At 40.2% G+C, this 72,089-nt stretch overlaps 1 protein-coding gene and 1 non-coding gene across 2 annotated transcripts; both read right to left on the reverse strand.

Annotated features, from left to right (window-relative positions):
• Positions 1-873: 873 nt before the first annotated feature.
• LAMB3 (laminin subunit beta 3) lies at positions 874-56,596 on the reverse strand. Its single transcript, XM_075264213.1, has 23 exons — positions 56,549-56,596; positions 54,683-54,731; positions 53,966-54,120; positions 31,558-31,672; positions 29,312-29,385; positions 28,724-28,906; positions 26,735-26,798; positions 25,667-25,860; positions 24,558-24,678; positions 23,324-23,512; positions 22,389-22,544; positions 19,311-19,507; positions 16,852-16,948; positions 16,100-16,469; positions 15,061-15,221; positions 14,764-14,969; positions 13,955-14,155; positions 11,891-12,035; positions 8,638-8,845; positions 6,525-6,666; positions 6,092-6,268; positions 5,423-5,576; positions 874-2,364 (listed from the first exon to the last, which is right to left on the reverse strand). Exons 2-23 carry the CDS (start codon positions 54,705-54,707, stop codon positions 2,225-2,227), a joined length of 3,474 nt encoding a protein of 1,157 aa, XP_075120314.1. The 5' UTR covers positions 54,708-54,731; positions 56,549-56,596; the 3' UTR covers positions 874-2,224.
• LOC142196370 (U6 spliceosomal RNA) lies at positions 6,953-7,060 on the reverse strand. Its single transcript, XR_012715208.1, has one exon. It is a non-coding gene; the product is annotated as a U6 spliceosomal RNA (small nuclear RNA).
• Positions 56,597-72,089: the final 15,493 nt, after the last annotated feature.

The following is a 72,089-nucleotide window of genomic DNA, read 5'->3' on the forward strand; positions in this document are numbered from 1 at the left end:
CAATACTACAGTATTGCAGTGAATAGGAAAATCCCAGCACTTCTATTAGACGATGCCTCTGGCATCGTCTAATAGATCTCGGGCAGAGACAAGCCTGGAAGCCTTCAATAGGCTTCCGGCTGTCATAGCAACCGATCACCGCCCTCTTGTGACGTTCAGGAGGGCGGCGATCGGCGAAACATGGCGGCGCCCATGCCGCCGGGGCCGTTTACACACTGCGGTCAAGTTTGACCGCAGTGTGTAAAGGGTTAACAGCAGCGATCGGCTCGGGCACCGACCGCTGCTGTTATTGGCAGGTCCTGGCTGTATGATACAGCCGGCATCTGCCGTGTATGGAGCGAGCTCAGCGTGTGAGCTCGCTCCATACATCCCCATGCGACCCATGACGTACAGTTACGTCAAGGGTCGCTAAGGGGTTAATAATTGAAGCAGAAAATCCACTGAGGAAACCTCTGTGAACTTTCTGTGAAAAGCGCTATGGGAAAAACTGCAATACACTGCGGCCGTAGTTTTCCCGCAGGGATTTTTTGCTAGTATTATCTCTGTTTTTGTTATAGCTAGAACTGGCAGAATATGAAATCCAACACCAGACATTATAGAATTAAAGATACAGATACTTGAAGTGACCTCCTCCTTTTTGGAAACTGCCACATCCTGGCAAGACACATTACAGAATACGGTTGTAGTGGACAGATCATATAAATATTATATTAAACAATAAAGAAAGTGACACAGGAATTACACTTCAAAGTAAAAGAGACTAATGTAATGTAATGCATGGTTTCTTTATTTTTCTATCAAAGTCATACACAGTATATAATATAAATAAATATGTATACGAACATAAACATTATAATGTTAAATAAATGTGTGAACCAATCTGCATTGACAATCACACAACAACAAGGAATGAAGTCACTTTACACGATCCGAAAATGTTGCGACAAATAATAACAAAACAATAAAAATGGCTTGTAATGTAAAATATGAGTATGAACATACTTCCAATACACGTGTAGTTATTATTTTGTTGCTGTTTATGTGAGAACCAATGAAATATTTTCGCGTTTTTAAACATAGACTTAGTTCAGCAGACAGCTATTGCCTGATCTCAGCCGGCTTATCTAATATGGATAGGCAGGTAAACATAAAACAATACCTCTCAGTGACGATTTTGAAGTTTATAAGATATGTATAGAACAGCGCACAGCATAGCACAGATAAGGATGTGTAGCTGGTAAGTTGGGATGATAGGAAAGTCAATCTTAACAGCATGTGTTCAGTAGGACCATTTTAGATTTCTTTTGTGCTCACAAAGTATATGAAGGCAGGTACATAGGTGCCACTGCCACTGGCCAGAATGTTGTTCCAAGGTGATATGTAATGTAACAGTCTAATATAATATTTTTTCTTGTATAGCTTGGGCCAGATAAAGAGTTTTTGACAAAAGTGTCCCCATCTGCTCCAAAATGACTGCAAAGTAAATTTACTTTGCTGTCATAAGTAAGAAATGGCACTTAATGATTTTATGGATGTATACTGCAAGGCTGTGGGATTGGGGTTGGAATTTTTGGTGAAGCTGGAGATGATAAAAACATACCGACTCCAGCTTGGGCTTCAAAATAAAAATATAACATATTATTTATATTCAATAATGTATTAAAGCAATACATTTAATAATCAATTTTTTTTATTTTTGGGATTTGGAAATGTTTAGACATTTTAATTGTGGAAATATATATATATATATATATATATATATATATATATATATATATATAATGTCAGACAGTAAAAAAAGAAATAGTGTCAGAGTTTGGTTTCTGAATTCCATAGCCCTGGTATCCCGTGTCACAAGCTGCAAAGGACCAGCTAAATTTCCTGTAACGTGGCCCAGAAGCCATAAGGTTGCTTATGGCTTCTGGACTGACCACTAGTTACACAAATAAATAAAATTGTAATAGTTGTGTCTTGTATGTAAACCCTCAAATGTTCAGGACCATGGGGCAATGGTACGCTAAAATAAATAACAATAATGCTGTTTTTGAAGTAAACGTCAAAAGTGGATCAAAAATGGAGCAATGGAAGGATTATGTTCCCTTTTCATGATGTGTTAAAAATTTTAAAAAGTCACCCATAAAATATTGACCTGGCCATTTGTAAGCAAGCAGAAACTGGAAGAATAATCAAGTAAAATTCAGATACAGACAAGTGGAAATCTTTGTTAATCCCTGCAGGTTGCGAAATAAGCAGCTCTAGTACGAATGTCATCTCGGAGGCTCCTGACCTCATCTTCCAAGCCCTGCAGCTCAGAAAATTTTTTCATCACAGACTGCTGGCCGCCTCGAAGCTCAGCTTCAATTTCTGTAAGAGAAAACCAAACTAAAATATTGGCAAAACCAGCATCATGATTTACCTGCTTGCAAATATTTCCCTTTCTTTCCCCAAATTGCACCAATATTTTATGCACACAGCTATTATACGACTAATAATAAAATAGTCTTATTGCACTGACATATCAGTTGGTATTTCTTCTTAGCATTTAGACAAGTAAATAAAGTGAACTACAAGAAACTATGGGAAAAATATGCAAATCTGTTTTCCAAGGTGTAAATAGGAAAGCAGTGCCTCTGCTTGCTGCCCTCTAGTGGCAGCCCCTTCAACATCATGCACGACTTTTTCAACGATCTGTTGTCCCTCCTTAGCACAGCGTAGGGATACTGTTTTCCTATTTACATCTTGGAAAACAGACTTGCATATTTTTCCCATAATCCCCCAATGGAGCGAAAAAGGCTTATAAGACTCCATACGCCTGTGAAGGTGCACACTCCTCCCTAAGGAATGTAATTATCCCCTAATTCAGGTCCATAGTCTCTCACTCTGCCAAACCAGTATCCCTACGCTGTGTTGAAGAGATCCAACAGATTGAAACAGCGTTGTCCACAGCTGGGAACTGACTTGGCTAAACCTCACATCATAGAATAAGGACTTGTTGAAAAAGTCGTGATGTTTAAGGGGGCTGTCACTAGAGGGCAGATGCACTGTTTTCATATTTACATCTTGGAAAACAGATTTGCATATTTTTCCCATAATCCCCCAGCGGAGCGAAAAAGGCTAATAACACTCCATATGCCTGCGAAGGTGCACACTCCTCCCTAAGGAGTGTAATTATCCCCTAATACAAGAAACAAGTATGTGGAAAACAAAACAAAGCTGTTGTCATTACATTTTTCCCTTTTTCCGACACATTTCATTTGAGTCCTGAAGCTAAATATGTAACTAAATACAAGTTTCAAATCTAAAATATGAGAATACACAAACTACATGTGTTTAAGGTTCTGTGCACACTGGTATACAGATCAGAATTGTTATAGAAGCCATCATGAATGTGCTGGGTTCACCACTGTTTGCTGCAATTAATCTTCTATGTGCACATTTTAGCAGGTATTACAATAATTGAACTGGATAAATTCATGCCAGCAGAAAACTATACGCACCTCTATTGGTGTACCACTATATTGCCCCTCACCCTTTTCTCTTTGTACCCTTTACTTCTTAGTTTAAAACTGAATAAAGAATTTAGCCCCCCCACCAAAAAAAAAAAAAAAAAGGATGCATGTGATAGATCCATTACAAATCTGTTCCTCCGCATTGAAATTGCAACAAGAAGAAAGTCAAGCAGTAAGGGTGTACAAACCATGAAAGTAGTTGGTGTCACTAATGATCTGTGGCATGTAGGAGGGGCCTAAAAGCCATATTGAAAGCAAAGATTTTTTATCTACATCAAACCTCAAAAATCAGATGGTGTGGGATGATTGTGTAATACTTCCTGTTTATCGACATGTCAGTTATTGCCACAAACTGGGAGGGACAGAATCCTTGAACAGAGAAACCATCTCTCTGGCAGATCATTACGTTTCTAGGACAAGATGTCAGCAGCGTTCAACAACGTTCAACACTGCATGTCCTAATAGTTGGGAGAACAATGAAGAACGTGATGACAGCAAGAGGTGCTGATTGTAAGAGTGGCACATATTAATCCATTCTTTACTGCAAGCAAAATTGGATATCACCTCCCAAATCTACAGTGACAAACAGTGTCAACATAAACCATCAGAAGGCATTTCCATTACATTATGAGTCAGGTGTCCAGCTACAATTGTTCCATTGACTGCACACCACAACTCTTCAAGGCTATCATGATGCACAGCAGTACAGCAGAGTCACACTTTGCCTTGGACTTGATCATAGTCAGTGATAGGTCTGGAGATATAGTCAATATCAGGTAGTGGTCTTCACAAGGGAATGTCACTCCGGTCCCACTCCTGGGATTATGTGTGGTGTAGAATAATGTATGGTAAACTGACCCTTCTAGTGTTCACTTTAGGTACCCTAGCTTGGCATTATGTTGATTTGGTCATGAAATCAGTGGTTACTCCAAAATGTTCCAGAAGCCATTTTTCAACAGAATAATGCCTGGCCAAATGTAGGCCATTGGTCTACAACTGCAAAAAGAGCATAACATTCCTCAGACAACCATTAATAACCTCACAGATAACATATTTAGCCATGAAGGTCTGTGTATTTGTGCTCATACGCGATACTGAATAATTTGTTTCCATTTTTTAATAATTTGCATACCATTAACAGGTCTATTGACTTCCATAATACCAAGTCTTTTCCTTCTTCGTGTTGCAATTTTAATGTTGAGGAGTGTAAGTCTTCCCATGAAAACCAACCACAGTATAGGGGGATAAATGTTTGATCACATTTAGGTACCACTTTTAGGGACCTCCACTGTTCACAATCACTGATATCCCCTGTGTGTATGTAGCAATAGTCCACATGTATTACAACAACTACATTTCCTTCTATGGGACTGATGACAATAGCCATGTACAGCACTCCATTGATCCTAAAGAAGTAATTGAATGGTTGGTTGTATATGCAAACTACCACTCCATTCACAGGGGAGCTTGAGGACTACAGTTCTCATGTTGAGTTGGAGGTCTCAGTGGTTCAGGTCCCTCAATATAACATTTATATTGTATCCAGTGATAGGTAGTTAAGTATTGCTCCTTTAATGTAGAGCAGTTTACCTAATAGCATATGAATAGCACAATTTGCAGCTCCTTTCATACCAGACTGTTTAGTTTCAGAGAGAACAGAAGGCCTATGGCTATTAGAAAGAACATATTGCTACGACTCTCAGATGCTTATAAAAATGTGTGGGCAGGTTTTAGATGAATGTGAAAGCAGAAGGATTTTAGACGGTGCCATTCAGCATGGTGCTCCCATAGTAAACAACTGTTTGGTTCTGACAGATTGTAGCCCTGCAGTATATAAGCTATTAATAGAGCCGGTAACAGTGTAGGATGCACATTTTGCCTTGTAGCCATAGGGATATACAGGTTTCTCTTACCATTCATCCTTTTCAGCATTCCTCCTGATTCTTTAAAAAGCTGATCAGCCTCCATCTTGATATTTGTAACTTTCTGTCCCTGGGCACCAAGACTGGATGCTTGGCCTAAGCGGTTCTTTAACAAGGCATATTTTTCCTGGATGACACTGAAACCCTACACAAAAGATATTATACTGTTTATTACACAGAAATCAAGTAAGAGAAATAATCAGAGATCCCTAATACCTAAACAACAGAGAGATTGTTCTAACTGTATCTAATCTGTGATGTGACAAGAGATGTATCGCCATTTCTTTATTTATTAAAATGAAATATCACTTTCTTCTGATTTTAATCATCTAAATGCAGAGTTTTTAAAATCTATTTTTGGGACAGGATTATGGGGCTGACATTTTGCCTGAGCTTCTCCTCTGTTCTGCCAACAGCAATAGGCCATAGGCAGTAATTGACTGGAGCCAACTCATTGAGATCAATGGGAGAGTTTTATTGGCATGATCTGTGCAGGGAAGCAGAATAGATAAGCTGTGATATCATCTATTGTTATCAGTGGATGCAAAGATGGGTCTGTGATGTTATCCATGAGTTGGTGTAAAAATAGATCATGTGAAACCTGGATCTTCCAAGTATACTTGACTGTACAAGTATCCATACATTAAATCCTGTCAATACCTGTTGTGCATCCATAGCTTTGCTATGAGCTCCCTCGGCTGCTTGCTTGGCCCGACCAGCCTGTTGTAGACTTTCTGCGTTTTTTTCACGCAATTTCTCCACTCTCTGTGTAAAGATCTGAAGCTGATCACGTACATCTGTCAATCCCCTTTCTACAGGGACTATAACTTGCTCAATCTGTAATGATAATTCATACTGGTCAGTTTCATGCAGAACAAAAATATTATTTCACCATAAAACTTTGTCGTCTTGGATGTAGATGAACAGTTAAAAACATAACCTGAAAAATTCTCAAGCACCAATAGCTCTGGACAAAAACAGAGATAATCCTAATGAAAACTGGATTTAGTTCTAACTTATAATAGTTATTGCAAGGACTTTCCTCTGTCACTATGAGTGTACATAATATCATATAAAAAGGATATAAGCTCACCTCTTGCATACGATCCTGGATTTGCTGTAAAGATGTGCTTGATCCACGGATTTTATCTTCTGCTTCCTGGAGGATTTTTCTTGCTTGCCTAATATTGTCAACAACATCGTCCACATTTTCTTCAACATTGATTGCTTTGTTCCTAAGGAGGTTTGTAAGATAAAGAAACTCATCATTCAGGACTCCATATTGATCCACACCCCTAAAATAACATGATTGGACTATTGTGCCTCTAACCTGACTGTGTAGTTCTCATCCGACACTGGCCTTTGGGACTCCACTGCCTTTGTATCTATCTGGTCACTTCAACCTAGCCATATACATTAGATAACTGTTACCAGGACCTGGTACAGGAGCAGTTTACTTGTCTGCTGTTATCTGCCATCCAAGATAACCCAAGATGACAAGGATTGTGCAAGGTGAATTTTAGGATATAGCCGTACATTTGTTATGTGTATAGACATCTTATTCAGGGGCCATGCTAATCTTTCTCTGTATCGTTCCAACTTTAGCATATGTGCTGGCTAACCGAGCACCGTGTATAGACAACTTGAAAAAGGTTTGCCACCAAATGAAATTATAGCATATTAAAGAGGACCTTTCACCACCTCCACTGATTCAAGATCTTAACATCTGTTAACAAGTGATGCTCCTTTCATTTCTGCACAGTTGGAATTATTTCTCTAGAGTCCACCTTACCCGAGCAACAAGCGCAGTTAGTTTTGGTGTCTGATGTGCTATTTAAGCTCTGTAATGTCAGAAGGGTGGTGTCAGGAAGGACGGTGTGATTCAGAGAGCCTTTAGTTGCAGCCAATGTCAGAGCTCAAAATCACACCCCTTAAAGGGGTATTCCCAACTCGCTTGTTCACCACCATGCAGGCTGTGTGCTCTGTTCACTTCCTGGTTTTCTCTGTGAATTGGTGGAGGGGGTTTCACTTGCTATCTCACAAACAAAGCCAGCTCTGCTATCTGTCTTCATAGTAGTACACATTTGCAGTCAGTAATGAGGGATGGTTGTAAATAAATGAGCACATTATCACTGAAAGATGCACAATATGAAGCTGATGTAGCAGAGTGGGATTTGTTAGGTGATGAGTATTCCAAATTTACATGCTACAGGACCAAGAGTCAGTTTACAATATACTGACTTTTAGGTCTGTGTTTAATGGATTCCCTGTCTCAGCCCTTATCAGCAAAATTAAATTAGCCGACTGATAACTGGAAGAGCCGGAAATAAACAGCTCATAAATACAACCACGGAGTACTCAGCTCCCCCTTCCTTCCCTGAGAGCAGTGAGCTACATCTCTTGTCCTGGGAGGAGAGATAAGACCATCCCCAGGTCCGTGGTTATGGAAACACAGTGTAAACAATGAAGTGAAGAATCTCAGATAGTAGCCAAACAAAGCAGTTTTGCTTAAGCAATGTATTTAGTAAAAGTCTTAAATCCACATAAACTAGCAGTATAGATAGGATCGTTGAGATGGGACAATCCCTTTATCTGCGCCTGCCTGACACCACCCTCCTGACAGTACATATCAGGCACCAAAACTAACAGTATTGATTGCTTATGAGCGGAGGGGGGTAAATAAAAAGTTCCAACTGTGCTGGAATCAGTGGATCAGCAACTATTAACTTATGTAAAGAGCTGGACTTCTTAGAAGTGGTGAAAGGTCCTCTTTAAGTGAAGAGGTCACAGTTCTGCAAATAGCACTCATTGACTTGCAGCAGAGCAAACTATTAAGTTAAGATAAGTTAACATGATTTTCAAAAAACACCAATGACATTAGTCATATCATTTGTACAGGAAAAGCTTGACTTCCACAATCCTGGTGTCTGCCAGAAAAAATAAGAGCCATGTCTGACAACTATCTTAAGTGTAATGGCATCTTAAAGGGATTTTCCTACCAGCAGTGATGACATATTGGTAGAATATGTCCTCATCTTTATTAACATGTATTTTGCTAGGCTTCACTGTCTGGTCCATTGTAGATCAGATACAATTACATATGGAACAAGTGAATATACTGCACTTAGTATACTGTTTGTTCTGCCTTTCACTGGATTAATTCAATTTTATTGCCATCATATTTTAGTACATCTTGCTGGACATACCTGGCTTCTTCAGCCTCATTCTGCAGTTTCTTTGCTTTGGCAATATCTTCCTTTGTTTGTGATAGCACAGCATCCACATTTGGTAACTTTCCCGCTATATTACGTATTTCATTCAGTTTCCTCTGAAGGGAAGTAGCATCAACTGGTAGCTTGAGTGATAGCACATACTCACTGACTTCTTGGATGGTGGATGGATCTGTGAAAGGTTCTAAGGACACACAGAAATGCAAAATGATACAAGCAGTACAAACACAATCAGCAGAATCAAGGTGTGTACACACATTTAGGATAGGTTGATGCAGTTTTTTAAACCACTCTGGCCACCCTGTTATTAACATTTTCAGATATTCAATGCATCCCCCACCCAAAAAAACTAAACAAAAAGAAATTGTGGCAAAACCACAATAGGACCGCACATGGGAACTCCCTTTACAAAGTATGACAAACACGGCCTATGTGCCCTACGTGCTGTGTCCATGCAATGATCACAATTGATCACGTGGTTATTAGCACACATTCAGCAATAACACACAGTATAAGCCAAATACTGCTGGTGACAAAGTTTGGCAAAAACTTACAGATGTAAAAGTCTTATATTGGGAAAAACTGCATCGTTGTCACACCTATATATTCCAGAAATATTACATGTGCTTGCGATAAAAATGATAAAGATAAAATCACCCAGTTCACTTTTGCAGACAGAAATTTACGTTTTTCCAGTTGTGCTTTCTTGCATCACTAAATCTCTATGTGAGCTTAGCCTTAAGACGCCGCCGGTTTAATTGCCGCCATTATTGTCAAGGTATATTTTTTGACAGAACTTAAATAAACTAAAGCTTCAGTTGGAGAGTCATAAAACCGTCTGTGGTCAATGATTGATGTTCCTATACTGTAACCTCACACTACTGCTTTCTCCCTAATGCATAACATGAAACAGCAGTTCATATTAGATGGCAGCATAGCCTGCCCTATGGAAAAATAGATACATTTACCATTTTCTAACCACCCACACTTCTGTATCAGTAAGAAGATACATGTTTATTTTTGACAAGTTAAAGTATTCTCTACATGTCACAGATGGATATGCTTTAGCATACATTGTTTCATCCCATAACGTTATACTACTAGTTATATTTGAATACAGCTCAGCTATGGCAATGTGTGCTGTATATTGTATCATAATTGTATACTTATACCAGACATCATGTCCTGTCCTTGTACTATAAAATTGTCCTCCACAACAGTGTCCTATAGGATCACAGTGTACTTTACAAGCTGCCAGTGGCGTAGTTTTTAAAGCCTGTCTGAAGCTCTACTGATCTGACAGTAATACCTGGCACGACTATGATCTCTCCATGTACTGTAGTATTATCTGAAAGCCAAACCAGGTGACTCTCACTGGAAACTATAACAGTAATTCATGCAAGAAGTAAAACCTAATGTTCAGCACACAGAAATATCATTTATTCTTGAAAGCTTATGCTCACCTAGAGAAATATAAGGGTAAGTTCACACGTAGCTTTTTGGTCAGGGTTTTGAGGCCGTATCCGCCTCAAAACCCTGACCAAAAAGATGGCTCCCATTGAAATCAATGGGAGCCACTCAGGTCTTTCGGCTCCTGGAAAAAAGAAGAGAGATGCTTATTCCTCAGGCCGAGTCGCCTCGCGATTCGGCCTGAAGACACTCCCTTCTCTGGACTAGGCCCATTCATTGGGCCTATTCCGGAGCAGAATGCGTGGCTGGATGCCGGTACAGTGCATCGGCTTTCAGTCGCGGCTACCCGGTTTCCGCCTCAGGTTCTGATTCAAAACACCCCAGGTGAACTGTGTGGCCAGTATGTCAGACACAAACACTGTACACCACAATTATTATCTGTTCTACACATATTTTGTTTAGGGGAATTTCATTTAAAGACCCTTTTATGTCCTCTGAAATTGGTGATTCAGGTACCAATATGTACCCGGGTACAAGAGATCCCTCCATTGTCAGAAAGAAGGTCCTTACAGCTTAGCCTAATCGCTGGGCCATGAGGAACAGCCCCCCTGACAGTACAAGGCTATGGAAGAGTACTTTCAGGGGGACGTTCCTCACAGTCCAGTGATGATGCTGAGCAGTAAGGCCTACCCTTCTAACAGCAAAGGGATATCGATGCCATAACTAGCGGCACCAATGTCTAAAACACCCAGGCATAGAATTCAGTGCACTGTCTGCCTTCTAGTGGTATATAATATCGCTGATTTCCGAGGCAATGAATGATCCAGGAGCAAAAAGATCAAGGAGTGGCCCATGACACACAAGCTTAACTCACTTTATCAAGGTTTCTTCTGGATTGTATTACATCAATGTAGCCTGCAATGCAGCAAATGTAATTCTAGAAATAAAACAGTGGCTTCTTATATGAAACCCAATGTGTTAACCCAATTGTTTACAACGTGACCAACCAAATATAGATGGAATTGCAGTATGGCTGCCAGCTCTGCTAAGACACTTCTGCTCCTGTTTTGTCATTGACCAGTACTAGGAGATCGCAGTCCCCAGCCTGCAGCTTATAAAACATCATGTTGCCAATAAAGTTTTTGAACACCAAGAAAAACAAGAGCCATAGGAATTACAGCATTATTAGTGTAAATTGATCCTCGAGTGTTCCGATAACCTCCTTGAAGCCGCCGCTCTTTCTAATCTGCCAAAGTTTGTGCTAATGAGTCAGAGCAGAGAAAGGCGTAGGCTGTGAGAACCGACATCTAATGTCTGTGTTCAATTCACCAGCGAAAGATCAGCGGGATTTCAATGAAAACAAGAAGTGTTAAAAAACCTCCACAATGATCTGCATTACGTGCTTAATATGAGTCGGAAGGAACATGAACCTCACAGTTCACAAAGTCAAACCGTACAATGCAGCACCACATATGTAATTTATGGCATTCCAAAGGAATAAGAGTGCTTGTCTGCTACTGAGGAGACATGATCTAGCTCATGAAAGTAATCCCAGTTATTAATATGATAAGCTGACATTGTGAAGTCAGCAGCTTGGCTTGTTGCTCAGACATGTAGTCTGATTAAGCAGTCTGTGCTGGTAATACCTGAACGTGCAGAACATTCAGGCTATACGTCTAGTGTGTTTCGCCTCTGATCATGGTTTTATTCTTAACAGTGGGTAATAAAACATCCACTAGTTACTACAGTATGTTGTATATATAGACATCTGTTCTTTACAGCAAAAGGACAAATTTATCCAAGGAGATACCTTGCTTACCTGTCAAGAAGTCTCTGACTTGCTTTATAAACTGCCTGGTGCTTCCAATATCCTGTTCCATGCGGGTTCTTGTCCGGGTCACTTGTTCGGACAGTTGTTGGGCGCTATCCTTGATTTTATTGGATGTTGTTTCAGCTTCCTTTATCTATTGAACAGACATTACAGAACTCAAGTGAGTTTTTCAATAGAATACATAGCCTGAAAGGGATGTCCATGTTATACAATCATTTTATGTTACAAGACATCAAAAATAAGTTAATCACAAAGTTTCCATCAAGCAGCTGTAGATTATACATTTTAAAGAAAAAAAGAAATGAACCGCACATCCCAATATTATATATGATCTATGCTCATCAGCAAAATCTACAAAAAAGAAAACAAGATTCTTAATTTACACTTTGATCAAGGTTTATAAGCCATTTCACGGTGACCTCTGTATAGTGGGTTTGTACTCTACTGTATGCAGTATCGCATGACAAGTGCCACCACTGCAGCACAATACCCACAGGAGAAGTGACCCAGCAACCCAACAGCACCCCACTGCCAGACTAAGCTCCCATGCTCTGGGACACCGCACTGCACAGACACAGCACCACATGTGGTCAATGGACTGAGAACCAGTAGGTAAATCCCTTATGAAGTCTCCTGCGCAGGCGGCTGTAGTTGCTAAACACGCTGCACTAGAGCAGGGACTCACCATGTTGTTAAGTGGCTACTGGATTTATACACCCTTATCGAAATGTATACTAAGAACCTTATGTTCATGTTGTAGATTTTGCTGACCAACATAGATCGACGTATAATACTGGGATGTGCGCACCATGTCTTTTTTTCAAAAATGTTGGTGTAATCTGGAGATTAATCTAGGTGCAAGTATTCATTGTACCAAAAAGCAAATGTAAACGTTTAATAGAATTATTCATCACTCAATGTCTTGTTGCCACTTCAGCACTCACTGTCAAATCTTTACATGTATGCATAATATTTGTGAGCATATATAGCTATTTGTATGGAAATAAGAAGAAAAGCTAATCTATTAATGTGACTGATTTATTATGAAATGTACAAGAAAAGACACTTTTTATTCCAAATAAAATGTAACCGATTTACATCATCTCCATAACTTGACATCTTAAAGCACATCTCCAACTCCCTGAGCTGAAATCACACACAAGCAATTTTGAGTGCAGTTTTTCATTCAGTAGCTGAACTAAGGCCGGGAGAGCATTGAAATGTTAATGAACATAAATTGAGAAGATTTTTCAAGGACTTAGTAGATATTTCCTTAATATTTGTAACTGTGTAAAGTATTTCAAGAATGTGGAGATAATTTTAGGAGACAGTGGAACAGGTTTTACCTATGATACTGTATATCTTAAGATATGAATAACTTCATGAATAAGACATTATTATTAGAGATGAGCGAGTAGTTAAATACTCAATATTCGATATTCCTTTTGAGTAGCCCCTCAATATTCGACTACTCGAATCGAATATCGAATCCTATTATAGTCTATGGGGGAAAAATTCTCGTTTCAGGGGTAGGCAACATTCGATCAAATTGAACTTACTAAGTCCACGAGTGAGGGTCGGGCTGGATTCTCCAAGAAGTCTTCTCCGTGCAGCGTCCCCGCGGCATCTTCCGGCTCTGAATTCACTCTGTTAGGCATCGGGCCTGGCAGAGCTGACTGCGCATGCCCGCACTACAAGAAAATGGCCACTTACAGTCAAAGCGACCATTTTCTTGTAGCGCGGGCCTGGCAGAGTGAATTCAGAGCCGGAAGGCGCCGCGGGGAAGCTGCACGGAGAAGACTTCTAAAGGTAGGAGAAGAACCAGCGTTGATTGGCCGACTGTATAGCATTTGGCCAATCAACGCTGGTTCTGCATCGAATTTTTCCATTCGAATAGCGAGTGGTACTCGATCGAGTATGAGTATTTAGAATACTGTAGTATTCGATCGAATACCTACTCGATCGGATATTACTCGCTCATCTCTAATTATTATATATATAATCTTAGAACATTGTATTACAATAAGTAAAGGATTGCATAGCATTATTTACCATCTGCGTGTTCTTCAGCAGTTGACTATTCAGGTCCTGCAGATCTTTGGCAGTTTTCTCTGTGTTCCTCAGCGCATTCATGGACAAAGGAAATGCCCCTCTACAATTGGCTCCAACCAAGCAAGTCATATTACTCCTGTGACACACAGTGCCGAGACAATTTTCGGGTGTGCAGGGTTCTATTCTTACACCCTCGCAGATCTACATAAAGTTTTCAGATGAGTCAGTGTTATCTAGCATTTCATATTAAATATCGTATTCTGTAACAAATTGGGCAGATTTATGGGAAATGAAAAATAATCATTTGTAATAGGCGCTAAAAAGATTGATATCAAATTCATTACTGAATCTGCAGATTACAATATAGATGTTCAATGAGACGTCTACCTATAGCATGACACCTTGTACTAGTCTACTACTTCCCCCAAGCATAATCAACCAAATGTTTTCTCTACAAAATTGACATATATAACAAAGGTATGTTGTTAAACTCTGTAATGTGGAGTTAGCAGGTGAATATGCTGGGAGGAAGTGGTAATTCTTATATGTCTGATTCTTGCTCAGTTTTCATTTCAGTCCAAAAATCAGGCCATATATGACCAATAATAGATATTCTTCTGAACCACAAATTCATAATACAACTATGACAATAAGGTTTTTTTGTTTTACTATACAGGTTTAGCGGATAATTATATAGCTGTCATAATAATAGAAATTGGTATTTTATGAAAAATATAATGTAAGAAATACCACCAATATTGCATATAATACACAGCTCCACGTGATTAAATAATTATGTGAACAATTACCCTGTTGATGGTCGGAGTAAGATTTGGATAGGACAGCTCATCTTTTAGTGTCTCCAGGTCATATACTGCTTCTCGTGTCTTTCCTTCAAGACCATTTACTCCCCTCCTGCTTTCTCGTGATTGGGATACAGTTGACTGAGCCGTTGCCACCCTCTCGGCCGTCGCTAGTGATGACTGGTAGGCTGCATTAATAGTACTGAATACACCTAAAACCAAAATGCATTTAAGGAATAAATCAAACCTTGTGTGAGAAGTTTACATTTTGTTATCAGGAAGGTCAGGCGAAAGACAGCCTACCTAAGGCATTTGTAGAGATGCTGTTCCCATGTTGGGTCATTTTCCTCTGGTAAAGTTCATTAACGTTGTTATAATCAAACCTCAAGGAGTTCACGTCAGCTGAAAGGGAACCAAAGCCATCCACCCACTGCTGGTTCGGATTTAGTCGCTCCATGTCTCCCCTGTTAAATTCAAGAAAGAACATTTGTTGTTGGAAATTACGACAATTATTGGATACCTAAATATTCACATAACTGTGGAACTGATACTGGGGGTCACCTAAGCAAATGTAAAAGCACAGAAGCGCTATCTAGGAGAGTAGTAACAAACAAATAATAGCTAAAATCATTTAATCTTGTATGTATAAACCACCTGTGATTTCACAGACATACGTGTATTATACTAAATCCAATCTGCTAAGAAGCGGAAAACCTATCTAGTCCAGGGTAACTAGTATCTACATGTACTGCCACCAATAAACTTTCATTTGTAACAAATAAAAGTTTTGGCGTTTTGGTGTGGTTGATGAATATTTTGTGTTGCTGCTTTCTTTTAGAGTCAAGCACTTGGGCATACCAAAAAATAGCACGAAAATTATATATATGAAGGTACTTCCATATGAAAACAGATATTTTATATATATATATATATATATATATATATATATATATATATATATATATATAGAGAGAGAGAGAGAGAGAGAGAGAGAGAGCGAGAGAGAGTATATCAGATATTGTATTATTGAGCTCTACATCTAGCAAGGAGGGGGGGGAGCTGTTTCTGTAATATGGAGCCACAGTGATACCATACAATACAACACCACATTCATCTCTGTAGTACAAGTATACCTAAATAATGTGGCTCTGTGCAGTGAATATCTCCAAATAGCAGCAGTGTTGCATATGACACCTTTCTCTAATGTCCTTCTATATCAACCTTATACATTTGTTATTGGTGTTTTTATTGAGGGTATCTATATCTATGATCTATTACACAGAAATTGCTCAACATTACGATTAGCTCTAGCACATACATAATATTAATAAATAATATGTACCTCATTTTTGTTAGATGGTTCTCCATGAGTGAGAGATCACCATCTACGATACCAGATCCATCAGACTGTCTCTGGATATGCTCAAGTTCAGCCTCAACACTAGTCACTCGAGGTCCAAAGTCCACATCAAATTTCCCTATCTGTCCAGCAGTAGCGTTCCGAAAAGTTTGCATTTGTGTGCTCAAAACTCGAAGCTCATGGTCATAAAACTGGAAGCAGGAATGACAGGCCTTACAGTTGGGGAATGTATCAGTGTAGCCTCTTTGGCAAGAATCACACCGCTCTCCCACAAATCCTGGTCGACACAAGCATTTCCCAGTTGCCTTATCACAAACATTTTCAAGTGTTCCTTGGAGGTCACAGTTGCATTCTACATTCAAATAACACAAAAATAATGGCATAAAAAACATGACATTCATGTACTGCATGATACAACGTCACCAATTACATATACTTGCAGCAAAGGCTTTTCTAATGGGCAGAGAACCAACAAGCACTCAGTATAGTCATAATATGTAACTGTATTGTTAACATTGCTGTTATGATAATATAACACATTCCTATATGATCTTAACTAGGGCAGGCGTAAATATGCTTCTATGTGAACATGATAACAAAAATCATTATATTTTAAAGCTCTCCTTCATTTGCGTATATTACTCATTCAGATAGGAAACCTATCCTTTAAACTGAACTTTTAAGATGCAGCATAAATGTATTCTCATTACTGACATCATGTAGGTGATACAAACCTCGACATCCAGACAGTAGAGATCCATACATCCTGTCCGGACATTCAGTGCAGAGTTGACCACCAAAGCCCTCTCTACATAGACATTGTCCAGTCACCTATATGTAGCAAGACAAGACCTGTTATTACATATGCAGACACAGACTCTGGAAACATTCATTTATGTCATTGCATTTATAATACGCAGATACTGTAGAATCCTGCTGTGTATATGACACACTGATAATGATGTCTGCCCCTGCAGAGCACCCACTATCGTGCCCAGAAAACATTTCACATTTGCATTAACCTTACTTTTGATCCATGAATCTCAGCCTGCGGGGACAACCTCCATACTGCTAGAAATGTGCATACACTTACAATGTTTTACATACACTTCAAGTGTTGTTACATATGTATCACTACTTTAGTCTACAGATATACGGTATAAAATATATTGTCATTTAAAGCCATGCTAATTGGTCACCATCATTATAACCTCATCCATCTCATTATTTCATGTTCTTTTTGACAAGGGTACTTAAGTGCGCTGTTTCTTTGATCCAGGTGGTCACATCTAAGAAGTATTGCAGGACTACACAATATCTATTTCCTTTTTCATTTACACCCATAGTAATAGACTATATTGTTTTCAACCCATTCAATGTATTACTGCTGCAGTATATCCAATATAACACCCTCCAAACACACAAATTGTGTCCAAAATAGCATCTTCTAATGACATTTACCCTTAATGACAAGCTTTAGTTATTTTATAGTTTTTATTTTACTAATTAATAATATAATAATTCTTACACCATTAAATGTTTGTTACGCTTTTCATGATATAAAAAGTGCACTTCTAAACCAGTGTTTCTCAACTGCAATCTCCAAGTACCCCCCAAAACATACAGCTTTTATGTATTTCATAGAGAAAACATCTGATGCACTGGAATTACTAAAATAATTTACATGATACTAAAAAACATGTCCAGTTGTCTGAAACTGGATGATTCTGTTACTCCTGAAGGTACTGGATGTTGAACAGTCTCAAAAATAACCATTCCCCACCTCCACCAACTCCAACTCTTTGCATCCTTCAAAAGGTGCCACTCCATTGATTCTGGTGCAGTTGAAAATTTTCTATAGCCACTACCATTTTAGTGCAGTTATTTCTGTTATTTCCAGCAAAATTATGATATCTACTGTCAGGTGGGCGACCTCTCTTGGTCTTATCCAGCCAGGGCCACACACCTGAAAGCAGAAATTCTATCTAACTGTACTGCTTGCTCAGGAATGGTGGGGGCTAGAGAAGAAATTCCAACTGTGCTAGAATTTATAGTGAAAGATATATAGAAATGGAGTTGGTGAGGGTCCTCTTTAAATGATTATCCACTAGAGAAGCCTATAAGAAAATTATATGCCTATAAAAAAATATATAAAATTAATATAAAATTATATATATATTAATCCTATGGCAGTCTACAGAAGCTGTGGCCAATACTAGATTACACTCTACAGTAGACTTCAGGACTAGGTCTAGAATAAATTTATATTTGCCTCCATTGAAACTTCTAGCTTCTAAAATGAGGTAGCAGAATGATTTTCCTATCAGCTTGAGTTTGAACATGCCCAGTGCCGTAACTAGGAATGGTGGGGCCCCAAGACAAACATGACATGGGGCTCCCAGCCCCCTGATATCCCTCCCCACACAAACCGCATTCCTGCGCACACTATTATGTCCCATAGTTCCCCTACACACACAGTATTATGTACAATAGTGGCTCCGACACACAGTATTATGGCCCATTGTGGGCCACCCATGGACAATTATTATACTCTGGGGTCTGAAAAGACCCCAGAGTATAATGATCGGAGCCCCAGGGGAGGAAACAAACATAAAAAACCACAGTTACTTTCTTCTCCCTGGCTCTGCCGCACTCCACGCAGATCTCTTCAACATTGGACCAGACGTCACCTGACCCAGGGTGGCGGCGCGGTGCATAATGACGATGGCCTGTGATGTTACCAAACAGGCCCGAAGCCTTCCGGAGTGTAGGAGAGGTAAGTAACATTGTTTTTTATGTTTCCTCACCTCCCCTGGCCCAATGATCATTATACTCTGGGGACTGAAAAGACCCCAGAATATAATGACAGCATGTATGGGGTTCGTGGGCCCGCGGCCTCACTTACCGATCCCCAGTCCTGTTCACAGCCGAATCTGCAAAATGGGAAGCACAGGAGGCTGTGAGCTGGAGCAAAGATCGGTAAGTAAATAGGACCTATTTAAAAAAAAAACAAAAAAAAAAAACAGGGGCCTGCTAGGCCCCCTTGTCTACACTCTGCCCCAGCTGGCAAAATATGAACTACAATTCAGTGACAGGACCTAATCTGTTTGGATATGATCTAGCAATTATATAATATTTTTTCATCCTACATCTGCCTACATGACATTAAGATTTTTTTTAGAATAGCTCTCACCTGATTACATTGGAGACTATAAGAATTCCTAGCATGGCAACCACACATCTGACATCCCCTTCCACTAGCGATATTCCAGTAGTGGGAGACGCACTGATCACATCGCTGACCGGTGACATTTGGAAGACACCGACATTGTCCTGTTTCACTGTCACATGATTGGTCTCTCTCAGTACCTTGTGGATTACAGTCACACTCTGTAACAACATGAAATTGAGCCAAATTAATACACGTAGATAAACCTGTAATCCCAGGACTCTACCAACGGTATATGTGTTGATGAAAATGACTTTATTAAGTAAGTATAATCATGATAGAATAATTGGCTTCCCATAATATTTGTCCCTGGTGTGTGTCTGTGGTATGAAAATTACATTTTATTAGTTAAATCCATTGGAATATTTTGTCATGTAGCAAATACAGTGGCATAATAGAAAGTTAGATTCAAGCAAGCAAGCCTCTAATTTGCTCTACATAATTTGTGGGAAGTACATAATGATTACATAATGATTTGCGCATGAAAATCTACCACAATTTTGTAGTAATTTTCAAAAACAAAAACTGGCATATTACTGCACCATGTCTTTTTTTTTTAATGTAGATTGTGATCCCCATATAGGACTCACAATGTACATTTTCCCTATCAGAATGTCCTTGGAGTATGGGAGGAAATCCACGCAAACACAGGGAGAATATACAAACTCCTTTCAGATGTTGGTCCTGGCAGGATTTGAACCCAGGACTCCAGCGCTGCAGTGCTATCCACTGTGCCACCGTGCTGCTCCCTTACTGCATCATGTCTGACAAGGGGCAGAGGTTCCTAAAAGGGGCAGAGTTTACTGCAACTCTGGACAATAAAAAATTGGCCAAAATTTAGATTCATTTTTTTGTAGAAATGAAGCCAAATAAAAGGTGGTGCAAAGGTAGACTTGACAGGTTTAAAACGCACCAGATTTATCATCCAGCAAAGAACGCTGTAACAAATCTGGCACATTTTAATATTGTCTATTTTTCTACTGTCTATATCTGCCTCCCTGTGTAGGAATGTAATTGCAAATAAATTGGGGATGGGGAGAAATTTGGAGAACATCAGACATAAGAGTGGTCATTCAGTGTTTAGATAAACAGCATAGAATTATAATTTCCGTCAGTTTATGAAACTCTACAACAGAAATAGGCATACACCGGTTTAGTTATACGTGTCACAGCGGTTGTCCCTTTGTCAAAACTTAGACCCCCTTTGATGTTTGGCAGTCTATGTATTGTAAAACCTTCTCATTTGCTCCATGCACTGAGATTTATGATACACAGGCTGTTCAACCTGTAAAACGCCTCCAAATGAAAGGGCAAGTTTTTGGCTTTTTGGGCAGTGGCATGGCTGTTGATACTGTTTTACTTCAATGCTGGCTGTACCCAACTGCACCAATCTATTCTGTTTGGATGAAGAAAATAATTGTAACTCTTGGGCTTTACTCTCCATTCCAGATAACCACCAATAACTGGAGACAAAGCATGATAAGAGATAAGATAAGATAATCCTTTAATAGTCCCACAGTGGAGGATGTCACTCACTCGAGTCATGAGGGCGTAGATGAATAAGTTAGGGGCGGTTGTCTAGACCAAAGAGTGAAGTCCCAGCAAGGGACGAAACGTGGTTAATGCCTGTGTCAGCTAATTTGCATAAGAATAAAATGATGATTTTCATGAAAATGGAGCTGCAATGGAGAAAGGCATATTTGGAAAGTGTAGAAGCCACCCTACAAGGTACTGGCATTAGTTTGGTACCGATTTTCCTGTTGACAGTCTCCGTTTAATCTAGTCATGAGAGTAGTGTTGATTTTCCTCTCTCAGTAGTCAGGGGGATGGGGGATTGATGATTTATTTTTTGGAAATTTGTCTTGAGTATATATGTTCACTGTAACTTGGCATTTTTGGAAAATGAAAAGAAAAGCAGAAGGTCTGAATAAAGGCAGATTTGGAAAAAAATGCAGATGACTGGGAAAGGGATGTCTATTCTCACAGCAGTATGAGCTATATAGATTTTATTCTACTCCCACTACTCTGGGAAGACATTTTTTTCAAATAATCAACTCAAAGTAGAACAACAGTATTTGGTGAAGGAACTGGAGAGGTACTTTACCATACATATAGCTGAACCACTGTATCACAGCCCACCATTGTAGAGGTAAATGACCATTCATATAGCTGAGCCACTGTATCAGAGCACCCCATTGTAGAGGTAAATAAGCATACATAGAGCTGAGCCACTATATCTAATCCTGCCATTACACATATGCCTTGGACCTTGTGACAGGAATCTTTTAAGACTCTAGTAGCCAACCCAGTAGCTGAATGAATGGGTCACTTAGTAATGATGATGAAAGGCACTGCAGCTGATGGGTGAAGTTAGAAGTTGCCCTGGGGACCCAACATGAACTTTTACATTAGGGCCTATGAGGTAAAGGATAACTCATTGAGATAATGTAAACTAAACCAAAAAGAGTTTTGTTAACTAAGTAGTATAAATCTTCATGAACATGACCATACTAACACTGCGTACATTCCCCAGGCATGGGTCTACTGTACACATTTATCCCTAAATTTAGAGGCATAGAGAGATTTTCTATCAGTCTCCTCAGAAATCTAATGTATTATGTAGAAGTCTTATGTATGCAGGTATGTTACACTAAAGATGCAGAGGGACAGGCGAGTCCATGTACAACCTTAAGGCTAAGTATAAAAAGTTCTGTTCCTCTACTGGCTGTTGCATATTTAAATCTGTAGTGTAGAATATAATGAAATGAAATAGAAAAGAAAAGAAAGAAAAATCTATTTAAAAATCAGCCAGTGCTAAGTCACTCGTAGCATAGTAGATCTTTTCAAAGACAATGGCTGCCCTCTGGTGGATACGTCAGATATTATTAGAGGATTGAAAACTCCAAAGACAATTTAGAAATCTTCTAGAATGTTACAAATTTTCAATATATTATTCCTTCTTATTAACAATTGTAAACAGAGCGATAAAACTGCATATCAGATCGGGCAATTGAAGGTAGTTTCATAAATCCATGTACTTACTGCTACATCCCTGTGGGTTAGCAGCACTAAGTTGGTAGTATCCTGGCTTGCACTGATCACACCTCTCTCCTCCAACATTTTCTTTACAGATGCACCTTCCATTCATAGGGTCACAGCTGCCACCTTCCACGCTGCCCTCCGGGTCACAATCACATGCTTAAAAAAATAGAAGACATTCACATGTAAAACATTAAATATATAGTCTGAGTGTTGTCCTCGGGCACTGTAAGCACAAATAGTGGTCACACCTCTGGAGGGGACGGAAGGGATTGACAACATAAATGAAGTATAAACACTATAAAACTATAGCAAGCTTGTTAAAAACCAGCAGGTGGCACCAAAATAAAGCAGATCAGCAGAATAATACACACACTTCAATTACCAACTAACAAACTCCCCTTTTTTCCACCAAGGAGCCTATTTGTATATTTTGTACCCAGAATTCTTAGCCATGCATGTTCTAATGTCTCTTTACTGTGACTCCCTAATAAGACATAGTAATCTGCCCATATTTTGGACGTAACTTAGTTCATTGTAGTCAGGTTTTGTGATGGTGAAGAAAATAATGTGCAACCTAAAACCTTATTCACATTCATGGTTCAACCCTTACTTCCATTGATTTGAATGTGTGTACTCGGATGTCCATTTTTTCATGGAAACAGAGACATGCACGTGCAGAGACTTTGGTTTGTTTTGTAACCCCAAACACATCAGCCTGTAAATTCACATTTTTCATGGATCCAATGCACCAAAAAGTGCTGAATATGTTTAAAAAAATAAATAATTGGACAAGAAAAACAGATCACCATGAACAAAAACCACTGACTGATGTCCGAAATTTCTACCTTACCCATCCTAAACCATACAGTTGGCATCTGAAGTTACTAGGAGCCCTGGCCAGAATCACACCCATGATCTATATGTAAGATACTCACAGATGCAGGCATCCCTGTGGCTGATATCCCGATTTGGGTTCCTGTAATAATCAGGTTTGCACTTTTCGCAGTTCTTTCCGGTAGTACCATAAGCACAATCTTCGCACACTCCTCCACTTACTCTACCACTGGCTTCATATACAGCAGGGTCAAAGTAGCATTTGTCAGAGTGATTGTTGCAATTACAGCCTGTCATGGGACAAGAAAATATAGTTGTTAAAATTGAATGGTAGAATAAATGGCCACATAAACAAGTACCCCATGTTACCATGGGCTATCTAATACCAGACCCACAGTATATTTCTCTACAGTATTTTCAATAAATCATGGGTCTGAATCTAAATGCTGTTGACATTACAGCACATTCACACTGCATACCACATTGCAGTTTATAGGACTTCCCACAAGATGGTGATAACCACCTGTATTCAATATTTCATTCCCCCATTTGCGCTGCTATATATAGAGCCTAGATGGCTATTGAAAGGTCAATGAGCACTTGTAGCAGATTAGCAAGTGTCGCATGTTCTAAAAGAGTAATAAACTCTTGCAGTTGCTTTTTAAAGGGGTTGTGTTAATATGGACACATCACCTATCTAAGGGGCAGGGAACAAGAGTCCAATTCCTTGGAGCCCAATGGTCACCCAATGATCAGGAGGGTGGGTGGACCGAAAGCCCCCTATAGCCTCATTGTAATAGAGTGTCAGTGTGTTTGCATGATCCTTTCACTTCTATAGGGCTGCAGAAGCTGACGGAGATTACAAAAGTCCTGTCAGCCCCATTAAAGGGAAAGGAGCACCCATCACGCAACTGTACTGGCACTGGCACATCATTCACAAGGAAGATGAAAGTCCTCCATCTTCCTGATCATTAGGGTGTCTGGACACTTATTCCTTGTCCTGTGAATAGGGGATAAGTGTCCACAACAGCACAACCCCTTTAAGGGTCGCAGTGTCCAACACAGCTATGAGGACTATTCCCCTATCTTTATATCTACATCACATATAACATTGAGGTCACTCAGAACATACAGTGACAAAAATCCAATAATTTGGATGGCAGACTCTATGCCATATAGTATATTTGACAGCAGAAAGGGAAGACCACTGAAGATGATGAGTATATGTAACTGTCAATATATAACTGTAGATATGTCCCGATCTGGTGTATATAATCACTATCTGTATGTCCTAAAAACTTTCTCAATAGTCTCACAGGTGTACGAGGCTCTTACGTTTGCAAACATTTGGGTTGTTTTCGTCAGCGGGCCTCCAAGGCAGGTCATTGTAGAGGTCAGCACAACGCTCACAATTTGCTCCAGCTGTATTATGTTGGCATGCACATACACCATGGACCTACCGTAAGGAAAAATAAAATACATTCTGTAAAATACGTTGTACACAATGTTTACATGACTGAAAGAATTTTAGTACCAGTAATAAACTTCTAGGCCTCGCTCAGCTGACTAAGCATGCCTGCCGGCCACAAGAAAGTGGCCACATACAATACTGGGTAAGCGGCCATTTTCTTGTGGCTGGCGGGCATGCGCAGTGCGCTTTGCCCTAGTCCTGAGGCCTAGAAGTTTGAAGCCTCCGCCGGAAGAAGATGCGAAGAAGACCCGTTCCTGAAGAAGATGAAGGCGGCGCTCGAGAGTTCTCTCGCAGCATTGGGGACGCCCCCAGTGCTGTTTGAGCGCTGGGGCCCGCCCCCAGTGGTGCGAGAGAACTCATTTGCATACCGACAAAAAACGGATTATATACTGAACCGGATTATATACTAAAGGTAGGAGAAGAATAGCCTTTCTTAAGGCTATTCCTACGTGGTAGGCAAAAAAAAATTGAGTTTTAATGATAGGATCCTTTTCAGGTAGTTTCACATACAACGTGTTTTAGGTTTAGAGTCAAAGCCAGAAGAGGTTGCAGGAGGAAGAAATATAAGTTCTTTCTTGTATTTCCCACCTCTGACATCCACACCTATCTCAAGAACGGAGGTTACTGGGTTCACATTTCAGAGCTGCTAAGAATTAAGAATTTCCCATGCATGCATATGTTTATGGGTCTTCCAAAAGTAGCCAAATTGGAGACCAATAGCCAAATAGACATAACTTTCATAGACTTAAATGGCCAGAGCTGAATATGCAGAGCTGAAGTCTCCATTCTTAGGGACCTACATTTATCACACATTTATGGCATATCCTGTGGAAATGAGAATACCCCTCTTAATAAGGAGCATCGTAAGTAAGTCTGATAATTTGATACTTGTCTGGATAGATTAATGCCAGATAATATAAATTTTACTCTCTTTATAATTTCATTTATATTATTATATAAAGCTAATATTCACCTGGATGTCACCAAATGGATCTCTTTCTACTTCATCTTCTGATAAGCAGCGGTCTGCATGACCATAACAAAAGCAGCTGCCATAGACACGCATCTCATTGACTGCATAGAATGCACTGGGTTCTCGATATCTCCGTGGGGGCAGATGTGTCAATTGAGTGAAATTGATTCTCAGGTTGGTGAACTGTCCAAGTTCTGCAAAAAAAAAACAAAAAACGATTAAACAAAATGTAAGTTTTACAAGAAGAATATAATGAAGGAAATTCATTTTCCCATCTATGCCAGTTTTCTGGTGTAGATGGATGCTAGTGTAGTGCGTGACCCTTTCTTGTGCCAAATGTGTGCCACGCGGCCCTTCAGTGTGTCGCTCACCATTTTCTGTGAAAGTGAGCAGAGAGTGTGGGGATGGGTAGCGATACCTGACACCAACATATTTATTAGAATTCACGCCAGAATGAATTATACAGCAAATCTACTCCAGTTCCTGACTGACTGGCATAATATCAATTCTGGCACATGGGTCTGCTCATCATTTATCTAGAGGTTGCATCCCCTGGATAGATCAGGCATGTCTTGCACCTGTTGGACCCTTTCTTATGACTGCCATATGAAACGTCTTAATAATTCTGTCCCACTGTGCTTTGGTGATAAAATTAAACTGCTAAATTGTGAAAGGCTTATCTAGAAGCTGCCTGATCTTGATTCCTGTGGTTCAGATGAAGTGCTTGTAGAGTCATTGTATGTGAAGACATCAAGTACAATATGTAGAATATACAACAATATATTAATTTCTTGACATTACGATTACCATTCAACTTCTATTTGGCATACGCCAGTGTTAACTTATTTGGCATGAGTGTCTGCACACTTCCCAGACTCAGGGGAATGGTAAAGTTATACCATCATATTGCTACACTAGTGAACTTTATTCTAAATTGCAACCTATAATCTAAATGAATCGTTCAACCACAGTAATTTAACAGCAATGGTCATTTATAACAAGCTGTTATATAATGTGTAGTAGAAAAGAGCATACTATTACATGACATAGAGTAAACCATATTCATACCCTGGATTTGTTGACTTTTAGAGATCGGAGCTGAGAAAGACATCGCCATAGGGCTAAATTGTATCTGTAAAAATAATTTCAAGACATTAATACATGAATAGCCTTTCAGCTTTATTAAAGAAAAAACAGATGATTATTTGAGTATGTGAATGTGACACGAGTCCTCATGTACAAAAACTTTCCTACAAAGACCATCAGTATTGCACGTGGACAGAATGAGCACTTAAAGGGATCCTACCTATAAATGCTATTTTTTCTGACTAACACGTAGGAATAGCCTTAAGAAAGGCTATTCTTCTCCTACCTTTAGATGTCTTCTCCGCACCGCCGTTCGGTAGAAATCCCGGTTCTCTTCAGTATGCAAATGAGTCCTCTCGCAGCACTGGGGGCGGTCCCCAGCACTCAAACAGCATTGGGGACGTCCCCAATGCTGCGAGAGAAATCTCCAGTGCCGCCTCTATCTTCGTCTGGAACGGCATCTCCATGCGTCTACTACCAGCGCTGGGGTCAAACTTCTACGCATGTGCGATCGGCTCTGTCATTGGGCTGACCGTGGGCTGTCCAGAGCCGACTGGACATGCCCACGGCCATTTTTTTGTGGCCGCTTACGTGAGTGTACTGCGCATGCTCCTGTTCAATGGAGTACAGACTGTAAGTGGCCACAAAAAATGACCATGGGCATGTGCAGTCAGCTCTGCCGAGGCACGATGGCAGAGCTGACTGCGCATGCAAAGAAAAAAAAACGGGATTTCTACCAAACAGCAGCATGGAGAAGACATCTAAAGGTAGGAGAAGAATAGCCTTTCTTAAGGCTATTCCTATGTGTTAGTCAGAAAAATAGCATTTTAATGATAGTATCCCTTTAAGTGCTAGGGCAGTACCTATTACCAGAAGGGGTCCACAGCAATTTATAGCAGTCCTCACGTGTAAAGGCTGAATGACCTGTAATGCCCAGGAGCCTAACAATCTCAACCCTTTTCTGGCTGCCTATTGCGGATCACATCTTTCTTTTTAAAATATGCCTTGGGAGGATCAAAAGTGGAATCAGATTTCTTGCACTGGGCAAAACTTGTAAATCGATACATATTAAGTTATTTTCGGCAGGGTCATTCATAACATATGTATGCTTTGTCATGTTTGGTATATATGAGTCTGGGGGGATTGGTAGAAAATAGCTGTTGGCTGAATAAACATTCTTCCCACAGATATTTTACTGTATTGTCACTTTTATTCTCTTTAGTTATAAAGCCAGATACAACTCATGAATAATCGTGGTGTTGCTTCTAGAAAACAAAAAAAGCAGACTCTACTTTGTATTTTGATATAACTCTTTACTACAATGATAGTATATGGTTATAACGAAAACAAAAAAAATTCTAGCTCCAAAAATTATGACGCAGACTCAAATATACCTGTATATACCGTATATATGTATTGTAACATATGATGAAGTGCTATATGAATCTGAATATCATAAGTTTCATAGTGTTTAAAAAAATAACTGCAGTCTTTTAACTATTTTCAAAGTTAAGGCTGAGGTGACACGTTGTTTTTTGAGCCAGAAGTGGATTTAGCAGAAGGGAGAAGTATAAGTGCTTCCTTATATTTCCCATTCCTTTTGAATCCCAAAAATATGCAGCAAAATCCGCAGTAAAAAAACGTAGCTTTTCCTCAATGTGTGGCCTCTCTTAAAACTACGACAAGATATTCAACACAAGAGAGGGGCCACATGGTGGCTCAGTGGTTAGCACTGCAGCCTTGCAGCGCTGGAGTCCTGGTGTTCAAATCCCACCAAGGGCATAAAACCATCTGCAAGGAGTTTGTATGTTCTCCCCGTGTTTGCATGGATTTCCAGCCCATATTCCAAAAAGACACACTGATAGGGAAAAATGTACATTGTGATCTCTATGTGGGGCTCACAATCTACATTAAAAAAACAAAAAAAAAAAAGATATTTGACACAAGAAAACAGGTGCTCCCTTTAGTTACCTTGCCCCCATGTGTTGGGTTCCCTTGGAGTTCTTGACACCGCACATCTTCAAGGCTTTGGGGCCGGCCTTGTCTTATGTGTGGAAATAAGGCAGCACAGTTAAAGGCTAAATACTGATACACCTGCCAAGTCTTCCCCAAGTCAGAAGATCGCTCGATCAGCATGCCAGCTGGACGGGGACTCTGTATGGATCAAATGAAAGTCAGCAAGGAAGTTAAAGAGAAGGGCAAGAGCTAAGGCCATTAACCTATAGCTTCAGTCTTAAGCTGTCATTAAATAGTTAAAATCCATGAGTAATACGACAAAGAGTCACAGCGTAGCACTAGCTAAAGTGAGAGTGAAATCAACTGAGGAAACTACATCTTCTTGGAATCTCATGGCAGCCTTATTACCATTTCCCATCATATATCCCATGTATGCCAGAATTTGTGAAATAGTGATGTGACATATTCCTTTTAGTATGCAAGGGCCACTTCTTTGTCTGCATGCTCAGAATACAGTATTTGCTAGTAAACCATTAACATTATGCTATAGAAACAGAGACTTCTGCCTCTTCTCACATTTGTTGTATCTAACAAGGATCTTACCCGGAAATCCAAAGTGACGTCATTGAGCTGAAACTTCCTGTTTAAGTCAAATTGCAGATAAACAGAATCAAGTCCTGTGTAGAGAATACAGTATATCACATGTACTGAAATACGAAGAGTGACAGAATACGCTATGTTACATAAAACTAGCAGTTGTCTAACTGTTGCTGAGTATTTTAATGCTGTTGCAAGAGGTCACTGGTAAATTTAAAGAGATTTGATCCAAAGGAAGTGACTTATCTCTAAAAAGCCATCCTGCAATGAGATGACACTAAGGGTGCATTCACACTGAGTAAACGCTAGCTTATTCTGAACGTAAAACACGTTCAGAATAAGCGGCGTCTAAAGCAGCTCCATTCATTTCTATGGGAGCGGGGATACGAGCGCTCCCCATAGAAATGAATGGGCTGCTTCTTTCACTCCGTGCAGTCCCATTGAAGTGAATGGGGAGTGCCGGCGTGTACGCTCCGGCATGAGCAGAGCTTGCCGTATACGCCGGCACTCCCCATTCACTTCAATGGGACTGCACGGAGTGAAAGAAGCAGACCATTCATTTCTATGGGGAGCGCTCGTATCCCCGCTCCCATAGAAATGAATGGAGCTGCTTTAGACGCCGCTTATTCTGAACGTGTTTTACGTTCAGAATAAGCTAGCGTTTACTCAGTGTGAATTCACCCTAAGGGTGTTTTCCCTGGCACATATCTTTTGCATAATATGGCAAGTTTTTAAATGAATGGACTACCATGTAATGTAAGGTAAGGCCATTTAAGTCACTCTTTACTCTGGCTTATATTTCACATTTATAGTATGTATCCAAATAGGGCAAATGAACAGGGGCTGCCATTATGAGACAAGTCACTTAGGATGGGGCTCCAAGTGCCGTTTTACAATCACTGTGTAGTGGATCGAATTCTAGCGAATTCTAGAGAATCCCATCCCAAGACTGCTGTAAAATATGCGCAGTAGAGGCGCTGCAATTTCTAAAACCTTTGTGATTTTGAAAATTGCAGCATATCAATTATACCTGTGGAGAAGTCAGCGTTTTCCCTATAGCTGTCAGTAAATTATTTAATAGCATTATATTACATGACATCCTCTTTATGTCAGATTACCATTGCAACCAATCACAGACTTCAGCGGTGGCTGCTGAGGTTAGTTACTCAGGTGCCATTTTTGCAGAGGTCAATGATGAGTCCTCTGAAAAGCTGGAGTGGTCAACGGACATAAACACTAGAGATGAGCGAGTAGTATTTGATCGAGTAGGTATTCGATCGAATGCTATGGTATTTAAAATACTCGTACTCGATCAAATACTACTCGCTATTCGATGGAAAAATTTGATGCAGAACCAGCGTTGATTAGCTGAATGCTATGAAGTCGGCCAATCAACGCTGGTTCTTCTCCTACCTTTAGAAGTCTTCTCCGTGCAGCATCCCCGCGGCGTCTTCCGGCTCTGAATTCACTCTGCCAGGCATCGGGCCTGGGCAGAGCCGACTGCGCATGCCTGCACTACAAGAAAATGGCCGCTTTGACTGTAAGTCAAATTGTGAATTCCGAGCCAGAAGACGCCGCGGGGACGCTGCGCGGACAAGACTTCTCAGAGAATCCAGCCCGACCCTCACTCGTGGACTTGGTAAGTTTAATTTGATCAAATGTTGCCTACCCCTGAAAGGAGCATTTTCCCCCCATAGACTATAATAGGATTCGATATTCGATTGCAGTAGTCGAATATTGAGGGGCTACTCGAAACGAATATTGAATATCGAATATTTTACTGTTCGCTCATCTCTAATAAACACGACTTCACTGCTGATATCAGTGGGAAACTGTGAACACAAGCCATTGCTGGAAATGGAGGACCTTGGAGAGGTGAGTAAACTTTTATTTTTAATGTTATTGCAGCAGAAAGGAAAACTTTAAAAGCATTTCGGAAACAATTTTATCTTAAAATGGCCATGTACTTACTATACATTACACTACCATTCATGCATTATATCCATGTGCTCTTATAACAAGTGGACAGGTCTTAAAATAATATGATGCGGTGAGTATTCTAATGATATGCAACATATTAAAAAGACATAATACATTTTTATCAATATATATTTCTGGAAAAGTGTTATTGACAAATGTAATGTTGAAGTAGTATGAATTTTTTTTTAATCCAGTTCCTCTAATGATCCAGTTTGGTTTAACAAAAGTAGAATAGTACTGGGAGAATAAAATATTGTCTTTTTAGAACATACCATTTTCAGATTGCCACCAGCGAAGATGACCAATTGGTGTGACCGCATTAATGATCCGATGGCTCACTGCAGTATAGGGTTCTCGAGAGTCACAACGACAACACTGTAACTGGCCCTGAAGGAAGAATCTTACAGTTAATTCAAAACTTTGCACAAAACTGCCACAGAGATTCTAGTTTAATTGTTCCCTAAAATCTTGGCCTTCTACTAGTATACCTCCCAACTATCAAAGGATAGGAAGAGGAACCGAATGCACAACGCAGCAAATTTAACCCCACCCACTTCCACTTTGATTGCGCCCATTTCTCTCCAATTTCCGCCACAGTATAAGGCCCCTCTCCTGGAGAACCCATAGTTTAATGTCCACTTTCAGTTGCCCCCAGAGTATAATATCCCTTTCCAGCTGGCCCTAGTCTATTGTCCTCCTCCAGCTAACCCCACAGTATAATTTCCGCCTCCAGTTACTCCCACAGTTTAATGTTCCCCCTCCAGCTACCACCAGTTTAATATCCCCCTTCCGCTACCCTCACAGTTTAATGTACCCCTCTAATTGCTCCCAGTTTAATGTCCCTCTCCAGTAACCCAATAGCTTAATGCCCCCCCCCTTCAGAACTGCAAGGTTTGGCACTGTTCTGAAAAGCAATAAACTATGTTTTTGTAATCCTGCACAGCACCTTTAACCCCAAGGACCTTATTCCAGCTATAGTTTGGACAGACTTCAGAACTGCTTTTGACTAAGGTTGTGTAACCATAACACAACCCACACAATTATGTGGGGCCCTGGAGATCAGGTAGGCCTCGCAGTAGTGGGTTGTGTTATGGCCTTTCTTTAAAATCGGATGCTACCTATTGGATTAATTCCAACATGTAATGGCCTCTACTTTTCCTCATACATCCCTGTTACTGTCCAAGCTGGCTCCACTTTGACCTCTAGGAGGCACTACACATTCCTAATGTTGTTTAGTATCTTCACATGTGAATGGTGTGCCCTTTAAGGATGAACCAGTGAGTGAATGAAAATCATTTAATAGGTAACAGTTTGATTTGGGGGGCCGTAAAAGGGGGCAATGTACTGTGTGGGGGCCAGTAAAGGAGAAAATATAACATGAAGGTCAATAAAGGGGATAGCAGGTCTTCTTCACACGACTGACTGCTCATCATCTGTGTGTGGCGCCTGTAAATTTCATGGACGTCATACATACCCATTGCCACAGCTCTACCCAGTTATTAGCATAGGCAATATTGTGAATGGCATAATGTAAATTTGCTTACTAACAACAGACACATTTTATCTGTATATCTCTCAATGCCAAGCCATGACAACTACAATGTGTTATCGTTTCCTCCATGTGACTTTGATGGCATGTTTAATATACTACATTAGTCTCTTATAACATTGTAGCCATCCCTTCCTGTTTACATATGCATTGTGCCAACTATGTCACAGATTCACATTGTAGTGTCACACACCATCTTGCTTCCGACACTACTCCGTATTTATTTACCCAGCCGACATCCTTACTCATTCATTCATGATGATCATGTGCCACATATAGAACTTAGTGAAACTACTGGGTTAAAGGGAAAAACACAGTCATCTTTACACAGGGCAATGTCCTTGGCACCACTTCTAAATTAACCAGTCAAAGATATGTACACTACAACAAAGTAAGGTAGTGGAGAAATGTTAGAAATATTAATACGGATATAGTTAAAGAAATAAATCTATAGATCAGATTTATGGAATGTTTTTCTAATAATAAAAAAAAATTATCAGGTAATCCAGTGCTGTGTTTTTCTGAAAGCTACCAGCAAAAAATATATCTGGATTTGGGTGGTTTTCTGCAGAGACAAACCACAGGTCTCTTGCATTGCAAAAGTTGAAAGTTGGGGGGGGGGAGAATCCCTTAGCATAGTCACTTTCTCAGGATATATGAAAACTGGCATGTGTGTCCATCACATGACCAATGATTGATTTTTTATACATTGGAAGTAAAGATAATGGATGACAGCAAGCGGAAATCTAAAAAAAGTGATGAATTAATACAAAAAGTATATTGGAAAATCGTCAAACTTTCCATTACACAAACAATAACGTTTGTCTCTTAATATTGGTCTGAAAGTGGACAACACCTGTAAGAAGCATGTGCTTCGTAAAGAGGACCTTTCACCACCTACAAGTCCAGCTCTTTACGTCAATTGATAGATGCTGCTCCAGCAGTTTATTCTCCCTGATGACTGGAGTCCTGTGGATAAGTGTCTACAATGGCACAACACCTTTAATCCTACTAATCCTACTATCCTACTAATGCTACTAATATTATAAATGTGAAAGTTTGGATGTTTGTTACTCGATCATACAAAAACGGCTGAACGGATTTGGATGAAATTTGGCACATAGCTTTTAACCTTGATTAACAGGTAAATCCTGGTAAATGATATGGCTTCACGACTGTTATGAATTTCTGTTGATATTAAACTGCTCTTGCCTGCAGCACTATTTCAGCTAATTGGAGTTTGCTGATAAAGCCTGTTCTGTTATCTGTCTATGTAAACACACAGATAACACTGAGTCCATTGTGTAAAAGCATTTGCATAGTATCTGATCTGCTCCAGTGTTGAGACACTGACATGAGAAACCCCTTTAATCCAAATTGGCAGTTTGCCAATTTCAAATATTCCGAGAAAACAAAAATTTAATTTGTCGCAAAAACAAAGAGCTATGAAGGTAGCCAGAAGCGGAGATGAGGAGGATTGAGCAAACTAGGCATCAAGTGGCTCTTAGAGATGATGAAACGCTGGAGCAGGGGAATCATCAACGCCATCAACACACTCATTATATGGAGTCCCAGCGAGCTGCTGAGATGCTGGAACTATCACAGGCACAGTGCGAAGAACAAGTTCAGTGGCAGGCCAGCTTGACAGCTGCTGAAACGCTGGAGCAGGCGGATCATCGACGCCAACAACACGCTCATTATATAGCATCCCAGTGAGCGGCTGAGATACCAGAACAATCACGGGTACGGTGCGAGGAATGAATTCAGCAGCAGGCCAGCTTGACAGCTGCTGAAATGCCGGAGCAGATTGATCATCAACGCTAACAACATGCTCATTATATGGCGTTCCAGCCAGCTGCTAAGGTGCCGGAACAATCACAGGCACGGTGTGAGGAACAAGTTCAGCAGCAGGACAGCTTGAGAGCTGCCGAAACGCTGAAGTAGGCGGATCATCGATGCCAGCAATTTGCTGAAAATAGACGGATCATTGATGTCAACAACACGCAGACGAAGTCGCGGGCAGAGGCTAGTACATTATACACAAGGAGAGCAAGTTATACAAAATGAGGGTCTTCTGCAATGTGTATAGGGGCCCCATGATAAATGTAGGAGGAGAATATATGCTGGATTGCAATATGTTTGGACCTTTACACATAGGTGACGAGTCTGAGAAAGACATATTCCTCTGTCTCCACCCAACAGACATGGCCAAGCAGCTTTGAGATTCAGTAGTCACCAATTCATAGAAATCCATATTTAGTTTTAATACTAAATTCCTATCAGGCATGCTTGGAACTTCACGTTACAGACAAAGCATATAAATAGCCCCAGTAGGTCCTTGTGGTAAGAGGGTGAAAGTTATCTCGGGTGATCTAGTGAAATTTACCAAGGACCACAAACAGACCTTTGTAGTGGCTTTTGTCTGCAGCCATGCTATGAACTAGGTGAAAGGTTACTGGGTAAAGAGTCAGTGTGTGTAAGGATTGCTGCAAAGTGTGTGAGGAGAATTCCCACAGACACGGCGGCCTGTGCTACAACATTTCTATGGAGGATCACATTTCTACAACAAAGCCACATTTAGAGGAATCCTTGTGCTATAACTTATGTATGAAGTATACAATTTCACCTTGTACAGGAGCCTGTCCTGTATAAATGGGCACAGCGGGCATTAGAGCTTTCTACTCAGACACTTACATAACACAAAGCCAAGTATTGTTCAATGTGGCAACGGGTCAAAGAAAGATATCCTCTGCTCTGCTTATGTATAACAAGATATTACCTAGTCCATGAATAAAACAGGTTTATTTTACGTTATATACTGATATACAACCAAATTCTGCCATTCACAACAACAGTCAAATAAATCAAATATATCATATGATCCCTTCCGTCTAAGGGCTCATTCACACGGCGGCGGTGGGGGCGGATTTTGACACAGAGAGTGACGCGGGAGCCGCGTCACTCTCGGGTCAAAACCCGCCTGACACAACCATCGCGGTTGCGGCTTTCCCCTCCGTAGCTGGCTCAAATGAACGGAGGGTGCTGCCGCTAGGCAGAAACCGCGGCCCAGCGCACCGCGGCTTCCGCCTGAAGAAAGGGCAACTCGCTTCTTTTTTCACCTAGCATTAAAAAATGCTAGCGAAAAAAAAAAGAGTTAGCCCTCTACATAGACTAGCATTATATGGAGGCGGATTATGACATGGATTCCGCTGTCAAAATCTGCCTCCATGTCCCCGTGTGAACTAGCCCTAATACTTTTTAGTAATGACTGATTGCTGTAGGTGAGTACAATGCAGTCAGTCATTACTGATAATGCTTGAATGGGACTAAGCTGGTGCTGTGCCTGTGGCGATGAGCATAACGTCACTTGTAAGCTCTTCAAACAACCGATCACTAGGGTCATAGGCGTCCGATCATCACTGCTTACATACTAGTGACCTATACTAACAGGAGGCCATCACAATGTTAGTCCTTGAAAACCTCTTTAGGCCAGGTCCCCACTTTGCAAATATACAGTGTTTTGGAGAAAACGCACTATATTAAAGTACCTGAAAAGCAGAAGGGATTGTGGCTAATCTCATCCACACACTGCAGCCTGAACACAGCTGCGACTACTGCAACCCCTATAGTTCTGTGACTACATCTGCTTCATCTAACCTATTACATGATTTAGCTTTTTTCACTTCCATGGTTTCATCATATCTGCCATATATTATGGGCAAAGTGTTACCGATGATGCACAATTCAAGTTAACATTCCATTCCTTTGTCTCATTTACTATAAGAGCATCACGTAAAAGGAGATATATCAATGTTCCAGCAGGGATGACCTCAGTCTGCATAATGTTCCAAAAGCAGCACAAGAGGAAATGGAATTAATCATAGTTTGCAGCAGTTTCCGTAACTCTATAACCTTTGTTCTAATATTCTGACATAACTGTCATTTGCCAAAGGTTGTATTGTGCTAAAGCAAGTGGTTACCACTAAGGGGATGTAATACCATCTCATGACTTTTAGCTCATAGTTTGTACATTTTATTTTTAATGTTTTAAAATAAATCCAATTTCTACAGCTTCAAGCGCAAACTAAAAACACATCTTCTCAGACAGGCCTATCACAATTCCTAACGTATACCTTTGTGTACCGTAACTAGAAGCCAGAAAATCTAACCTTTCTCTTTCCCAGCTCCCACATTACCCCACACGATATGATGCCGTTTCAGGATAACTTTATATGTCCTGGCGCCATCTGTATGGTAAAGGATACGACTGATGACGGCTCATACAGTTTTATGTCTGAGTAATGGCAGTAACCTCTATTACAAAATTGTCTGATCACTGTACATGCCATGCTACCTCCGATGCCACCCCTGCTACCTCTCATGTCACCCACTATTTCTTTATAATGTATCTTTTTGTCTGTACTTGAACCCTAAAAATTGTACAGCACTGCGGAATATGTTGGCGCTATATAAATACAATTTTTTTTATTATTATTATTTATTAAAAGTTGTGATTATTTCCAAATTTTTCGACCTACACTACTGTTTTTCTGAGGAATTCAAGTAGTTTTTGCTTGTTTTCATAGAAAGAAACAGTGCCTTACTTGTCTATGGTTGTGTCTGGAATTGAAACAATAAAGGAGATGTCACGCAGATAAATGTCTTCATTTAAAGGACCTGAATGTCAAAAATGACAAAAGAAGCAATGCTTGCCTCACAGATCCTCCACCACTTACATTGCAACACATTTCAGGTTTACAATAGTCTGTAAATCCAGATCCTTCTCAACAAACTGGTAATTGTTAATCGGTGACAGCAATGGCGGCATTCTTCAGCTAATGATGGACTAAGTGTATACATATTAACAGGACAAGGTAGTAGAAATCAGTGAGGAAGTACCAGAAAAGGAGTGACAAGGGATGAGTATCATTTCTGTTCTTACGCTAGGTTCACACCTGCGTTCGGGTCTCCATTCTGTGGTTTCCGTCTTCTGCATGCAAGAAAACGGAAACCACAGACCAGGTCCGGTCGTGAGCGGCGGTGAGCGTTTTATGCTCCCCGCCGCGAAACCATTTTTTTTTAAACCAGACACAGAGTACTGCATGTCCGACTCTGTGTCAGATTTTTAAAAAATGCTCACCGCCGCTCAGCTTTCAAACCCATTCAAATGAATGGGTTTGAAAGAGTCCTGCAGGTTTCCGTCTCCTGCCTCTGTTTTGTGCAGGAAACGGAAACCTGCAGAACGGAGACCGGGCGCAGATGAGAACGAGCCCTTACACTACTTTGCATTCAGCTAACAGCAATTAGTTCTGATATCATAACTAGTATGCTTGGCAGCTAGAAGAGTGAACCATACTGTCATAAAACATGTTAGGCTCTATTGGGCAGATTTATTCTTGTGATTACAAATTGAACTTAGTGCAAAATGCATTAAAATATGGTAAAAATTAGAGATGAGCGAACAGTAAAATGTTCGAGGTTCGATATTCATTTCGAGTAGCCCCTCAATATTAGACTACTCGAATCGAATATCGAACCCTATTATAGTCTATGGGGGGAAATGCTCATTTCAGGGGTAAGCAACATTCGATCAAATTATACTTACCAAGTCCACGAGTGAGGGTCAGGCTGAATCCTCCGAGAAGTCTTCTCCTTGCAGCGTCCCTGTGGCATCTTCCGGCTCTGAATTCACTCTGCCAGGCATCGGGCCTGGGCAGAGCCGACTGCGCATGCCCACACTAAAAGCGGACATGCGCAGTCGGCTCTGCCCAGGCCCGATGCCAGGCAGAGTGAATTCAGAGCCGGAAGACGCCGCGGGGAAGCTGCACGGAGAAGACTTCTAAAGGTAAGAGAAGAACCAGCGTTGATTGGCCGACTGTATAGCATTCGGCCAATCAATGCTGGTTCTGCATCGAACTTTTACATTCGAATAGCAAGTGGTACTCGATCGAGTACGAGTATTTCGAATACCGTAGTATTTGATCGAATACCTACTCGATGGAGAACTACTCGCTCATCTCTAGTAAAAATGTATCATTTTGATACCAAATTCTTCTGACTCACTTCAGGTGGCTTCAGAGAAAAAGAATTTCCAGCTCTTTGAACCATTTAATAGGGGCTGCTCTACTGATTCCAAATTTCTTTTCCAGACCCACTGTTGGTGCCTTTTACCCTATTTAGTCTCTATACTGTCACGAGGAGACTCCTGCCTGACTCCACCAGTGCAGCCAGGCAGGAGCAAATAAGAGGTGTGATTCTGAGCTCTCCCACTGGCTGCCACTGATTGGTGGAGATGATAGGTACTCTTTAACAGGGAAGAAGAATGGCTTAAATTCCCCAATTGCACCAAAATTTTGCAGACACTTTCTACTGTTGGGCAATTGTTAGAAACCAAGCTGTTAGACATTTTCATGCAAATAGGGAGACTGCATGCACGTGAAAATAATTTGGCCGCAATAAGGTAATCACAGCTGAGTCTCAAGACCATAAAAGTTCCTGCATTCATGGTTGTCACCACTAAGATCGTTATAAAAAATCTTTAAAACCATGTAAAATTTTTAATTATTTATATGTGAAAAAATGATAGTTTTATTTGGCTGAACGTTTATCCTTGCTAAATGGGGAGAGCTGTCAGCTACCTCTGCCTTCTACTTATCTCCTTTGAAATGAAAGGATCTGGCATATATACTGCTCTGCTTTTGGGATCCAGATCTACGTATATTACATTTGGCGATAAAGAAAGAACAGTAAAATGTCCTTGAGTCTTAGTGATTAATTAACCTTATAATTTCTATTGGTTGCACCTAAATATAAAACGACAACACTTAAAAAGCATTTTTATAAGGTTTTCTATTTCTCTATCTGCTCAGGACTCTAGGAATTAGCTCTTTAGCTTAAAGCTCTGATTAACTTTTAGCCTAAGCTGTGACCTGATACAATCCTTCACAGTTAATACCTGTCAGTCAGTACAGGGGGTAGGTAGTATGTTACCTGGTGAGGGTTTGTGAAGATTCAGCTGAAAGTGTAATGACATAACAGTTTCCCATCAAATACTGCCAACATTTAAAATAGAGTTTCCAAACAGCTCTCTATGCAGAGGTTCTGTGGCTGAACTGATGGCTTCTCTTTAATCCTCCCTAATATCGTACATATAGGTCAGTTGTCCTTTTTAAAAATGAGGGTATGCTGCCCTTTACTTTGTTAACTTCACCCCTGTATACAATGAGAAATTCAACCAATAGGATATAAAGTAATCAATAATAATGTAAAAACTGACAAATAACTGGTTGTGTTCTTGGAGTAAAGAATATTGCAGGTTACATTTTTTTGGTAGGAAAGATCACTATTGTACAAATGATCACTATTATCACTATATCACTATTGATGCTTTGAGCCCTTGTTCCTATTGTCATCGTGTGTTGTCCTTCTCCATAGAGATGGATAGCCTCTCCTTTTATTCATAAGCACATTATGTATAGTGGACATTACATCATTATATAAATTAATAATCTAGAAGGTTAATCTTCATTGGAAACTAGACATTTTTGCTACTGAAAGATTATGATTGACAGGAGAATGATGAAAACATAATGTGTACTAAGTATTGATCATGTATAGATCACGTGCTATGGAAGAATTCACCTACTGTGCTAGTGTTCAGTGTCTAGTGATCACGCCATAAACAAGATATCCAACAAGGACATCACGCTCCAGACTATAGCACATTGCATAATGTAAATAGTACATCAGACATCAGAGATAAGCCATTGAAACTAGACTCAGGAGACCTCTGTCATCAACGAGAGCCATACATGAAAATAGATATTACATACATAGCCCGAAAAGGCGTTCTCCAATCTGTCCAAATATAATATTAGGATTCCATGCACCATAATACATATATATCATATATGCACATCAGTATGTAAGGCCCTTTATGTAAAAATAGCCTACCACAGTCTTATTCTGACTCACCAAACTCTTTCTGGTTGGACCAGATTCTGGAACAATGCTGACAACAGTATATGCTCCAGACCACAACAGATCTTCTACTGTCACTGTCATTACAGGTGTCAAATCTACCTCACATATTTCGGTGGAAAAGAAATAATATTCTCACATGCTAACGCACAGTATGAACAAAGACTAGTTTTTAACTAACTAGGACAAAGCTTAATTTGACATTCCTAGTATAACCTGCAGTGCTACCATTCCTCAGAGTCACCATTGTTAGTATATGAGGATACTGCTAAAGAGTCATACGCTTTTCTCTTCAAGGACAGATGGTAAAGTAAGAAGTAGAAGGACCAGCAACTCAGATTTGGTAATGAATCATGGCCTTGCTGGAAGTTCTTCTTTTATCATGGATGAAACTATTCACCTGAAGAAGGACGTAGTCTGACGCCCGAAATGCGTTGTGTGAGTTTGTTGCCAATAAAACCGTGTTTACCAACCAACAAGGGGAGCGCAGTTCCTTAGTGCCAGATTCATCACCGAATCTGAGTTGCTGGTCCGTCTACTTCATATTTACACGCCTGCGAGGTGTTAGGAATATTGCTGCTTCAACTAAGGAGGAGTCTACCAACTATCTAGTCATTGCAATCACAGATGAGCGTCATTCCTTTGTTAATATTTCTATTTCATTGAAAATACTACACTACGGTGGGCTCGGTGCCTGTTATTCGATTTTGTTTTGAGATAGTAAAGTAACACTGGGTTTTAGGAGTGTGGATATCTGAATGTGGATCAGGAGGGTGAACTATTTGCAATTCTGCCCTTCACCTGTATGTGCAATGCTTCTGTATATTAAGCCCTTTGAGTGTTACCCTGTCCTGCACATAGTACTTTGATTGTGCTTTATACAGTATTCTGAAAGCATCCACTATTCTCTACAGAACTCTAAATTACATGCCAGGAATACTATAACACAGCAATTTTCCAATTAAAACATGGGGGAGGGTTAGTTATGTACATGTATAAACGTGCCTGTTGCTGGGTGTTTAACAAAAACCATCTTCAACAGGCAACATTAGATTTTCTTAAATATACAGTGCACTCAACCACCGACCTGTCTGCCTCATACATAATAGGTTAATTCTACTGAGCCCGCCAAACGGTAGTACGATATGTGGCGCTATAATGTCCACTTGATGGTTATATCCCATTTACTAATCTATACATAAAGCAATCCAGGAGTGACCTTCATAGAGTTGGTAAAATATCCAGGACCACCTTATATACAAACTATTAGTTCACTTGATGTATTTACTATTAATAGCTGCTAGCATGAGGTGCATATCGCAGAAAATAAGTAAAATCCCTGAAAGCACTCACCGCCACCAGAGTTCATGTTGGTGTTAGCCGGCGTGTCAGCTAATTCCTCTGCTAAATCCCTCATGGTGTTTTTCCATCTTAAAACAAGTCATTATAAATTCCTGTGTCCTACAATCTATAAATGGGCAGGTGAAGCATCAATGAGAGTATCTCATGTCCCTCCCTTCTCATTCCCTCTTTCATCACTGTTTTTGGTGCATGGTTGTTCAGACCAAGGACATGACCAGGATTTTCTATGAATGTATGCTAACCTGTATAGGTATATGTAAATAGAATAAAAATGTCTCCACCTCCCCAAAACTGTGCCTCTCAGCATAAGGCAGGGACCCTCCATTTGTTATCCACATTCCACACACACAAAGGATGTGTCTTCAATATTCTTAATCAGATGACAATTGTAGTAGGGACAAATGGTCACAAGTAAGGGTACTTATGGAAAATAACTCAACTTCCAACCTCAATCCAAATTAATAAGGGACAAAATATCTGGCAAAATAGCTACTAGGAAAACCCAAAATGAACATACATTATGGTATGCTGAAGTGATATACAAAGACTGAGCTCTGAGATATTACTGATTATACTGTAAAAATGTTATGAATTCCTTTCCTCAACAGCTGCTTCCATATCATGGGTGACAAAACACGTTCCATATGTTGCATGAACTGCTAACCACAGAATAGGCTTCCCTATATTTGCACTTATGTCATAGTCTGATCTATGAGTAGCAAGAAGCAGAATAAGGAAACAAGTGTGGCACAACATGGCACCTGCAGCTATATGACAAGCTACTACATACTGCTACAAGGGCAAAGGCTGCAGTGCCACACATGTTAATCCCCTCGGCTACAATATTCATAAAGTCTATTCAGGCACAGTGTTTGGGTGTAATAAGGATTATTCAGGGCAGATTAACAGCACACAAGAGCGTTACCTGTGATGAAATCGTCCCAGACACTGGACATAGTACAAGTCTACAGCAGCCCAGGAATCAGCACGTTTTGTACCTTACAGCTAAGAACATATGAGTCATAAGAAAACAATGCTAAATTCATAAGAAAAATCATAGCCTGAAAAATTGAGTCTGAAAAATACTATTAATGTCCATTCCATAGTGCCCTTTCTCCTCATTTCTTATGGGTGAGAGAGGTGGATGTTACAGATCTTGTGTCCTAGAACAAAACCTCTACCATGCGTCCACAATCTATTAAACTAAGCCTTTCTAGAAATGATTCCTATATATATATATATATATATATATATATATATATATATATATATATATATATTAAAAGCTCTGAAAACTTAATGATTACAACAGTAAACGTCCACACTTTAAGGCATATGGGTGATGTCTATGTGTTGCCCATACATCTACTTTGTTCAGTGAGCCCGGCCTGTGATAATACATGTGGTCATGTGAATGATGTTAGAGGCTACTACTTTATTATGTGGCCCTAGGATGGCAGGCATCTCAGTCATAAGGATCTGTTACTGCCATCACTATGAATCTGTTGGTAACAGATAGCTGACCGCTGTTAATCTGGATGCTTATTCTTAGCAGTTGAATGGATAGCAGTGGAGACTAGGGTAGTGTTAGAACATGAAACATCTGACTATGGCGTGGGTCCAGGTTTGTCAATTTTTTATTTTGATTGGCATTACCAGGCACATGTACTGTATATGGGCATTGCTAGGTAAGACACTGAGATATACCTATGTTTATAATAATATTACTAATAAGGTTTTTTTATACAAATAATATTTCTAAGCATGATATTTGGATTTTTTTGGTATTTTACCTTTGATGTTCAAAGCTAAAGCATAACATGACTATAGTTATTATCTCCTACACTTAAAATAAAATATACTATTAATAATAGTGTAGCAACATGCCAAATACCATTCTGATACAATCTGACCATTCCAAAATTCTCTCCATAACAGAGTCAGCTGCATGTGGCTTTTTGCCACCGCTCCTTGAAGCCATGAGTCTAAGCACGTATTAACAGCCAGTGGATGAAGTTACATAAAGCTGCAGACTGAGGATGTGAAATGCAAACCCTCAGAATAACATGATGAGATTAACACATTTTAACCATACTGGGCACGACAAATTATAAGTTCTGCCAGTGCCAGGACAAACCACAAGACCTTGCTTTTAATATAGGTAATGGGGAAGGAGACTATGACAGACAAAATATTTATTGGTTCTCATACAAATGTTAGCTTTTCAACAGGCTATAAAAAGATGTATCTAAGTATCCCTTACACAAGAATTTGTGGTGTTTCAATGTAACAGCTGGGTTTGCACGTCTAGCAAATTGACCCATTATATTCTAATGGACTCATAGACACGTCCATGTATTATCACAGGTCCGTGTATGGGGCCATAAGCCCAGTGTAAAACTCAGGACAAGTCCTTTACGTGTCCATTTTGGGACATGAGCTTATAAAATAAATGGTGTCTTGAGGTATGGACAGCACACAGATATCGTCCGATTAACTACGGACCCAGCACATGTACACAATACTGTGTATGTAGTGTGAGAGAGTGAAAGGTGTTGTCTGGGAAGACAAGTATATTCCAGCCAGGCAGCTAAAGGGTGTTTGGTAAAAACTCACACCAGGGAGGTCAGCTGACTAATCAGGCCCTAATAACAGTCTGTGTGTGAAGACTAGCAGGGTGGCACCACACTGACAGAGTTGAACTGTCCAGACCGGACCTCCAAAGCAGGTACTGTGCCACCCGTTGTTATTGCCAAAGTGGGAGACTGGTAGCCAGGACCTGTATAGTCAGGGAAAAGTTTCCTTACGTTTAAGTTAGTTTTCTCAGCCGAGAAGGGTTTTGTTTTGTTTATCCTGTGGCTTTGCAAAAGCAGTGTATGCGTTACATGTGAATAAAGCCTGAATTTGAATCCAGTGTCTGTGTCCCTGTTTCCTGCACTGCTACAAGCATCTACCTGAGCGATTTCCCACAGTAGTATAAGATGTATTTGGGTGACTAATAATGAAAATGATATTATCTAAATAATCATACATTTACAATTTACATGTACAAGTCTATAAAAATACAATTCTCTATTAAAAATCTCTTTATCAGCATTCCAATTTCTAATACTATCACTTTGAACACTTTGAATAAAAGGAATTTGCGTGAATAATGCACCAGTCCACAAAGAATACCAAGTTATAAAATATAGCAACATAGTTATAGGGGTACAGAGTCACACGTTACACCTTGGATATGGGGCAAAAGGGGTCCCCAATGCCTCCACATATGAATACACAAGTAGTAAATATGGTACATGACTGGTGGGAAGTACCTGCTACAGACCTCTCTTTATTGCACCATAAGGTCCACATGTCTACATGTATGTTATAATCTTGGCCTTAGCAACTGCTTGTTAAGTAAAGCACAAACAGTACTTACCATAATGATCAGTTTTCTAATCTTTCTAATGGTTTGGAGACTTTAGATAAAAACAGGTGTTTGCTTTTTTCTGCCTAGTTAATAAATTAACCTCTGGAAGTTTTAAGGTTATTTTTTGAAGCTGATTTGTTGGAAGCAGCCAAAATGGGCAAGGGTAAGTATCTCAGTGACTTAACAAAGGCCAAATTGTGATGGCTCAAAGATTCTCCAAAACATCAATTTCATGAAGTGTTCCCCTATGCATACAAGTGCTGGACTAGCAACAGGATCACAAGTGCCTCGGGTATAAAGGCTAGCCCATGGGCTCTGAAGTTACTATAGCTACAGCTAAGATAAAAGGGTGTTAGAATACACATTGCATCCCAGTAAATTGTGTATGAATATATATGTAAGTTGCAGTCTGGTGAGAGTGCCACTACAGACGCCTGTCTAATATAGGAAAGCTCCTAATGGGTATGTTTCCCTCAAAAAAAGAACTGGAGCAATGTAAGGAAGCGATCTGGTCTGACCACCTTTTGTTTTACATTTTGCATAACTTAATAGATATAGAATTCAGCGCACTGTCGGCTTTCACGATCTGTGCCTGGTGTAAAGCGCTATCGGTGTACTGTAGTTCTTCACCGTCAGAAGGGCGTTCTTGATAGTCAGGCAGGTATGCCCTTCCTCACAGCAGCGCCTATAGCACTGTACTGTATAGACACCTATAGACGTTGCTGTAAGGAAGGGCATTTCTGACGGTAAAGAGCTACGATACCGGCACCAATAGCTCTTCACCGAGGGCACAGATCATAAATTCAGAGCACTGTCGGCTTTCTAGCGGTATATAAAACCGCATGTGCCCCAAGTGATGAAAGGTCCTCTTTAAAAGCATTGTCCATGATTTTTTTTTTTTATATAGCCTATACTGGATCAGCTGTTCAGTGGTGTACCTGGTCTATATACTATATAATGCATGAAGCCAGAAGCAAATAGCTCTGTGCCAGGTTCCATTATTGTAACCATAAATTTCAAAATCCTGGATAATCTTGTAATAATTTTGTGGGTCCCTGCTATATATGGGACACACAAAAAAACTTTTCCAAGAAGTTTCAAGTATCATGACTATGAAATATCCCACTTTAACCCCTTAAGGACCAGGCCATTTTTTGGTTTCGCATTTTCGTTTTTCCCTCCTCACATTTCAAGAGCCATAACTTTTTCATTTTTCAGTTCACAGAGTCACATGATGGCTTATTGTTTGCGGGACAAATTGTACTTTGTAATGGCACCATTCAATATGCTGTGCAATGTACTGGGAAGCTGGAAAAAAATTCAGAATGAGGTGCAATTGGAGAAAAAATGCATTTGCGCCATTTTCTTATGGGTTTAATTTTTACAGCGTTCACTGTTTGGTACAAATGACATGTTACCTGTATTCTACGTGTCAGTACGAACGCGGTGATACCAAATTTATATAGTATTTGAAATGTTTTGATACTTTTAAAAAAATGATAAACTTTGCAAAATAGAAAAAAAAATTGTGTCATCATGTTCTAACACCTGTAACTTTTTCATATTTCCATGTATGGAGCTGGTTGTGGTGTCTTTTTATGCGGGACAAGATGACGTTTCTATTGATACCATTTGGGGAAAGATCTGATGGTTTGATCACTTTTTATTCAATTTTTTATAGGAGGCAAAGTGTTGAAAAAAACGCTTTTTGGCTGTTTTTATTTTTTTTGCTGCTACGCCGTTCGCAGTACGGGATAAATGCTTTAATATTCTAATAGTTCAGGCATTTTGGAGCGCGGGGATACCTAATATGTTTATGTTTAATGTTCTTTAATTACTTTTATAGCTAATCTAGGGAAAGGGGGGTGATTTGAACTTTTATATTTTTTTATTTTTTTAATACTTTTAAAAACTTTTTTTTTTCTTCTGTTACATTTATGATCAGACCCCTTAGGTACCTTGAAACCTAGGGGGTCTGATCGCTCATACTATTCACTGCAATACTACAGTACTGCAGTGAATAGCAGAATCGCAGCACTTCTATTAGACGATGCCTCTGGCATCGTCTAATAGATCTAGTGCAGAGACAAGCCTGGAAGCCTTCAATAGGCTTCCGGCTGTCATAGCAACCGATCACCGCCCTCATGTGACGTTCAGGAGGGCGGCGATCGGCAAAACATGGCGGCGCCCATGCCGCCGGCGCCGTTTACACACTGCGGTCACGTTTGACCGCAGTGTGTAAAGGGTTAACAGCAGCGATCGGCTCGGGCACCGACCGCTGCTGTTAGTGGCAGGTCCTGGCTGTATGATACAGCCGGCATCTGCCGTGTATGGAGCGAGCTCAGCGTGTGAGCTCGCTCCATACATCCCCATGCGACCCATGACATACAGTTACGTCAAGGGTCGCTAAGGGGTTAAGAAGTTTATATCAAGGACCTACAAACACATACGTGACTAAGCATATTGTAATGTATCTGTTGCTAAATTTAGAAGAGCTGGAGAATTATTTGGGTTGGCCTAAAGACTTGGCTTTGCCTTATTGAGCTTTCTGACTGTGCTTTGGCATTTTGACAATATAGCTGTATTCTAGTTTATTCCATGGTCACCTTGTGTAAAAGATCTGATGTCAAACTGGATCCTTTCCTAAGTCATGTTATTTATGGTTCAAAAAAACAGGGCACTAAGCATGATTAAAAGTTCTCAGTCTGTATTTCATCGGTGATAAAGAGAATCTCTCTTTATCTCTCATCTCTCTCACTTTTTGAGAGTGAAATCTTGCTCGTAATTATCAACTCATAATATATGCTGTATGCCAAACATAAAATTAATATTTTAGTTGTCAGTTGGGTATAGATGAAAAAGTGCTCCTTTTTTGTCCAGGAAAATGATGGACAATATAATTAAAAAAAAACGATGGACCTCATTATAGTCATATAGTCAGTGGGATCTGTTAGATCACCAGGGTGGAAACAGTGTAGAACCGCACAAGTCCTGATCACCAGGGTGGAAACAGTTTAGAGCAGCACAAGTCCTGATCACCAGGGTGGAAACAGTTTAGAGCAGCACAAGTCCTGATAACCAGACTGGAAACAGTGTAGAATAGCACAAGTTCTGATCACCAGGGTGGAAACAGTGTAGAACAGCACAAGCCGTCATCACCAGGGTGGAAACAGTGTAGAACAGCACAAATCCTGATCACCAGGGTGGAAACAGTGTAGAGCAGCACAAGTCCTGATAACCAGACTGGAAACAGTGTAGAATAGTACAAGTCCTGATCACCAGGGTGGAAACAGTTTAGAGCAGCACAAGTCCTGATCACCAGGGTGGAAACAGTTTAGAGCAGCACAAGTCCTGATAACCAGACTGGAAACAGTGTAGAATAGCACAAGTCCTGATCACCAGGGTGGAAACAGTGTAGAACAGCACAAGCCGTCATCACCAGGGTGGAAACAGTGTAGAACAGCACAAATCCTGATCACCAGGGTGGAAACAGTGTAGAGCAGCACAAGTCCTGATAACCAGACTGGAAACAGTGTAGAATAGTACAAGTCCTGATCACCAGGGTGGAAACAGTGTAGAGGAGCACTGTTCTCTAAGCACTGTCCTGGTGATCAGGACTTGCGGCCAGAAATATTAGGCTTCCACACTATAAAAATAATAGATAATATAATAAGCCACATTTCAAAGAATTCAGCTAGGGAATTCTACAACGTTACTTGCCCCAAAGAGGAACAAAAACAATACTCTATTTCTGAGAATACATTTACTATGCAAACTGTATTTCCTGTTAAATCAAGAAAAACTTCAGAAATGTATTTTAGTTCTACTTCCAAGTACTGAAAAGTCATAATAAGAAAGCTTCAAAGAGAATATTATTTATTCAGCACTGAACAGCCATGAAGTTTTAAGGTATATGCAGATCATGAAAGTCTGCAATACCAGCTGAATTTACCTAAGGGCACCTAGAGGCACATTAGAGGTGCAAATAAGATCTCTGCAAATCTCTGAAAATTTACATATAAATATACTGATACACAATCGACAATATTTTTAAAAGTTAAAGGGATCCTATCTTTTAAACACATTTTTTTCTCCCTAATATGTAGGAATAGCCTTAACAAAGGCTGTTCGTCTCCTACCTTTCCTTGTCTTCTCCACGCCGCCGTTCGCCTGCAATCCCGGATTTTCTTAGTATGTAAATGAGCTCTCTCGCAGCACTGGGGGTGGGCCCCAGCACTCAAACAGCACTGGGGGGTGTCTCCAATGCTGCCAGAGAAGTTTCCAGCACCGCACTGCATCATCTTCTGCAAAGAGGTCTTCACCGTGTCTTCTTATGGTGGTGTCTTCTAACTTCTAGGCCTCGGGCCTAGGGCAAAGCCTACTGCGCATGCCCGATGGCCATGAGAAAATGGCTGCTTACAATACTGTGGAAGTATGTGCTGTTTGAGCGCTGGGGACCGCCCCCAGTGCTGCGAGAGAGCTCATTTACATACCAAGAAAAACCAGGATTGCAGGCGAACGGTGGCGCGGAGAAGACAAGGAAAGGTAGGAGATGAATAGCCTTTCTTAAGAAAAAAATGTGTTTAAAAGATAGGATCCCTTTAAAGCATAACTAAACTTTTGGACCACTTTTCATTTTCTGGCACTTTTTGTGTCATTAATAATATTTGTAATATACTTTATTAACAAATTTTGGGTCCTTTCTGTGAAGGAGTACAGGGCTGTGTAATACATAGAGAAAATGAGGATGGGGAAGGTCACTTTAAACAGTTATATCTATGACATTATAGGACATTATAGGACAGAATTCAACTTTTTTCTTCCTGGGTCTGGGCTTAGCAGAAAAGGAGCATGGCATGTCAAATCCCATCCCCACTGTGTGGTAAAATTCGTACAGCGGACACGCCGCAATTTCCAAAACTGTCACAATTATGGAAATCGCAGGTTGTCAGTTATACCTACGGAAACACCAGTGGATACCGTATAGATATAATTGAAACAGAAAGTCCACAGAGGAAACTTCTAAAAACTTTCTGGGAAAAGTGCTGCAGGAAAAACCACATTATACATATACAAATACATTGCCGCCACGGTTTTTCCTGCAGTGCCAGTGTGTCAAGATCATGTGGTAAAATTCTGGCACAAGTAAGACAGCAAAAACGTGGTATAAATTTAGACTAGAGAATGTAAAACCAGGCCCAATTTATAATGAAACATCAGTCACCATGATAAATCTAGCAAATTTTCAGACTGCCTAAATTTACATTGTCTATTAGCAAATTTTCACCAATGTGTGCCATTATTGAGCTAAAATTCTACATTTATGGTGCAAAGTAAGCTGATACGTAATTGAAATTACATATTATTTTGTCATGTATTCAAACAAGTAGGGCCCTGTAGCTCCATAACGTAGTTCAGAAATTCAGGTTCAGTTACAGCATTTTTATCATTAAGCTTGCATTGAAGGTATATTAATATGGAGCTTAAAGGGGTTTTCCGGGAAAAAAATATTTTTTTAAAAAAAGTCTGTTAGTGCTAGTGGTAAAATTTTAATTTATCCTGGACAACCCCTTTAAAGAGAGTGGAAAGGGAGCAGGAAAAATGACGTTTATCTAATTGTAGTACCGAGTGTACTGCGCATGACCACTGACGTCATCCTCCACCTGAAAGCTTGTATAGTGGTACCTCGATCTGAAGCCCAAGTGCAGCACTTCTGTTTGGAGGAGGATGTCAGCAGGCATGAGCAGAAGACTCAGTGCTGCACTTGCCAAGCCCTCTGGAAGGGGCTTTGAATACCAAAGTCCCTTGAAAAGGACTTTTGGGGCATTCGCACTGTGTGGAAAAGCACTTTGAGATAATGATCTGCAGATACAGACATAAAGCTTAAAAGTGTACATGTGTACAGTATCAGCCATGAGTGTAGTTAAGATTAGATATTATATGTGAGATATTATAGCTTGGAACAAAGCCATCTCTAGATTTGCTTTAGCTTGCAAAACTGTATATTTCAGTACCATTCTGGCACAGAATCCAGACATTACACACAGAGGTCGCGGTGTGTGGCAAGCACTGACCTCTGCCTCCGTTACAAAGTTAAATTGTACTCAAGCAGCCAAGTGACATGTGAGAGATTATTCGCCATTTATAGGCAAGACATATAATATAATAATATGTAATAGACATATATATAATAATAATATAATAATAATATATAGTATAATATATATAGTATATATTATACATACCCACACACACACAGATGTAGCAGTGTTTAACTTTAATTTCTGCTTTAAGTCAAATCAAATTTTATGCTATAATGTGAAATAAGACATTTTGAGGCTAAGGCCCCACTAGGCGGAGATGCGTTGCGGTTCTTCCCACATCGGTTTCAACAGAAAGCTCACTGAGTTTTCCACAGCAGACTTTCTGTTTCATTTATATCTATAGGAAAGCCGCTGGCGTTTCCGTAGATATAATTGACATGCTGCGATTTTCAAAACCACGACAGTTTTGGAAATCGCAGCATGTCCACGCTACGATTTTTTCCGCAAAGTGGGCATGGGATTCGCATGAATCCCATCCACTTTGCAAGTACTGTAAAATGCAGCAATTTTTACCTTGGTGTTTCCACTGTGACCAAATTGCGGCATTTCCAGCTAGTGGGGCCCCGGCCTAAATCATTACAGGTTCTAGCTGTGACACCCATAGCAACTAGTAAACAATATTTCACATAGTTTATTGGGAAATTGACTAACTAAAAGTTTCGGGACCTACGGCAAAATCTGTAAAAGGGCCCTGACAACTGCTACACCTATCATTTATCGTATAACTGTTCTCTCATATTACAGAGAAGTCAATCAGACCTCAAAGGGAGGAGGGCCAAGATGCAACTGCAGCCCCAATACTCACCATAGTTATGTCCCTATGTTTTCTATTATACAGAACTGGGAATAAATCAGTGAAAGACAGTGCTTACACTGGAAAAATATCTGTATAGTCAGGCCATGTGACATATATAAATAATACATGATTATTAGTAATGTATTATCTTCTATTTAGTAAGACATTTTTTTCATTTATAGTCTTTCACTGGGGGTCTGTTTGTTTCCTTGAATACCTTTAAAAATACTTTGTATTGTTTAATACCTATTAATAGATCAATGTATCATTTTAATGATCTGATTTCAGATTAGCCATAATGATGCCGAAAAGAAACTTGTATCCAGCATCAGTCGAATGGTGATAAATAAAATTTAAATTTAACCTTTATTCAATTCCCATAAAACGATCATCATCTTCAAACAGGGTATACAGCAGATATACAGCATGACATGGCTACACGTTTCGGTTTGAAGCTTCAAGTTTGAAGCTCCGAAACGCGTAGCCATGTCATGCTGTACATCTGCTGTATACCCTGTTTGAAGATGATGATCGTTTTATGGGAATTGAATAAAGGTTAAATTTTATTTATCACCATTCGACTGATGCTGGATACAAGTTTCTTTTCGTCTTCATGTTGTTTCAACTGGATTGAGTCCACCAGTGTTCCATGCACGTCGATTTGGTGAAGAAAATCTGAGGGTGAGCTGGATTGTTGTTACACATTATAGTATAGCCATAATGATGGCTTTATTTATCTACTATTTAGTACTAAGGTCATATAACCACATCGCAAGTCTGTAAATTTCCGTCATTTCAGGTTACAGTGAGCAAAGCAACAAGCACATGAGCCTATGCCTGCATTTTGGAAGGAAACTAGTCTAGACTAGCCAACTAAAGCACAAGGTAATCACGTTAAATGAATCAGGGAATAAAGTAACTCTCAATTCCTCTCCAAGAGTCAGAAAGAGCAGACACGTTTTACACAATAAGTCTGAAGTTTCTCCCTTTTGACTGTGTGCAAGGGGCAGAGTCCTCTAAACTACTTTCTTTGTGAGCCGCTTAGTCCTAGACATGGAAATCAAACTCTTAGTCATGCAATCTATATTAAAGCTTTATCAAATGGAAGTTACACAAGTGTACGAAAGGTTACACATTAAAAATAGACTTGCTGACAATAGTGTGATCTCAGGACGGCTGTCTCGCCCAACAGTAATAAAACTTCAATTGCCAAATGATATTAAATGATACTTTGACTGAGATGATATTCAGTATAGCCCATTACCCAGGTAACAGGCAAAGCAGAGATTTACATTTCATAATCCAAATGCTGACTCTTTTATGTATTATTAAAAGGTTTTATTGGTGTAGAAGACTGAGCTATATGACTATAAGTACCCTAGATTTTTTTTCTTAATCCCTATTTTAGAAACACAATATGTCTGAAGCAATGAACAATGGAAGCTAGAGCTTGTTTTAGAAATGTTTTACCAACCTCTCTAAAAGGAGTGCAATATGTTTCAGGACTTTCCATTCCACAAGTAGAGGAAGCTCTCAGTCGATCAGTTCTTCCAATAAGAAGATCTCCAACTGGTGGATAACATCCTCCATGAGAGCAGTCTTGTTGTGCTTTCACAAGGAGTCCTGCGCCTAAATAAGGTGCAAAAACAAACTTAATAATAAAATAATATGTAAAAAAAAGACCAACTAAAGTGTAATGAGCTCCTAAACTTTTTTGCCATTTCTTCTATATAAATTATGATTATTAATAAGTGTTTGAGCCATATTCTCCAGCTGGAAGTTCTTGAACAATATTCAGCATACAGTGATGTAACATTAAACATCAGTAGCCAAACACTATGGCCATACAAAGCCAATGGGAATCCATAAGAAAATAAATGCATTATGGCATCCCTGTAAGGTTCACCCATGTAACATGTTCTATCCATGACATTGCAGCCATGTGGACAGATATGTTCAGAGGAGCAGTGACAAAAGATAAATGTAGCCACACTATAAAGTTTATTACCAGGTTCAGTGAACTGTTTTCTCCTTGGAAAGTCATTTAACTTTTACTGTATTTCCATCATTATCCTAGATTTACATGTTCAAGGTAGGCAGGCGACGCTTTAACAAAAAAAAATTCCTTAAAAGCATAGTACATATAATCAGCGTCTAATCTAGCCGGAAGGGGCACAGTACAAAACCTTACCTAGAAGTATCATGCAGAGCCACATCCTTTGTTCTGGAGCTCCGAACACCTGTGAATGAAATTCAGAATCAGATATTAACTCTATCAGATCCTGTGTTGTGTTTTAACTCTTTAGAACCATCTGCTTTCATAACAGTCTTATGTAGTTATCTACTTGTGATTTTTTTCATGATCTGTATTATTACATGCTAGCTACAAAATAGTAATAATAAGATAAATGCACCAGAATTCTGGCTTCATCTCAAAAAAGTACTCTGTACTACATTTATTGTGTGCTTTATAGACACTTTTTGCACCTTATTCAACATAGAGGAATGTGGCTTAGTGGGAAAGCATTGTGGCTTTGCTGAGGAGGATGACTTAAAGTGGTATTCCCATCTTAACAATTTATGGATAGGGGATAACCTACAGATCGGTGTGGGTTGAAATCCAATCAAAATAGGAAAACTGAAGAGTTTTATCCCTCCCTGTAAATGGAATGGTGGTCGGGCTTGTACTTGCACTGCTCTGTTCATTTCAATGGGTGTGCGAAAGATAACTGAAGTCCAGGGCTTGGGTATCTCCAGCACTCCAATTGTAATAAATGGATCAAAGTGCACAGACTAATGGCCCATTCAGAACAGGCGACAAAACTCTAATTCTGACCCCCACTGATCTACAAGCTATAATTTGTTAAGATACAATGATATACATGAAAATTTTAGCACATAAAACTGGTGCATAAATTAACAAGTAGTGTAAACTTTGACATAAGTGTCTAAAGATACACCAAAATTAGCATATAGCATGAACTATGCTGATAAGTTTGATGCCTCTTTAGACTACCTAGTCTAAGTTTTCACAGTCTAAATATTAAACAGGATTGGTAAATATATCCCAATGTGTGTGATTTCATAGAGGAACAGGGAAAATAGATAATAACATTCATTGAAGTTCCTGACAAAGCTCTATTGTCTTATCTCCTCCCATGAACATGATCACCCATGTTAAAAGTTCTAACTACATGTTAATTCTACATGTAGTGTAGCACATTTTATAATTTGTCTTTACGTACGTATGAACAAACTACATACTAAGAAGCTGATTTGCTCATGGTTTGCATAATAAGTGAAATAAACTAACATGTTAAGTGTTATAACTGAGCCACGGATTTCAGAGTCGGAAATTCAGAAGCAAGATATTGCACTGGTAGGTTGACTAAAGCACATGATATCTCTATGAATTAATGACTGTGACCTTCCTCGTGTCCTTGGGTGTTGATGGGACTGAGGATAAATCACTAATCTACCAATGTAATTTAATCACAAATAGATCTATGAAAAAAAAGATCTGGGTTCTAAAGTTGGGCACAGACATTAGATATTTGTTGGCAGGTCCAGACAATTTTGACATTACATTCCTCCATTGTTTAGGTATGACGACCAATGTCTAATGACCCTCTTGGGTTCCTCTAGGACTATCATAGGTTATTTACATGACCTAAATTCATTTTTGATATATTACTAAACCTTTTAATTTCTATCTTTCACCTTCACCCAAATTTTACCACCAGTCCCTCAGATATATGGTTATATATAGGGACACTTACTGAGCCGACGTGAAAGGGGTAAGCCTGTAACTAAACTAGTGGCTATTATTTCACCTTTTCAGGTCAATATGTTGTAGATCAGGCAATAAAATGAACCAGTCAATGATACCAGGACAGAGACAGCCTTGCTTATATAGTAGTCAGTCTAGTCTCTCTATAATGTGTATGAAATGTCCCAGCAGACTCCCATTGGGTTAATCTTTTCTGTAGACAGACGCATACTTATTAAAATGAAGACGAGAACTATTCATAGCTTGCAGCACTATTGTGAGACTCACCTGGACTTTCACTTCTCTCAGATATCCTCTTCTGGGAGCTGTTTCCTTCTCCACCCCAAATCCCAAGTGCACCTTTTCTTCCTTGAGCTGGCTTTTTAAACCACGGCTCACCTAGAAGCCTCGGCAGTCTATGTGATAAGGGAGTGTGTCAGTATCCTCATCAGACGCACACACCCAAACATGGTTACTCATCACATACCACATCCTAGACCCAGCATGCCTGCTCCAAGCTCCACACAGTACAGGTACACCTTTAGCTATAGGGCCATAATGCAATACTGAGCCTCTATGTACTCTGCAAGGCTTTCTGACAATTAATCATCATGGCTCTATAACTCGCCCCCAGGTGTGAACCAAACTATAACACTTAGGAGTTAACTGTACATTTTAGGAGTAGAGCTGGAATGTGCAAAATATTCTTTAAACCATACGGATCATACAATACTGCTAATGTTTGTGTGAAATTTCCGTTCCTCCTAAACCTTAAAGGGAATCTGTCAGAAGTAAATAGATTATAAACCTAATCACAGGACCTTGTAGAGGTGATTCTACAGTTTAGAAAATATGCTTTGGATTATGCCTTAGCTTGTATGCCATTCAGTCTAAGCTCTACATTCCCAGACAAAGTAACATTCCCCTCATTTACATCTAAATACAATTGCAATGTACAGGAAAACATAGATCCAATGCTGAATAACAGCGGCATATTTGGGAGCTATAGAATCACCTCTACAAGGTACTATGATTAGGTTTATAACCAATTTACCGCTAATAGACTCCCTTTAACTACATGGGCCCATTTAAGGAAAGAAAAACAAAAAAACACAAGTCATTAATAGTAATGTACAGATTATTTGCATTATATCACTGAATCAGTAGGACACATACAATAAGTATGCCTGATCTTTATGGTTAGATAATCATCCAGACCCCTTGAATTCAGCAGGTTCATCCCCAAACACAACTCAGAAATGGGAAAGTATACAAACATACTGTTTACTACTACAGATCTAAAGCAAAAACACATTAAGGCCTGGGCCCCATGTAGCATAAACACCACAATGTAACGCTATTCTACGATTTCTTTTCTCAGTCATACCACCTGCAGAGAATTTAGCTTCACATAACAAGTACATGTATTTCTTAATAAAATAGCTGCCTATTCGTTGACCATAGTTTGTTGATGGATCTTTACAAATCTCTTTTGTATACACATGTACTAAGTATTAGAGACAGCATTTTATTACAAAAGGGTTCTCTGGAAAGAAAATAGTTAAAGTTACCTTCCAGAAAAAGTCCAGGACACCACCCTAATGACATAAATAATATGCCCTAAAGATATAAAAGAACTCATGATCTGACGCCTGGCTTCCTGTACTGCTCAGTATGCAGCTCACTATTACTGTACCTCCCAGGGTGTGTCACTTGTCTGAATTCAGGTAAAGAAAAAAATCCTTCTATTACACATAACTTGAAGTGAAGTCACTTCCCTAAGTAACTGCAAACAAACAATTTCAGGGAATAAGGTTACAGATGCCTGTAGGAGCTGGGGCTGGCTATATGCAGAAAATGTCAATGTTACTACGAATCATTGAAAAGTTATAATGATATATTAGAAATATTACAGAACTACATTTTTTTTAGAAAATTGATGGTAACAGTGTAATCTGATCAATAGTCATCTGTGTAAGGTTAAGTTTACACTAGTGTCATGTTTTCTACTTATTACTGTACAGTTACCCAAGTGTATTGTACAAAGAACATACATCGGACGGTAATAAGTGAAAACTAGATTATGACTTCATATCACAGGTATACCAAGTAGCACCAAGGCACAACATACAGTAAAAGCACAGATCTCTTGTACTCTTGTACTATACCAACATTCTAAGGGCTAGTTCACACGGGGACATGGACGCTGATTTTGACAGCGGATTTCGCGGCCAAATCAGCGTCCATACAATGTATCCCTATGTGAACTACTCGCTTTTTTTTTTCTGCTAGCTCGCTAGCAGAAAAAGAAGCGACATGACCTATCTTTCGGGCAGAAGCCGCTCGCGATGAGCCGCGGCTTCCGCCCAGCCGCAGCGCCCTCCATGTCGGCTCATTCATTTGAGCCGACAGCGGAGGTGAAAGCCGCGACCGCGATGGTCGCGGCGGGAGCAGTTCACATAGTGTGGACATTGTATGGACGCTGATTTGGCCGCAAAATCTGCTGTCAAAATCAGCGTCCATGTCCCCGTGTGAACTAGCCCTAATAAGGTTACATGCCACAAAACCAAGTGATAGGGCATGAATGGGAAGAGGGGGAAAGGGAGGGAAATCATGGGCCCAAAGATATCTCTCTATATTATAAAAATGAGTTTCTGTCTGTCCGTCTGTTCTTTATGAGCGACAAAACGACTGGAACGATCTTCACCAAATTTGGCACACAGACACTTCAGGTGTCCGAGAAGCTTTAAGACCGGGCCTCAACTGTTTCCGACATACCATTCCGGAGATACAGTATTCCCAAAACAATGACCCCCACTAGCCAATGCAAATGTGCAAGTCTTTCACTCATATTGCAACTGCCATACACACGATCACTCCACATGAACAATCCAACACTAATATCCAAACTGAGATACACGCATCAGAGGATTAGATATGAAGTTCAGCACACAGTATCACACGCCGGAGGATTAGATACGCCCCTCTGCACACAGTACTACACACTGGAGGATTAGATACGCGGCTCTCCACACAGTACGACACACTGGAGGATTAGAAACGTGCGTTTGAACACAGTACCACAGCGGAGGATTAGATACACGCCTCAGCACACAGTACCACACCCTGTAGGATTAGATACGCGCCTCTGCACACAGTACTGCACGCCGGAGAATTAGATACCCACCTCAGTACACAGTACCACATGCCAGGAGATTAGGCAACTCTGCACACAGTACCACAGAAACAAAAAATGGAGCAGCCTCCTTGATGGACAGGCAAAAGACAGCACTCACCCTGATGGATAAATGTGGACAACTTTATTGGCACAACGCGTTTTGAACTAATATAAGCCCCCTTTTCAAGTGCAAATCAGTCCTGCCACGGTGGGTCAATAGTGTTGACCCACCATGGCAGGATTGATTTGGACTTGAAAAAAGGCTTATATTAGCCCGAAACGCATTGTGCCAATAAAGTTGTCTGCATTTATCCATCTGGGTGAGCGCTGTCATTTGACTCTCCATCAAGGAGGCTGGTCCATTTTTTGTTGCTGTCTTGACATCTTCGTGACGGATCCTAGCTGCTACCCGCTTACTCCATATTGCTTGTTACACCAGACAGGTTGTTGTGACTCACACAACCTAATTAGGTGAGCAGCCACCTGTAAACTTACCCATGTTTCTATGCCCCAGAGATAATACACCAGAATCGCCTCGGTGCTTTGTTTTCTTGTCGTTGTACCAGTACCACATGCCAGAGGATTAGATAGGTGACTTTGCACACAGTATCACACGCTGTAGGATTAGATACGCGCCTAATTTACAGTTGACTACTTTCTTACCAGGGAAGTATGTCTCTCATTGGTGAGGGTACAGGGCCCACAGCCAGCTGGAGATAACCAGATCAATGTGATAGTGGTCAGGGAAAACCTGGTTTATCGACTGATATAAATATTGTTAATGAAAAGTGGCCAGTTATGTCACTGGGCTCCATTCCAATAGATGCAAGCTCGAGGGAGGTGACTAAAAATAAGAAATACCGTACTTGCACTCACCTCTCTTGGGCTTCTGATAGTATTCAACATCCTCTTTGGGGCTCTTCCGGCCTTTGACCGGCCTTTGTAATATGTGGAGCATATTACACTGTGTGAGGCGCCTTAACTATTCATATCACACGCCATCTACGTTTTGTACAGCGGTGCACTATTATTACAGGCTTTAATGACATTGCTTTGTGATTACAACACAGATCATGTACCTTCAAACAGTTGATGAGAAGGGGCTCTAGGTATTGGACCCCCACTGATCTCTAACATTTCTTAAACTGTTAGGACCCTGCGCACAAGACTTTAGTTATGCCACTGACATCTCTAGCAGCAAGACGGAAATACAGTGGGGTGAAGGTGTGGAGGAGATGAGTAGTGGAAAATTAATTACAGAAGTGAGGGAATAGGACAGTGTTCAGACAGAACAAAAACCCTAAGCAAGGAATCAGAATGGAACACGCCTCATTTGCTGCAGCGTGTGAGCGGAAGGAGCAGACATTTCAACATTGCAAACGTAACAGTGGGACTCAAAAATAAAATATGTAAAATATTTTTTCCTTAAAAGTGGTTGTATTTTGTAAAAGTGCTTAACCCCTTCCCGCCGATGTCACTTTTTGACTTCCTGACAAAGCTCGATTTTTCAAAACTGACATGTGTCACTTTATTTAGTAACAACTTTGGAATGTTTAACTTACCAAAGTGATTTTGAGACTGTTTTTTTTCATAACACATTTTGGTTGATATGTTTTGTGTTTAATTATGAAAAAATAGGAAATTTGGTGGAAATTTTGAAAAATATGCATTTTATAAAGTTTGAAATGATGTGCATTGCATACAGATAGTCAGACCGTCAAAATCATATCATAAATCTCATGTCCCAGCTCTCTGCTTTATGTCGGCATCAAACTTTAGTCGCTCTTTTATTTTTTATGGACATTATAAGATTTACAAGTGAAACAACAATATTCAAAATATTCAAGAACATTTCCAAAACCCATTTTTTAAGGAACTAATCCAGTTATGAAGGGGTTTTGAAAGACCCTTGTATTAAAGCCCCCCATATATCACCCCATTTTCAAAACTGCACCCCTTAAATAAGCCAAAACAACATATACTTAGTAGTTTAACCCTATAAGTGCTTAACAGGAATTAAGACTAAATGGAGGTGAAATTTACACATTTCATTTTCTTCTACGAATATTTTCGTTTAGCCCTAGAATTTACACTTTAACAAGGGGTTAAAGAAGAAAACACATCCCACAAATTGTTATGCAAGTTCTCCCGACTACCATAGTACCCCATTTGTGGGTGTAAACTAATATATGGACGCAGAAGAGAAAGAGCACCAATGAGCTTTTAGAGGGCAGAACTGGCTGTGATCAGTTTCAGGAACCATGTCGCATTTACAAAGCCCTTGAGGTGTCAAAACAGTGAAAACCTCTAGAAAGTGACCCCGTTTTGAAAACTGCACCCCTCAAAGAATTTATCACGTGATGTAGTGAGCATTAGTGACCCCGAAGTGAATATGTAAGCTGTGCGGAGTAAATTGGGTACACCAAATCCCATTCTATTTTCCCACTAGCTCTTATGACACGGATGGGGAAGAGGGGCATTCTGGGGGGTCAGCGCTGGTGTCTTCTCTCTCATAAGCTCTAAATATGGGGTGTCCCCTGAAAACGCTCGCACAGCTTATACATTTCCTTCTTCCACTTATGTAGTAATAATTTGGCGATTTTGGGGGGTTTTGTCTTCACATTGTACAAGCTATATATTTTATTTTCTTACAATGTGGCCATATGAGGGCTTGGTGTTTGCGGTATTAGATGTACTTTTCAATGCCACAATTTTGGGGTCCCTGTAACTTATTGACTAAATTTTATTAATTCTTTCTGGGTGGGATGTAAAAGAAAACATCAAAGCTGACATTGCTTTTTACCATTTTTTTTTTTCCCGTGCAGAGTACAGCATAAGTAACGTTACCTTTATTCTGCGGGTCAGTACGGTTACGGCAATACCTCATTTATATTATTTTTTAATGTGTTGCTATTTGTGAAGAATAAAATTCAATTTAGAGAAAAAAATCTATTATTTTTGCATCACCATCTTCTGAAAGGCATAACACTTTTATTTTTCGGTAGACAGAGCTGGTTGAGGGCTTTTTTTGCGGGATGACCTCTGCTTTTTATTGGTACCATTTTCGTTTTCATCTGATCATTTGAATACTGTTTAGTGAACATTTTGTGAGGCAAAGGTGGTGAATAATCATTATTTTGGGTGGTTTTCTATGATTTTTTTTATATCGTTCACCGTTCGGGTTAAATAATGTTTTGATTTCATTGTTCAGGTTTTTATGGACGTGGTGATACCAAATATGTAATTTTTTTTCTATTTTTCTTTATTTTACATAATAAAACATGTTATATGGGAAAATGGGATTTTTGGGGCTGTGTTTATTTATTTTTTTAAACATATTTAAACTTTTTTTTTTTACTTTTTTACAACTTTTTTTCTCTGTCCCCATGGGGGATTGAAGCAGTGATCTGCTGATCGCTGCTTAAATTGATGTACGATGCACTACACTTGTATTGCAGTGTACAGGAGGCTGTCAGCCTGTGCAAACTCACGAGCTGACAGCCCCCATTTTGGCAGGATCAACCAGGTACGTGGAGGGGATGGCATGGGGCTGACCATTAGCAATACCGGCACCCCCTGAAACTGTCGTGGAGGGTGCCAATCGCGCAACAATGTTCCGAAACCCCTGAGATGCTGGGGGTCATGTTGACTGCCGACATCTCAGGGGTTAACACCACGATTGGACCCGGTTCCGACCATGGGTGTTACAGGGCAGTGTCAGCCATAACATACGGCTGACAACCGCAGGGCACAGTGCGCACACAGTTTCTGTGTGCGCACGATGCAGCCACCGCAGTACTACAGCAGTTTGCGAGAAGTCCTTCCCGACAGTGCAGTACTATTACGGCGGATGTCGGGAAGGGGTTAAAAAATAAAACACATATATTTTATCAGTGCAAACGCAACAACCCAAACAAAAAAATTAAAGGGTTGTGGAAGACCTATTCACAGGTCATCTGTATCAGATTGTTAGTGTTGTAGGTATGATACCTTTATTGGCTAGCCAGAAAAATTATATTTGCAAGCTTTCAAAGCACATAGACTCCTTCTTCAGACATTTACAAATGAATGACTGAGAACTCAGCACAACACTGGTAAGATGCTACACAAAGGCAATTTAGTTCAAGCGATGACATGCTAGAGTGATAAGGTAGTGTAATAAAACTCAGGTTATATTATATATACAACAGTTTTATCAAATATTAGATAATCCCAAGACCCTGAAAACTCTCTCTTTTATTAACTTCTATATACACTCACCGGCCACTTTATTAGGTACACCTGTCCAACTGCTCGTTAACACTTAATTTCTAATCAGCCAATCACATGGCGGCAACTCAGTGCATTTAGGCATGTAGACATGGTCAAGACAATCTCCTGCAGTTCAAACCGAGCATCAGTATGGGGAAGAAAGGTGATTTGAGTGCCTTTGAACGTTGGCATGGTTGTTGGTGCCAGAAGGGCTGGTCTGAGTATTTCAGAAACTGCTGATCTACTGGGATTTTCACGCACAACCATCTCTAGGGTTTACAGAGAATGGTCCGAAAAAGAAAAAACATCCAGTGAGCGGCAGTTCTGTGGGCGGAAATGCGTTGTTGATGCCAGAGGTCAGAGGAGAATGGCCAGACTGGTTCGAGCTGATAGAAAGGCAACAGTGACTCAAATAGCCACCCGTTACAACCAAGGTAGCCAGAAGAGCATCTCTGAACGCACAGTACGTCGAACTTTGAGGCAGATGGGCTACAGCAGCAGAAGACCACACCGGGTGCCACTCCTTTCAGCTAAGAACAGGAAACTGAGGCTACAATTTGCACAAGCTCATCGAAATTGGACAATTGAGGATTGGAAAAACGTTGCCTGGTCTGATGAGTCTCGATTTCTGCTGCGACATTCGGATGGTAGGGTCAGAATTTGGCGTCAACAACATGAAAGCATGGATCCATCCTGCCTTGTATCAACGGTTCAGGCTGGTGGTGGTGGTGTCATGGTGTGGGGAATATTTTCTTGGCACTCTTTGGGCTCCTTGGTACCAGTTGAGCATCGTTGCAACGCCAAAGCCTACCTGAGTATTGTTGCTGACCATGTCCATGCCTTTATGACCACAATGTACCCAACATCTGATGGCTACTTTCAGCAGGATAATGCGCCATGTCATAAAGCTGGAATCATCTCAGACTGGTTTCTTGAACATGACAATGAGTTCACTGTACTCCAATGGCCTCCACAGTCACCAGATCTCAATCCAATAGAGCATCTTTGGGATGTGGTGGAACGGGAGATTCGCATCATGGATGTGCAGCCGACAAATCTGCGGAAACTGTGTGATGCCATCATGTCAATATGGACCAAAATCTCTGAGGAATGCTTCCAGCACCTTCTTGAATCTATGCCACGAAGAATTGAGGCAGTTCTGAAGGAAAAAGGGGGTCCAACCCGTTACTAGCATGGTGTACCTAATAAAGTGGCCGGTGAGTGTATAAGGATTTACTATATTTATATGATTTATCTGAGGATTTTTTTTTAATCTTCATTTTGAGATATTTTTTCACAATTTCTGGTAAGTTACATAATATCACACTAGTTGAGCATGTGTCTTCATTTCCCGGGGATGACACCCCTCATGTTGAAATCCAGCACTCACATTCTTTTCTTTTGCTGTATAGGGTTGATACACCTTTACTTAATAAATGGTCCACACAACGGAAATTGCAGTGCAATATTTTCCATTGTATATGCACTTAGGGGGAACGAACCCTCTATCTGAGTATGGTATTGGAAGTTCTACGTCAGTCAGGATTTTAGGAGAGAAGAATCTAGGGGTCCTGATCCTAAAATGAGTGCACGGGGCAGCCAGCAGAGATGGGAAGTCGGATGCTTGGCTGTATAGCTAGAGGAATAACCAGTAGGAAGAGAGGTTGTGATCCGACCATATAAAGCAGTGGCAAGATAACATGTGGATTACTGTATCCAGTTCTGGAGGCCCCACATACAAAGAGATATAGATAAAATAGCACGGGTGCAAAAGCAGGCTGCAAGTGTGAAGAATAAAACATATCAGGAGATGCTGAAAGAACGTAATCTGTATAGTCTTGAGGAAGGAAGAGAAACGGGAGACATGGTAGAAACCTTTAACTATGTTAAGGCTAGGGCCTCAAGGGAACGGAAACACAGCGTTTTGTCTGCGGTAGAAACGCCGTATGTAAGGGCAAAGTGGATGGGATTCTAATGAATCCCATACCCACTTTGCGGTAAGGACCGTGTTGCAGACCGCGTTGCATTGTCGCTATGGTTTTTCCCACAGCACTTTTTTGCGGCGGAACGTCCTGTGAGGCCTTAGCCTAAAAGTATAAATAAGGTTCAGGGGCAAAGTGATTTTAGCTTAAAAAAATAAATAAATAAACACAAGGACGAGGGGACACTATCTGAAATTAGTTGGGGTAGGAAGATCAGAAGCAATGTCAGGAAATGATTTCACCGAAAGAGTGGTTGAAGCTTGAAACAAACTTCCAGCGGATGGAGTTGGGAAATCTACAGTAAGCAAATTTAAGCTTTCCTGGGGTAAACAAATGTCTATCCTAAGATAAAATGGATAATATAAGGGCAAACTATATGGATCATTTGGCCTTTTTCTGCTGTCGATCTTCTGTTTCTATATTTATGTCCTTACTAGAGATGAGCGAGTAGTATTCGATCGAGTAGGTACTCGATTGAGTACCACTCGCTATTGGAATGGAAAAGTTCGATGCAGAACCAGCATTGATTGGCCGAATGCTATACAGTCGGCCAATCAATGCTGGTTCTTCTCCTACCCTTAGAAGTCTTCTCCGTGCAGCTTCCTCCCTGCGTCTTCCGGCTCTGAATTCACTCTGCCAGGCATCAGGTCTGGGCAGAGCCGACTGCGCATGCCCGCACTACAAGAAAATTGTAGCGCTTGTAGTGCGGACATGCGCAGTCGGCTCTGCCCAGGCCTGATGCCTGGCAGAGTGAATTCAGAGCCGGAAGACGCTGCGGGGACGCTGCACGGAGAAGACTTCTCGGAGGATCCAGCCTTACCCTCACTCGTGGACTTGGTAAGTGTAATTTGATCGAATGTTGCCTACCCCTGAAACGAGCATTTTCCCCCCATAGACTATAATAGGATTCGATATTTGATTCGAGTAGTCGAATACTGAGCGGCTACTTGAAACGAATATCGAATATCGAACATTTTATTGTTTGCTCATCTCTAGTCCTTACATATGTAGAAAAATAGCACAACAGTTGAGTAGTAGAAAATGCTCTTGAAGACAGTATTTTATTGAATCATAAAGTAACTGTACCATCACTGGAAATAAGAGTAATGGGTAAATGCCTAAAGGCCTAAAATGCAGCCTTCATCAAAGTCGCCATAGGAGATGGATAAGCATAAATATATTATATTTTCCATAGTAGGATGGTAAAGAAAAAATTCATTGATACAAATGTATAGTAAATGTTGTAAAGACAAAAGAAAAAAACTGTATTAGTCACAATAAAAGCAAGTCAAATATTTTGTATACAATGTGTGAGAAGGTGACAGGCAGAGTGCTGGAGTCACAGTATATCCCCCAGATTCCTGACATATGTGTGGTCTAGACTGGATCTTGAATAGGCCTTAGCCCCAGGTGTGGGTCATAGGCCCGTTACTGGGCCATAAAAGGCTGCAGAGCCTGCACTTCAGGGCAGATCCTGGGAGGAAAGGAAGTGCCTGGGTCTTTCCTGACACAGAGTCTGGTGAGACTGTATTGTGCTCTTTTTATTGATTTGTGTGGCTGGGAGTAAGCCACCCGTATAGTTATTACTTATTGTTTAGTTAGTGCCCAGACAAGCAGGTTTTGTTTCACATTCTTTTGCCTGAAGTTAAGGCTGTATTTTATTTTGCTCATTTTGTGTCTGAAGTGAAGGTTTATTTATTTTGCATTTTTTTTTCTAGATAAACCTGTTTCCTACAGATTTTGTATCCCTGTCTGTGACTGGTTGGGTCCACACCATTGCTGCTACCAAGCTACATTCCCCACAAATGTAATTATATTATGGGAAGAAACCACACAAGTTGTATGGGTAAATTGTGAAAAATTAGTAGTGAATCAATATCATTAATGTCCCATTGTATATACATATAGTGAATAGATGAGTATATAATTGGAGGATATTGACATATGGGACACAGGATTACCAATTGGTAAGAAACTATGTTTAAAGGGGCTCTATCATCAAAATTATGCCCTTTGATCCACACATATGCCTGAATAGCCTTTAAAAAAGCAATTCAGGCACCGCTAATCGTATCTCGCTTCTTTTTCCAGGAGCCAGAATAAGCCAGCTCCCTGAAAAAAAAACACCTGACGGTTCCCATTGATTTCAATGGGAGCCGTCTTTTTGGTCAGGATTTTAAGTCGAATACGGCCTGAAAATCCTGACCAAAAAATTCCATGTGAACTTACCCTTACAAAATCTGCTTCAGGAATTAGTTGACAGCTCCTGATTAGGATGAATAGGCCTAATCAAGAGGGAGTCTCGAGCCGCGGATACCACCACTGACTCATCTGCGGAATCCGCGGGAATATAGGGCTTGTTGTTTCTTTTATCCGGTAGCTGAAAAAAAATTGCTAGCAGGAAAAAACTGCTAGAGACTCCCATTGAAATAGGAATTAATTTTTCAGGAGGATATTGAGGCGGATTCCACGTCAAAATCCACCTGTGAACATACCCTAAGACACCTTTTTTTGTCCATGTTTTTTTTTTAACGACAGTACACTGTTTGAACTTCATTAATCCGCTGTGTTAGATGCATTAAAAACTGTATCGCATTTTTTCCACCTCCCACTGATTTTAATGGATTTTTCAAGGCGTAATCCACCTGACGATAGCTCTCTTCATTTTTTTTCTCATCTAGCTGAAATCTGTTACTAACTCCCACTGAAACATATAGTGTTTTTTTTTAGGCGGATTCCACCTCAAAATCCTCCTGAAAAAAACTCTGTGTGAACCCCATGAGATTCAACATCTTTGCACTGCAGATATTGAAACTGTGTAATAATATCCAATAGTTTATATTTCCTATCATGGATATACCACAATTGTGAAATATCAGTAGTAGTGGACATCTGGAAGGGTACACTTTATCACACTTGAAAGTACACAATGTACGCAAGACTTTCACTGTGAAACCTGAATCACTGCAGAATTATAAAACTAATGGCAAGTCATGGAGTGCATCTCCATCAGCAACCTATACAGTATATGTCAACGAATATATAGGAGATAATTTTTATGAGGCATATTATAACTGTCTAAAGGAAATGATAGAGAATAAAACCATTACTAGCACAGATAATAAGCCTCAGTAAAGTGGCCTTATTGTGATCAAAGTCTGAAGGTAACTAACCCTTGTACAGAAGTAGAACATGTGGAACTGGAAGTAACAATGGTCAGGCAGATTGAACATTCACTAACTCATTGGTAGGTAAAGACTGACCACCTAAGCTAGCACTGTCATATCCCATGTATTAGTATTATATAAGTACAGATAATGAAACACTCCACGGTGAAATATCTGAGTGTACTGCATATTTAAAGGAAAACATTCGCCAATATTTTGAACTTATTTCACAACTGGTGCGCAATTTATAGGGATGGTCTGTCTATGTATATATCTATTGCATCCCAAACAGAGGTGTAACTTAAGACTCCTGAGCCTCAATGCAAAACATGTAAAAGGGCCCCCACTTATCAGTGCTGTTATAATGAGGTCTTAAATTGTAGACAAGTCTTTGGGATGCCTGAGGCTCCAGGGTCTGGCAGCAATTGTTACCTCTGCACCCTCCATAGCTACTGCCCTGATCCCAAATCTTTAGTCTATTTTGTTCATAAGGAATATGTTGCTACTGTGTATTTACGCTATTACTCACACTGTCCAATGCTATTATCATGTAATTGTGGATGTACAGTGAAATAGCAGTGAACGGATGTGTCCAGAAGCACCTCATGTCAGCACTGTTATGATTTATAGTATACTAGCCTCTGCCGCGACTTAGTCTGCGTGTTGTTGGCATCGATGATCCGCCTATATTCAGCAAATTGCTGCTGTTAATAGTTTGCCTGCTCCAGCGTTTTGGCAGCTCTTAAGCTGTCCTGTTGCTAAACTTGTTCCTCAAGCCGTGCCTGTAATTGTTGCAGTATCTCAGCAGCTCGCTGTGTCGCCATATAATGAGCTTGTTGTTGGCATTGATGCCTGCTCCGGTGTTTCGGCAGCTGTCAAGCTGGGCTGCCGCTGAACTCATTCCTCAATCTGTGCCCGTGATTGTTCTGGCATCTCAGCTGATCACTGGGATGCCATATAATGAACGTGTTATTGGCGTTGAAAATCTGCCTGCTCCGGAGTTTTGGCAACTGTCAATCTGGCCTGCCACTAAACTCGTTTCTCGTGTTGCGCCCGTGATTGTTGCAGCATCTCAGCAGCTTGCTGGGACGAAATCTAATAAGTGTGTTGTTGGCGTTGATAATCTGCCTGCTCCGGCATTTCGGCAGCTGTCAAGCTGGCATGCTGCTAAACTCATTCCTTGCGCTGTGCCCGTGATTGTTCCGGCACCTCAGCAGCTCTCTGGGAAGCCATATCATGAGCGTGTTGTTGGCACCGATGATTCCCCTCAGCTCTGCTTGAAGAGAAATCTGTGACTTCTGGCTACCTTCATAGCTCTCGTTATTTTAGAATTTTGCGACAAATTAGATTTTCTTTTTCCCGACATGTTTAAAAGTAGCAAACTGCCAATTTGGATTAAACGTGTTTTCCCCTCCAGTGTGTCAGCATGTTGCCTGGAGCTGATCAGATAATATGCAAATGCATGTACAAAATGGACTAAGGGTTAGCTGTGTGTTTACTTAGAGAGATAACAGACCTGGCTTTATCAGAACCTGAGATGAGCTGCTGCAAGAGCAGTTTATTATAGTATGCGAACATAAATTCATAACAGTCGTGAAGCCATGACATTTACTGGGATAAAAAGTCGAGGTTACAAACTATCTGTGTGCCGAATTTCATTCGAATCCGTTCAGGCATTTTTACATGACTGAGGAACAAACACACAAACATCCAAACACACAAACTTTTACATTTATAATATTAGTAGGATGACTTTAGTGTTGGGGTCTTACAATTATTGCCCGGCACTCCAAGTATGTGATCTTTCGTTTTTTCATTTAAATCGACTTGCCATACAAAAAAGGTTGCCTACCTCTGAAATAGAATCTCAGAATATGCTGCCCAACCACTAATTTTTCACTGAAACCAAGAAGTAGTGAAGGATGGCAGGACAGCAGCTAAAACGCTGAGAGATGGGAATACCCCTTTAGGCTAAGGCCCGATGCTGTGGAAACACAGTTTTTTTTTGGTTGCAGATTTGGCTGCGTTTTTTTAAACCAAAGTCAATAGTGGATTGAGCAGAAAGGATAAGTGTAAGAACTTCCTATATATTTCCCATTCCTTTTGTATATACTCTTGGCTTTGGCTTAAAAAAAACAAAATCTGCTACAAGTAAAGCTGCATTTCCACAATGTGGGGCCATAGCCTAAATGTATAATTGATATGTATATCTACCTGAGACCTAGCTACATAACTGTTTTCTGAGGTTAAGCGTCTCACTGAAAGGTTGAAGGGCTATCTTCAAATAACATGCTAGGCTCAGCAGCATCTAGAACCATGGTTCTTGTCTCTTTTAAAGCAGAGTATATTCTATATGCTTCAGTAGAGGCACCTAGAACTGTAAGTCTAAGGGCTCATTCACATCTGCGTTGCCCTCTCCGTTGTGCAGGTTTCCGTTTCCTGCATAAAACAGAGCAGGATACGGAAACCTACAGGAGTCTCTCACCCATTCATTTGAATGGGTGAGAAAGCTGTTCGGCCGTGAGCGGCAGTGAGCGTTTTGTGCTCTCCGCCGCGAAACCGGGTTTTATAATCCGGACACAGAGTCGGACATGCAGTACTCTGTGTCCGGATAAAAAAATCCGGTTTCGCGGCAGAGAGCATAAAACACTCAACGCCGCTCACAGCCGGACCCGGTCTGTGCTTTGCGTCTTCTGGCATGCAGAAGACGGAAAGCACAGAACGGAAGGCTGAACACAGGTGTGAACCTAGCGTCAGGCTGTTTTAAAGATGAGATTGTCTGGTTTATAACAACATCCAGAACCAAGGTGCTACACAGCCCAACATATTGATATCTGAAGTTATCCCGGTCCAAGATCTCAGCTTCTCAGATCTCTTCTCCTCAGAAAACAGGACACTATGACTCCTCTCAGCTAATTTGCATACAGATGTCTGAGGTACTTTTTATAGGTAAGGCAAAATTAAAAAGAATATTTCATCGCCTTCTTGACAGTGATGTGGGTTTAATAGTGAACATTTTAATGACAGGTTCCTTTTAAACTTCTGTTCACATACACTTATTATATCAGTGCAGTGAACTGTAATCTGCACAGCAGAATGAATTCTGTGTAATGCAACTATAGTCTGACACTTGTACGAACCATGTTGTACTAACTTGCGTGGGTTTCCTCTGAGTACTCTGGTTTCCTCCCACACTCCAAAGACATAATGAAAGGCAATATACACTGCTCAAAAAATAAAGGGAACACTCA

Source organism: Leptodactylus fuscus, chromosome 2, assembly GCF_031893055.1.
Source record: "Leptodactylus fuscus isolate aLepFus1 chromosome 2, aLepFus1.hap2, whole genome shotgun sequence".
Lineage (NCBI taxonomy): Eukaryota > Metazoa > Chordata > Amphibia > Anura > Leptodactylidae > Leptodactylus > Leptodactylus fuscus.

Coding starts and splice junctions, on each gene's coding strand:
- LAMB3 (XM_075264213.1), bottom strand. CDS start 54,707: ATGTGGCTCTGCATGATACTTCTAG. Junction 6,269..6,524: donor TCCAGGATCGTATGCAAGAG/GTGAGCTTATAT, acceptor TTATCATTACAG/ATTGAGCAAGTTATAGTCCC. Junction 2,365..5,422: donor AATGCTGAAAAGGATGAATG/GTAAGAGAAACC, acceptor TTTCTCTTACAG/AAATTGAAGCTGAGCTTCGA.